Below are 71118 nucleotides of genomic sequence, written 5' to 3' on the forward strand. Positions count from 1 at the left end.
ATTTGTGCAAATGTTTTGCTTTGTTAGACTGCACTCACAGACTGCATGGGACACGTAGTGATGAATGTGTATCCCCCTAAATCTTTCTCTCTCTATCTCAGAGCACAGCAGCTGTTATTGGTGAGGTTACGTACCATAGCCCTGGAGCAGGATTTCAAGAAGAAAGTAAGTCTCCTCTTGTCCCTACTGTGTGTGAATCTCTGGTAACCACGGGTAACCAGACTACTGATTCCTAACTGTAGGTATCCAAGAAGGGCTCTGAGCGTGTGCGATTGGTCAAGGCTGTGTCCCCCAGCTGTCGTGGGATTGGTTCCACCCCACTGGTCCTTTACACACTCAGCAACCGTAAGCTCTTCCCATATGACTTTATTGATCTTTTTTTGTCCTTTGAAGACAATAGTAAGATAAAAATGCATGAACATAAATGTGTGTGTGTGTCTTTGCTCAGGTCACGAGGAGCACCTGATTCCTTACAGTATGGTCCAGCCAATACAGGTCAAGACCAAACGGCCTGTCATCTTCTCCCCCTCCCTGCTCTCTCGCAGCCTCATAGAGAGACTGCTTCAGCCAGCAGAGTCTGGACTGGACTTCAACACCTGCCAACCAGGTACACACACGCATAGTTATTGACATACTGTCACTACACACTCAAAATCTCAGAAGCACTAGTTGCATGCTTGTTGTCCTTCTTGCATGATCGGCTGTGTTTAAAAGTAATGACTTGTAGATACAGTGGGGGGAAAAAAGTATTTAGTCAGCCACCAATTGTGCAAGTTCTCCCACTTAAAAAGATGAGAGAGGCCTGTAATTTTCATCATAGGTACACGTCAACTACGACAGACAAAATGAGAAAATAAATTCCAGAAAATCACATTGTAGGATTTTTAATGAATTTATTTGCAAATTATGGTGGAAAATAAGTATTTGGTCAATAACAAAAGTTTTTCAATACTTTGTTATATACCCTTTGTTGGCAATGACACAGGTCAAACGTTTTCTGTAAGTCTTCACAAGGTTTTCACACACTGTTGCTGGTATTTTGGCCCATTCCTCCATGCAGATCTCCTCTAGAGCAGTGATGTTTTGGGGCTGTCGCTGGGCAACACGGACTTTCAACTCCCTCCAAAGATTTTCTATGGGGTTGAGATCTGGAGACTGGCTAGGCCACTCCAGGACCTTGAAATGCTTCTTACGAAGCCACTCCTTCGTTGCCCGGGCGGTGTGTTTGGGATCATTGTCATGCTGAAAGATCCAGCCACGTTTCATCTTCAATGCCCTTGCTGATGGAAGGAGGTTTTCACTCAAAATCTCACGATACATGGCCCCATTCATTCTTTCCTTTACACGGATCAGTCGTCCTAGTCCCTTTGCAGAAAAACAGCCCCAAAGCATGATGTTTCCACCCCCATGCTTCACAGTAGGTATGGTGTTCTTTGGATGCAACTCAACATTCTTTGTCCTCCAAACACGACGAGTTGAGTATTTACCAAAAAGTTCTATTTTGGTTTCATCTGACCATATGACATTCTCCCAATCCTCTTCTGGATCATCCAAATGCACTCTAGCAAACTTCAGACGGGCCTGGACATGTACTGGCTTAAGCAGGGGGACACGTCTTGCACTGCAGGATTTGAGTCCCTGGCGGCGTAGTGTGTTACTGATGGTAGGCTTTGTTACTTTGGTCCCAGCTCTCTGCAGGTCATTCACTAGGTCCCCCCGTGTGGTTCTGGGATTCTTGTGATCATTTTGACCCCACGGTGTGAGATCTTGCGTGGAGCCCCAGATCGAGGGAGATTATCAGTGGTCTTGTATGTCTTCCATTTCCTAATAATTGCTCCCACAGTTGATTTCTTCAAACCAAGCTGCTTACCTATTGCAGATTCAGTCTTCCCAGCCTGGTGCAGGTCTACAATTTTGTTTCTGGTGTCCTTTGACAGCCCTTTGGTCTTGGCCATAGTGGAGTTTGGAGTGTGACTGTTTGAGGTTGTGGACAGGTGTCTTTTATACTGATAACAAGTTCAAACAGGTGCCATTAATACAGGTAACGAGTGGAGGACAGAGGAGCCTCTTAAAGAAGAAGTTACAGGTCTGTGAGAGCCAGAAATCTTGCTTGTTTGTAGGTGACCAAATACTTATTTTCCACCATAATTTGCAAATAAATTCATTAAAAATCCTACAATGTGATTTTCTGGATTTTTTTCCCTCAATTTGTCTGTCATAGTTGATGTGTACCTATGATGAAAATTACAGGCCTCTCTCATCTTTTTAAGTGGGAGAACTTGCACAATTGGTGGCTGACTAAATACTTTTTTTCCCCACTGTATGTTGTTTCTCTACCCCTTCTCATGGAGTGATGTATTTCAGAGCCAATCCAGGCCACAGAGAGAAATGATAAGAGTTTTTTCCTGCTAGAAGCTTCCACCCCAGAGCAGGCTCTTGGAATCAGGCTGCAGTCTATTCAGGATGTAATAAGCCAGGTATACACTCTTTCATTCATTCTCTCTCTCTCTCGCTCACACACAAACAAACAAACAAACACTTCCCACTGGGCAAAAACTGGTTGAGTCAATGTTTCTTCCATGATATTTCAACGAGAAAATGTTATGTAATGACGTTGAATCAACTTGGAAAACTGATTGGATTTGAAAAGAGTCATCAACGTAAGGGAATTTCTTCTTTTTTTCACCAAACATTTAACCTAAATCCAATGACATGGTGACATTTTTTGTTGATTTGATGTTGAATTTACATTAGTTGACAACTCAACCAAATGTAAATCAAAACTAGACGTTGAACTGATGTCTGTGTCCAGTGGGTTACCTCTCCCATATCGGTCTCTGTGTCTTGTCTCTCAGGACAAGCACTGTCTGTTGGAGCTGGGCCTGAGCAGTGTGGAGGGCCTTCTGAGGCAGGAAGTCTACCCTATCATCATTAATATCCGACCCAAGAACAAAAAACACAAGAAGCTAAAGTAAGTGACTGGCTGTCTGTATTTGTGTGTGTTTTCAATACACTTTTAGCATCATATGTTATTCTATTTCTGTAGTTTTCTGTTCTCTAATCCAATTTAGAAACAGTAGTTACAAAGTCTATCTATTTTGCCCCATTGACAGGAAGTTGCTGACCGGGAGAGGGGAGGATGGTGTGATGGAGGAGGTGTGTCAGGCGGACGAGCTGCAGCTAGAGACCCTGCCCCTGCTCTACCACACTTTGGAACCCAACACCTGGAGCTGCACCGACGATCTGCTGCTCGCCATACGCAATGTCATCCACAGCCAGCAGAAGGCACTGCTGTGGGTTGAGTTGGAAAAACTCCAATAGATCCCAATGTTATTGCCCAGTGTTATTGTTTTACTAAGCAACATTTTATTCAATTAAAAGATAAATTCACACACACCCATTTAGATACCTAGTTCTACCACAGTAAATATGAAGTTTCATGTTCATATGAAAAAATAAAAAATAAAATATGATGAATTGAACCTTAAATTGTTACAAGCTCAGTAGTAATGTGTCTTTATGTTGTAATGTTATATTTCTTGTCTACCTATGCTAAACATCAGCATTAAACAACCTTCATTAGTTAATAGAGCATATTTTTAAATTCTTTAATAATTCATAACAATACATGGAATTTGTATAGCGCTTTTCTAACACCCAAAGACATTAATATTAGTAGTTGGGATTTGCCTACATTTGCCTTTGGTCACTAGTCACAATACATTAGCTTTTGAAAGTTATTCTACAAAAAACATAGGACTGCTTTATGGTTATGAAAATGTTTGCCTTTAGAATGTTGCTTTCAAGACAACTGGGAACTTGGGGAAAAAACGAGCTCAAATCGATTTTTTTACCTTTATTTAACTAGGCAAGTCAGTTAAGAACAAATTCTTATTTACAATGACGGCCTACACCAGCCAAACCCGGACGACGCTGGGCCAATTGTGCGCCGCCCTATGGGACTCCCAATCACGGCCGGTTGTGATAAAGCCTGGAATCGAACCAGGGGGTCTGTAGTGACGCCTCAAGCACTGAGATGCAGTGCCTTAGACCGCTGCGCCACTCAGTGATCTTAAGGTTGGAAAGTCACTCTAGAAAGAGGGCCAAGTTCCCAAGATGGAATTCCGAGTTGGATGACCGTTCAAATTGATTTTTCCCGTCTGAGCTCTTTTTTGGGGGGGGAGTTCCCAGTTGTTTTGAACGGACTGAAGTCGGAAGTAGGAGATTTCCGAGTTCCCAGTTGTTTTGAACGCAGCATAACTCAAGAACTCTGTCATTAATGTTGAAGTTTTTGCTAAGGAGATCTTAGTCGCGCAATTTTGCATCTGACTAGGATGTTTGGTGCAGTATCTTTCAACGAGTCGTCTCTCGTTTCTTCTTCTGTGGGTTTTATGGCCAACTACAACCCAAAAAGGTGTATTGCCGCCACCAACTGGATGGGTTGAAAAACCAAAACAAGGTAAAAATAAAATCCATACGTGATAGGGAAACTAACTTAATCCACATAAATAAAAATAGTACATTGACAAAAACAAAACTCCCATTTCTTCCTTCTTTCAAATCTCCCTTCTCAGGCTCTAGGGCCTGAGAGGGTGGTATGGCTTGTTACAATATTCCATGTAACTTCTCCGCCAAGAAATCTTTCAGTCCCAGGAACCGCTCCGCTGCATCCACAATGATATCTATCTTCCTGGGCCTTCTCTCCACCTTGGCAGTGTCATTAATCACCATAGCTATAAAGGCCACAAAGTCCACCTTCTTAACCTTTAAAATGTCAGGGTCCTACTGGTGAAAGGCAACCCCTGCAGCGTGCAGTGAAGGCCTATCCACCATCATGGACTCTTCAGGAGCACCATTCAAACCCTCAACCCTTTTGACAGCTGCTGCATATGAAATGCTCTTGACAGCTCTGACTTTGGCCACCTCATTCTCTTTCACCTTTGTCAGGCAATCGAAAGATGTAGCTTCATGATTCCCACCACAATTACAACATGTCACATTTTCCTCACTTTTAAAACACATGATATGATATTTTCCACAACTTGGACATCTCAGCTTCTCCCTTCTGCAAACACTTGAAACATGACCAAAAGCTTTACAATGATCACACTGCATTGGTCTTGGGATAAATGCTCTGACTCTATAGTTTATATAACCCAACTGCACTTGGGTACGGAGAGACTCCATATCAAAAAACAAAAGAACAGATAGACTCTTCACTTCTTCACCATTCACCACACAATTCATCCGACGTGCATCAATCACACCAGAAATATTTTTAATCTCTTCAAAATCGACTTCCCACGAGACGCCAGATATAACCCACTTGAGGGGTTCCCTGTTCCGAAGAGACACACACGACACTTAAAACTTGTCAAACCGGGTGAGATGCAACGCACGTTCCTTCTGATCCGCAGAAGCACAAAAAAAATCAACCCGCCTCTCATGATCCTCACTGCCTTCACTTTACCCAGCACTCTCTCCACCAGTTTGGATATCTCAAAAAGTTTCTTCAATAATGGTAATCTGCTCAGCTGCTCCTCATTAACAAACCGTACTCCTACTAGATACGATGGGACATTCTCATCACTGTACCCTACTTTGCTCCGTTTTCCATTCTTTTGAACAATACTCAAATTCTCCTTGATTCTACCACCATTGGATTCAGAATCCACTTCATCGTCCGCTTCCGCCATCTTTTTCCGCTTCAGAGCTCCCTTTCGTCTCTCTCAGTGTTGCCAACTCCTCAGTAAGGAAAGTAGTTATTGGCTGTCCTAAAAGTTCTTCTTCTTCTTCAATGAGGTTTAACGGCGGTTGGCATCCAATTTGTTGCATTACCGCCACCTACTAGACTGGAGTTCAACTCCCTTATCTTTCCTTGAAAAATAAAATAAACTAAAGCAAAGAAATAACCTACCATCTAACACTACACTCACACCTTCAACACTACAACTAATAATTAACCCCACCCTTCTCCACTGTTTAAATACACTCACTCCTACCTCATGCCCTCAACCTGAAATGATGGGACATCACCACTTAACACTCCCTGTAACTCTTCTGCTGTCAAGTCTCGCACACCCAAATATCTCTCTGCAGCTGCCACCACTACCTCAATTTTCATCGATTTGCGTTCCATCCCTGCAGTACAATTAATAACCATTGCTATAAACGCTAAAAATCCAATCTTGCTGAACCATATATCACTTTTTGGTTTATCCCTCTGTACTGGTACATAAAAAAATAAAAATATTTAACCTTTATTTAACCAGGTAAGCCAGTTGAGAACAAGTTCTCATTTACAACTGCGACCTGGCCAAGATAAAGTAAAGCAGTGCGATAAAAACAACAACACAGAGATACATATGGGGTAAACAAAACATAAAGTCAAAAATACAACAGAAAATATATATACAGTGTGTGCGAATGTAGTAAGTTATGGAGGTAAGGCAATAAATAGGCCATAGTGCAAAATAGTTACAATTTCGTATTAACACTGGAATGATAGATGTGCAAAAGATGATGTGCAAATAGAGATACTGGGGTGCAAATTAGCTAAATAAATAACAATATGGGGATAAGGTAGTTGGGTGGGCTAATTTCAGAAAGACTGTGTACAGGTGCAGTGATCGGTAAGCTGCTCTGACAACTGACGCTTAAAGTTAGTGAGGGAGATAAGAGTCTCCAGCTTCAGAGATATTTGCAGTTCGTTTCAGTCATTGGCAGCAGAGAACTGGAAGGAATGGCGGCCAAAGGAGATGTTGGCTTTGGGGATGACCAGTGAGATATACCTGCTGGAGCGCAGACTACGGGTGGGTGTTGCTATGGTGACCAGTGAGCTAAGATAAGACAGGGATTTGTCTAGCAGTGATTTATAGATGACCTGGAGCCAGTGGGTTTGGCGACGAATATGTAGTGAGGGCCAGCCAACAAGAGCGTACAGGTCACAATGGTGGGTAGTATATGGGGCTTTGGTGACAAAACGGATGGCACTGTGATAAACTACATCCAATTTGCTGAGTAGAGTGTTGGAGGCTATTTTGTAAATGACATCGCCGAAGTCAAGAATCGGTAGGATAGTCAGTTTTACGAGGGCATGTTTGGCAGCATGAGTGAAGGAGGCTTTGTTGCGAAATTGGAAGCCGATTTTAGATCTAACTTTTGATTGGAGATGCTTAATGTGAGTCTGGAAGGAGAGTTTACAGTCTAACCAGACACCTAGGTATTTGTAGTTGTCCACATACTCTAGGTCAGACCCGCCGAGAGTAGTGATTCTAGTCGGGTGGGCGGGTGCAAGCAGCGTTCGGTTGAAGAGCATGCATTTAGTTTTACTAGTGTTTAAGAGCAGTTGGAGGCTACGGAAGGAGTGTTGTATGGCATTGAAGCTCGTTTGGAGGTTTGTTAACACAGTGTCCAATGAAGGGCCAGATGTATACAAAATGGTGTCGTCCGCATAGAGGTGGATCCGAGCGTCACCAGCAGCAAGAGCGACATCATTGATATACACAGAGAATAGAGTCGGCCCGAGAATTGAACCCTGTGGCACCCCCATAGAGACGGCCAGAGGTCCAGACAACAGGCCCTCCGATTTGACACATTGAACTCTATCTGAGAAGTAGTTGGTGAACCAGGCGAGGCAGTCATTAGAGAAACCAAGGCTATTTAGTCTGCCAATAAGAATGCGGTGGTTGACAGAGTCGAAAGCCTTGGCCAGGTCGATGAAGACGGCTGCGCAGTACTGTCTTTTATCGATCGCGTTTATAATATCGTTTAGGACCTTGAGCGTGGCTGAGGTGCACCCATGATCAGCTCGGAAACCGGATTGCGTAGCGGAGAAGGTACGGTGGGATTCGAAATGGTCGGTGATCTGTTTGTTAACTTGGCTTTCAAATACTTTCGAAAGGCAGGGCAGGATGGATATAGGTCTATAACATATACATCTCTACTACTCACACCATTTCTCTCAGGATCCCTCCCCCTTGACCCATCTTCCTCTACTTTCTTCACTGCCTCTGCATATGACAACCTCTTCTCTACTCTTACCCTGGATACCTCAACCTGCTTCTCTCGCACTGGACATGTCTGATCCCCAGCCCCATGGCCACCCCCACAATTAGCACACACCACCACTTCCCCCACTGCTTCACACTCCTTTGTCTCATGCCCTTCTGCACACTTCTCACATCTTGGAATCTCCCTCCTACACACTGCTGCCACATGCCCAAAAATGTGACACCTGTAACATCTTAAGGTATTCGGCACATATGCTCACACTGGATAACTTATATATCCTAACCTCACTTTCTCAGGCAAAGACTCAACTTCAAAACTCAAAAGAACAGACAATGACTCTTCTGTTTCCCCACTCTCGCCACCCTGTTTACGTCGCACAAAACGACGAGCATCACACACACCGGGAATCATCTCCTTCAGTTGGTCAACTTTTACATTCACTGCTACTCCAGTAATCACTCCTCTCAATGGCACCATTTTCTTAAGAGTGAAACAATTCACAGTTCTTTCCCCCATTTGTTTAACTCTGAGCGCCTTCTCCCTCTGTCCAACAGAAACACAAACAATTATCACTAGACCACTTCTGGTTACCCTCACCGATTCCACTTTACCCAATGCTCTTTTCTTGGCAACACTGCTCTAGATGAGACCGCACTTCATTGAAGTATCCCTGCTGTTGACCAATCTCAGACGAGGGGGCGTAGACTTCGGAGACCGAGTTCCGCTTGCCTCGATAGAAAAAAATGGTGTGTCCGAACAGCCGAAAAAAAACTTGCCGAAGTCCAAAACAAACAAAAACGTCACAAAATGTCATCATAATATATGCAGGAACTGTTCCGAACTGTTTCGGCTGGGAAGCAAGCAGACGCCATTAGGCTACAAAAGAGAAAAACAACAACATGCTCGAAATGTTATATAACAAGAGAGTATCAATAATTCAGATGAGGCTGGGATTTTGAGGTCAGTCTTATGATACAGAGAATACATTGTGTTCTGGAAAAGGTATGATGACATATAGATCAACGAACTGGTGAGGGCACTAGAACAGTCTGCAGCACCCAGCCTCACCCTACTAGAATCTGAAGTCAAATGTCTACTGTTTCTTGATGATCTGGTGCTTCTGTCCCCAACCAAGGAGGGCCTACAGCAGCACCTAGATCTTCTGCACAGATTCTGTCAGACCTGGGCCCTGACAGTAAATCTCAGTAAGACAAAAATAATGGTGTTCCAAAAAAGGTCCAGTTGCCAGGACCACAAATACAAATTCCATCTAGAAACCGTTGCCCTAGAGCACACAAAAAACTATACATACCTCATCTTAAACATCAGCGCCACAGGTAACTTCTACAAAGCTGTGAACGATCTGAGAGACAAGGCAAGGAGGGCCTTCTATGCCATCAAAAGGAACATAAATTTGACATACCAATTAGGATCTGGCTAAAAATACTTGAATCAGTTATAATAATATAATAATAATATGCCATTTAGCAGACGCTTTTATCCAAAGCAACTTACAGCCACGCGTGCATACATTTTTTGTGTATGGGTGGTCCCGGGGATCGAACCCACTACCTTGGCGTTACAAGCGCCGTGCTCTACCAGCTGAGCTACAGAGGACCAGTTATAGAACCCATTGCCCTTTATGGTTGTGAGGTCTGGGGTCCGCTCACCAACCAAGAATTCACAAAATGGGACAAACACCAAATTGAGACTGCATGCAGAATTCTGCAAAAATATCCTCTGTGTACAACGTAAAACACCAAATAATGCATGCAGAGCAGAAGTAGGCCGATACCCGCTAATTATCAAAATCCAGAAAAGAGCCGTTAAATTCTACAACCACCTAAAAGGAAGCAATTCCCAAACCTTCTATAACAAAGCCATCACCTACAGAGAAATGAACCTGGAGAAGAGCCCCCTAAGCAAGCTGGTCCTAGGGCTCTGTTCACAAACAGACCCCACAGAGCCCCAGGACAGCAACACAATTAGACCCAACCAAATCATGAGAAAACAAAAATATAATTACTTGACACATTGGAAAGATTTTACAAAAAAACTGAGCAAACTAGAATGCTATTTGTCCCTAAACAGAGAGTACACAGTGGCAGAATACCTGACCACTGTGACTGACCCAAAATTAAGGAAATCTTTGATTATGTACAGACTCAGTGAGCATAGCCTTGCTATTGAGTCCCGTGTAGCTCAGTTGGTAGAGCATGGCACTTGCAACACCAGGGTTGTGGGTTTGATTCCCACGGGGGGCCAGTATGAAAGAATGTATGCACTTACTAACTGTAAGTCGCTCTGGATAAGAGCGTCTGCTAAATGACTAAAATGTAAAAATTGAGAAAGGCCGCTGAAGGCAGACTTGGCTCTCAAGAGAAGACAGGCTATGTGCACACTGCCCACAAAATGAGGTGGAAACTGAGCTGCACTTCCTAACTTCCTGCCAAATGTATGACCATATTAGAGACATATATTTCCCTCAGATTACACAGACCAACAAATCATTCGAAAAAACAAATCCAATTTTGATAAACTCCCATATCTATTGGGTGAAATATCACAGAGTGCAATCACATCAGCAAGATTTGTGACCTGTTGCCACAAGAAATGGGCAACCAGTGAAGAACAAACACCATTGTAAATACAACCTATATTTATGTTTATTTATTTTCCCTTTGTACTTTAACTAGTTGCACATCATTACAACACTGTATATAGACATAATATGACATTTGAAATGTCTTTATTATTTTGGAACTTTTGTGAGTGTAATGTGAGTGTAAACATTTTTTAGTGTTTATTTCACTTTTGTTTATTATCTATTTCACTTGCTTTGGCATTGTAAACATATGTTTCCCATGCCAATAAAAGCCCCTTAAATTGAAATTGAAGAGAGGGAATGCATTGATTATACTTATTCTCATTCAGGAGCTGAATGTAAACCAAAGATGAGAACGGACTAGGTTATTGATTCGTTTTTGTTTTGCAGTATCTAAATTCACAGAGTTATGGCAGAGGTAGTTCAGTTTCCACTGTCTAGCTATAGTGCTGTACTGTTGCTTTGGCTTACAACTTTGTGTCATCTCTGATAACACTCTAATTGGATGTAAATGACGTCACGTTTGGGAGAGAATACGCCCCCTTGCTGCAGAGTGCAGATATGCATCCAGCCCCCCCCTCCGTCTGGTCAACAACACAGCTGCACAGAGAAGCAAAATGGCCGATAGTAAACTAACCGATCTCAGAGCGCTTTGCAACCACCAAGAGGTTATGCATGTGTAGTTTATAGCGAAAACTACATTCGTCCGAAAATATATACGTTAAATGAATTTCTCTATTATGAACATTTCGCATTTTGGTGATGTTATTTCTTATTCGGTTTAGCTTTGAAAGCCTCGAACTACCGTTAGATTGCTAAGCTAGCGTTAGCTAACTAGGTCTGCAAGAATTTCATAAAGTACTTTATGTTGTTTGTGATTCCTGAGGTGAGTAACTAAAACATTTCACACTTTGTAACGTTAGGTTGTTTATTACAAAGTTGTAAAATATGTGTGCTATTGGGTTTTTTCTTACCTTGTTACGTTTCTTACGTTATAAGCGACAGCTAGCTAACGTTAGCCATCTAGCTACAGAGAACGTCACCGAAGTTTTATCGTAGCTTCTTTGGCCTTGTCAGTCACTTCAGTCCAGAAATGACAGTTGATTGTACACACAAGTTATGCTATGAAGCAGTATTGTTGTCTAGTGTGTATGCATGAATAATTTAAGAAACTCAATCAATTCAATTAAAAAATTGCACAACTATTTTCGTTAGGCACGGAGTTCTCAGCTAACTAACTGTATATCTGTGTAGGCGATGTAATGTATGGCTATTTTTATTTATTACATTTTGTATTTGTTGTTATTTTTATGCATGGCGCTTAGCTATGGGAGCTGGTTAGCAAGCCAGCTGTACGTCGTGTTCCCCAGTTACTTGGCTTTACCTTTTTGGAGCCGCAGTTAACGACATCAAAGTCGCTCGCACGAAAGCGCTATCTTACAGCAAGTTTATGTCTATTATTTTGACGATTTAGCTAGCTAGGTTAACACACGTTTGGGTCGTTGCGTGACTTTATTCACGGGGAGTCTGTTTCGTCCGTTTTTCAAGTCCACGGCCACGGGTGTGCAGCTTGGGGCTTCTCTGTACTCGAGCTCGAGGCTGGAATAGGCCTTTGCAAACGTCAGAGCGAGACCCCACTCAAGCTTCTACTAGCTAGCTAGCTGATTTGTATTAAGTGGCACTAGCTAGCATAGCTAATTTAGCTAGCTATTATGGACATTATTTTTTATTAAATGCTGCTTTAGATCCACATATAACATGGTTTAACTAGTCAATAAGTAGCTAGTTTTTACTCTAACATTAGATTGCTAGCACATTTTTTTCCTCAGACAAACTTGACTGCTGTCCTTAAAATGTATTTACAGACTAGACTACTACTTCGCAATTTGGACAAACTCTTGTTGAAATTGCCAAAATGCCTTCCATAGCGCCAACTTGCTTTGTTTTTGTTTCCCATACATACACTCAACAAAAAAAACTTCATTTTCAGCTTACTAGCGTTTTCAGTGGAGCGCTTTTGTAAAGCTGAGTCAAACGGGGGACTAAAACTAAATGCCACCCCGTGACACCTGACCTATCTAGCCAACTAGCTCGCTCTATCCTGCACACACTCACCTTCTCGCCATCTCTACTAGCTCGCTAGGCCTTGGCCTACGTGACAATTAAATATTTCTACTAGCAAACGGGTTCTCTTTTATCTACCAGACAGGTACTGCCCAGTCTTACATTTCCTCTCGGTTGGTGTGCATGTGTTGCATGTTGGTTGGAGTCGTAATCGTTTGCTTTCAAATGAATAATTCAGGATGGCTACCACAGACTGTTGCCAAGGTTGTCTGCTTAATACTATAGTTCTGACATTAACTAATTGTGTAAGAGTTCATTTTGATAAACTGTTGATAAAAGTTTTTAGGCAAGTTGCAGAAAATGTATGTAACTTGATGTTGATGCCTATTGCCCAATAGCAATGCCCACATCCATTTAAATGTGTTCCAGATAGGAGAATCAGGAAAGGGAACAGCAGTTCATGGAAGACAAGAAAAAGAAGAAAGAGGATAAAAAGAAAAGGGAAGCTTCCCAGAAGGTACATAATATAATATCCACTTTTCATCTGGAAATTAGGCCTACATAATTCACGGAGTGCTCTGGTATGTTCCTCAAAACAGAATTGTCTGATGTTTGATCCAGTTCCATGGTCCATTGAAAGTCAGAGCCACACTGTTCCGGCTGTGTTTTAGTAGAAGTCGTGACTGCAAGAATTATTTATATTTACTTGGCCTGCACTCCATAGCTGCTTGTGGTATTAGCGCTTGACATTCATTACGATAATCTGTGGGCTGTTTCATGGCACTGACAGTCTTCTATACTTTCAGGTGACTGAACAAAAAGTCAAAGGTATTTTACATTTACGTCATTTAGCAGACGCTCTTATCCAGAGCGACTTACAAATTGGATATGTTTTGTTGTTGTATGTAGTCCTGTATATACATCATTTGTAACACCCCTTCCTTTCATCAACCAAGATAATGATGAGAGGAAATATTCAAGTTAAATTATGTTACATAGCATTATGATTAGGATGTATTCCAATGTTGAGCAGCTTTGACTTTATTGACTTGGTTCATTCTTTTCATTTTCCTTAAGTGCCAGAATCAACTAAGCCCTCCTCTACGCAGTCACTAGCCACTCCTGGCTCTGTGTCTCCCAGCCCTGGCCCCGCTCCACCATCGTCCCCCTGCCCTGCAGCTGGGTTCGTTGTTCTTCCGGGCGGGAACAATGCAAACCGGACGGCTGTGGCCAACGGACAGCCCCCCACCGGAACTCAGCCCACTCAGCGCTACATGCCCAGAGAGGTGCCCCCACGATTCCGCTGCCAGCAGGACCACAAAGTGCTTCTGAAGAGGGGCCAGCCACCACTGTCCTGCATGCTGCTGGGGGGAGGCAGCGGTAGGGGAGACACACCCCCTCTTTCACAGGGAGAGGCCCCCAATGCAGCCACAGGTGGGTCAACATTGAAATGAAAAGATGTGGTTTGGATCTGAAGTCGGCAGCAGAGTGAATATTCGGCCAAGTGTAATTAACATGCTGTTTTAACCCAAACACGGTCCTCAAGTTAACAAAGTATATTTGCTCATTTTCTACAGATCCCAATCTGGGTTCACCTTCTCCTTCACCCCCTCACTCCTCACCCTCATCTTCAGTCGCTGCTTCTTCTACTTCGACTTATGCAAATTCCACATGGGGGGTGGGCTCTGGCAGCCAGCACCCCTCTCAGGGCTGGGAGAAGGTGATAGTGGATGGGAGTGACCTTGAGGAGTGGCCCAGCATCGTGGGTGGGGGCAGAGCGGGTTCCGAGGGAGCAGAGCTGGATGGACCCAACAACAGCAGTGCCTCACAGAGTGACAAATGCACCCAACAGCAGCTGAGGGTAGGAGGAGCAGGAGCTGGGAGTTCAGACAGTCCCTCCCCACCCCACTCCTCCCCCTCGTCACTCACTGAATGTGTCCTGTCTGGTGTCGTGTGGGGCTCTTCCAGTCAGCCTGGAATGGGAGGGGCCGCGGCAGCAACAGCAGAGGGGCCAGTGCTCTACAATTCCAAAGTCTCCTCTCTTCCTGGGACTCAGGAGAGCCCTCTTAGTGTGAACAGTGGGATTCCTGGTGCCAACTTCAACCCTAATGCCAACCCTTCAGCCTGGCCTGCCCTTGTGCAGGATGGAACGACAGGGGTTGGTGCAGCTACCACCGAAGCTGTGCCCTCATCCATCACAACCTCCTTCTCTGCCAGTACCACACACACTCATCCACTCTCCTCTGTGAATCAAGCTATCCATCAGCACCAACTCCATGAAATGCCTGCCAGGGATGGAGAGCATCTCCATGGGGATTGGGGGGGCTTGGGGCCGGAGCTCGGAGCAGGACCAAATCAAGGAGGCGAAAACCTTGTGGACAGTGGGGTTGTTGGAAGGAGCGGGAATCTCTCTGCCTCTTCTTCCTCCTCCACAACCTCTTCCTCTTCATGGAGAGCCTTGCCTCCCCTCTCCTCTAACCTCAACACAGGTGCCTCTAAGACTGACGGGTGGGACAGAGAAGGGGGAGATGCAGCTCAGGGGCAGGAGGAAAACGTGTGGGACTTTGGCAGCCAAGGTGAGAAAGCAGGGTTGGCAGGAGATGAAGCATGGGTCAGGGGAAATGATGTTAGCTCAAATACCCCAGTGGTATCTCAGGGAGCATGGGATGGGGGTACAGAGGAGGGTTGGGGTGGTACACAGGGGTCGACAGGTGTCAGGGGTTCCAGCAACCCAGCAATAGGAAGTAGCGGTGGAGGCGGGAGCAGCAAGAGCAGCAGCAGTGGAGGTAGCGGAGGCGGTGGTGGCGGCATATCCCAGGACTCTGCCTCACCAACGTTTGTTACTATGACAAGAGCTTGGGACAATCAGAAAGGGGTTGATGCTGGCGACGGAGTGGTGGGGGAATGGGCAGGCCAAGGTGGCAAAGGAAGTGGAGGCCCCTCATCCTCCAGTGGAGGAGGGTCCAGGCCTGGGAGTCACAATCGGCACCAGGAGCATTCCCGCCACCGATCCAGCAACCCACCCCCCAACCCTGAAGTGGCCTTACAGAGCATGCTCAACCGGCCGGATCTGGATCCCAGGGTGCTGTCCAACACCGGATGGGGGCAGACCCAGGTACAGCAGAATGTGGCCTGGGACCTGGATACAGGAGCAGCCAGTCGAAGTGAGGGAAGCAGTTCCCCTGCATTTCCATCTCAAGCCGTAAATTCTACTAGTCGAGCTTCTACTTACCCCGCAAGCAACAGCGCAATTACTGATCCATCTGCTGGGGCCCACATGCCTACTATGAACACTGGTCCTGGCCCTGTACCTTCAAGGGGTGGCTGGGATGAATGTGCTCCACCATCCAACATGAGGAATTCTGCTGCCTCCAGGACGCCAGTGGAAGATATTGATGGCAGCCAGGGAAAGACGAGTGGAGGCTGGGGCGACATCAGTACTTCAGAGAGCCAAGGCAAAGGCTGGGGCAGTGAGGAGCAGGAGGGGAGGGACCGCAGAGGGGGCGGAGGAAGTAACTGGAGAGATTTCGGAGAACAGGGTGGTGGAAGAGGGAGTGGCTGGGGAGGTGGTCAGGAGGAGAAAGGGACTGCAGGGGGTTGGAAAGAGATGGGTAGGGAAGGAGGGGGATGGGGACAAAGAGGGGGAGGGGGAGGCGACTGGACGCAGCGTGAACCCAAGACAGTCAGTGGAGGCTGGGGGGAAGGGAGGGGCAGAGTTGGAGGCAACACGGACAAGGGGTCTTGGGGTAACCTAGATGTGGGAGGCCCACAGAGGGGTTCGGGAGGTGGAGGTGACATGTGCGGCAAACCGCACCAGGACTGGAGCATGAAGCCGCATTCAGCACAGATACCAAACAGCCAAGCGGCAACACTGAAAGCCCCAAATCAACAGCAACACCAATCACAGACCCAACCGCCACCAGGAGGCTTGGGCAGGTCAGGAGGTCCTCCCACCCAGAATCAGAACCAAAGCTCAGGCTGGACTGCTGGCCCCATCCCTCAGATCCCTGTTGGGCCTGCTGAGGCCCCTGAGCCCAGCGGTTGGGAGGAACCCTCCCCTCAGTCCATCAGCCGCAAGATGGAGATTGACGATGGCACTTCTGCCTGGGGCAATCCCACCTGCTACAACAGCAAGAATGTGAACCTGTGGGATAAAAACAGTGCCCCCTCTGGTCAGCCACTTCAAGGCCAAGCTCAACAGGGTCCACCAACATCCGTACAACAGCCACCACCAAGGAGACAGCCTGGGATCCCAGCTAACCGGGACTCAAACCCTGGCAATGCACCTGGAATGGGTAAGAGATGCCGGATTTATTCCTTCAAAGGCCAAAAATGTGAATTTCTAGCAGATTTTCTTAATCCGGTATTCTCTGTATTACTAGGCCCAGGTATGTGGGGAGGGGGTGGCAACCTCGCTGGACAATCTGTGGATAATGGCACCACTTCCTGGGGGCAGACTTCTGATGCACCATCTGGCTGGGGAGACCCAGATGACTCAAGCAAAGCCGCTGGTTGGGGAATTCCCTCATCCAAATCTGGTAAGACACTTCAATGAGTTTTCATTGTAAGGCAAACGTGTTGTTGGTTGTTGCTCCTTAGGACATTGCATGACCCCTCTCTGCATGTCCCATAGGCTCAAAGTCAGTGCAAGAGAGCTGGGGCAAAGGAGAGGGCCCAGTTCCAGCCTCTCGACACTCCAGCTGGGATGAGGAGGAGGACGTTGGTGGAGTTTGGAACAGCACAGGCTCCCAGGGCAGCAGCAACTACAATTCTGGTGGCTGGGGGCAAGGCCCCGGGGGAAAGAGAGGCAACCTCAAGGTATGTTGTGATTAGGGTCTGCTTGCTCAATTTTGTTTTTATGTCCTAATCTGTTGATCTATGAAAGATATCTTTCTGATTGAGAGATTGTTTCGCTACATTGCATGTTTGTGTGTTTGTTTGTTCCCTAAAGGGTGGAGGTGGAGACCACTGGATGAACCCCATGACACGACAATTCCAAAATATGGGACTCATGGTAAGCCCTTTTATGTCTCGGAAGAAAGGATGGTGATGATGCATTTTATCTGTTCAAGGGTAGGTAGCATAAACAACCACATGTAACATATGGATTTGCATTAGAATACCCATCAAAAGTCCCAATGCAAAGTTTCACCTCACTTTTTCTATTTTTCAAGTTATTACATAAAACTGATCAGAATGCTGAAGTCATGCCATAAAAAACATTTGCGGGGTGTGACATATAATGAAAACCCTCTGCCTATTGGCTACTTAGTTTATTCCAGCCTGTGTCAAAATACAACCCTGCCCCTTTTAAGACAAAAAAAGGTATTTACCTGATTCGTCTTTCAAAGGTGTCTAGAAATGTACATGTTTTGTGCTCTTGTAGGATGCAATCACTCCTCTATTGCTGACTACAATTGATCTATAACTGGGATAATAACTCACTAACTAGCAAAGAATATGAACAAAATGTGCACATGTGGCTACATGCAGCTCTCGCTTTGATCTCAAAACAAGCCCATCTACTCATGACCGCTCATGCTGTAAACACAGTCCAGTTCAAAGTAAATGGCACAGATCCATATATGGCAATGGTCTATTTGCCTATAGAGCTACTGCAGTTCTGATTTGTTTATGTCGCACCGGTCTGTGTAGAGTACGGGCTGAGTAGTGCGTGTCAATGCAGTAGAATTCTACTCCAATGCGTTCTGCCTACAACAAAATCTCTTACATAGTTAGTTTTGTTTCGGTATGTTGCATTGAAAGCTGCTAATATTGCGTCGATTCGATCACAATTGCCACTGTAAAGGGAAACGTTGATAGTGTTAACAGGGAAAACTCTAGAACAGTGGTCACCAACCTTTTCTGAGTCAAGATGTAAGCCGAGATCTACCGCTCAGATTTTTTTTTTTTTTACCTGACTTAAAACGTAAGCCTATGCAACATTAACCAATTAAAAACAGTGCTGTAGCAATCAGGTTTGTGCAGTAAACTATAGGCCCAATACATTATCACCGCATATTAGCTTTGCTTGAGTTGCCCTGCCATTGCATTGTTGTTCGGGACATTTTTTTACATTATATTTCAAAATTTGAGGTAGGCTATATGAGCACACCGGTAATAGAGCTGTTGTTGTATTACTTGTGAGGCACAGCTGAGTGAGCATACATTTAAATAATTAGCATTTTATTTTTATTTTACTGGGCTGATGGTGCCTGCATCTGATGGTCAGTCTCAGCGGAGGGAGAGAGCAGCATACAGAGGTTCCGCCTCTCAACATCCCTCCGCTCTCCCTTTCCTCCACTGACACTGACCAAAAAGGGACACCGTCTTCCAGCTGATGGCGAAACTCGAGTCGCACCGCATTATTGCACAAATTCATGTTAGTCCTATGAACAGAGTGAAATATTCCTCGATATTAAAAACGACCCAAGCTGTTAATAATAACGCAAGCCTATAGATACTTTCCTACTCATCCATTACTGCTGCAGTGCTTATTGTAGCGCTGAGTGGAAATGGGAAGAACGCTCTTTTTATGGCTTGTAAAAGTGTTGAATACAAAGTGTTGACAGCGCTGAGTAAGAACTTAAACATGAACTCACTCATAAAAACAATCTCTTTGCTATATTCGTTGAGTTTCTCTCTAGTCATGGTTTTAAATGTTTTGAAATCTCACAGTATCAACTTTGCTGTAGCTTCCTTTTATGCCTGCTACGTTACTGCAGACACGGTCATCTGAGCCATCCGATTGGCCAGCGGTAGGCCTATAGTGCACTTGATTTGCTCTCTGGGCCCGCCGGTAAGGCTGTGTTTGTACCTTCAGACACATGAAATGGTTGAAAATGGCAACAGTTTGCCTACCCGGCACGCAGGGCAGCTGAATCGGGTGCACCTACCGCCAACAGCCCGAGACGAAAAAAAGGAACACAACGCTTTATCGTTGGGTCTTTTACAGAAATGTTTGGCGATCGACTAGTAATGCCTTGGCGATCGACCGGTTGGTGACCACTGCTCTGCTTCTCTCTGTGGGCTGATATTTCTGCGCAGCAGTCCCGGGGGAGCTGTGCTGCAGTCTTAGAGGGAACATTGGTTAGCACTGCTTGAGTCAGCCAGTTACTGTCAACACCTAGCTTACAGCTACATTAAAGTAAACCAACGTTTTGGAAATACATAATGCCATCTAACCAGTTATCAAATAATGTTAGCAGTATATGCAGTTCTTAGAAAGCCAGCTAAAAAGTTAGTAATTTTAGCCTGCTAGATAGCCTAGCCAGCTAACTAGCCTAGCTAGCCAATCACCACATCGACATGGCTAAGTAGTAAGCCAGAGAACAACTAGTCTAGCACAGGGAGGAACCCACGGTACACAACAAAAAAGCCAGCAGATATAAAGTAAAGAGAGTGGAGACTTAACAATTGACGGCTGAGTTTGCTATCAAAGTCAAAGAGACAAGGAGAGGACTTCAGAGGGCGAGTCCGCTAGCTAATCGAATAGCGATGTAGTGAGGTAAATCCACATTGAATTTACACGGTTTATCTCATCACTGCTGACACTCGATGTACCGGTAGGAAATGGAGCAGGGATCATCAACTAGATTCAGCCGCGGGACGATTTATTAAAATGTTTTCTTGAGTGGATGGTCGGGTGGCCGGAACATAATTACAAATAATTTGTAGACTGCAAATTGACCACGATAAGCCCAAACCGATATAATGTTTGACTAAAACATAATCATTTCAAACCGTGCTTACATTTTTATACGATCACGTGTCTCTTTATTATGCGTGGGAATACTTGAACAGATGTCCAAATTTTTTAATCATTTGGAACTGATTTACTGGTGTTTTTAGTCTTATGTCCAACAATGAACAATACAAATAAATATATATACACCTACTCATTCAAAGGTTTTTATTTATTTTTACATTGTAGAATAATAGTGAAGAAATCAAAATTATGAAATAACACATGGAATCACGTACTAATCAAAAAAGTGATAAACAAATCAAAATATATTTGAGATTCTTCAAATAGCCACCCTTTGCCTTGATGACAGCTTTGCACACTCTTGGCATTCTCTCAACCAGCTTCACCTGAAATGCTTTTCCAACAGTCTTGAAGTTCCCATATATGCTGAGCTCTTGTTGGCTGCTTTTCCTTCACTCTGCGGTCCAACTAATCTCAAACTATCTCAATTGGGTTGAGGTCGGGGGATTGTGGAGGCCAGGTCATCTGATGCAACACTCCATCACTCTCTCTCTTCGTCAAATAGCCCTTACACAGCCTGGAGGTGTGTTTGGTCATTGTCCTGTTGAAAAACAAATGATAGTCCCACTAAGCCCAAACCAGATGGGATGGCGTATCGCTGCAGAATGACGTGGTAGCCATGTTGGTTAAGTGTGCCTTGAATTCTAAATAAATCACAGTTTCACCAGCAAAGCGCCCCCACAACATAACACCAGGGAAATACACATGCAGAGATCATCCGATCACCCACATTGCGTCTCACAAAGACACAGCGGTTGGAACCAGAAATCTCAAATTTGGACTCCAGACCAAAGGACACATTTCCACCGGTCTAATGTCCAATGCTCATGTTTCTTGGCCCAAGCAGGTCTCTTCTTATTTGTGTCCTTTAGTAGTGGTTTCTTTGCAGCAATTCGACCATAAAGGCCTCATTCACACAGTCCCCTCTAAACAGTTGATGTTGAGATGTGTCTGTTACTTGAACTCTGTGAAGCATTTATTTGGGCTGCATTTTCTGAGGCTGGTAACTCTAATGAACTTATCCTCTGCAGCAGAGGTAACTCTGGGTCTTCAATTCCTGTAGCGGTCCTCATGAGAGCCAGTTTCATCGTAGCGCTTGATGGTTTTTGCGACTGCACTTGAAGAAACTTTCAAAGTTCTTAATTTTCCGTATTGACTGACCTTCATGTCTTAAAGTAATGATGGACTGTTGTTTCTCTTTGCTTATTTGAGCTGTTCTATCCATAATATGGACTTGGTCTTTTACCAAATAGGGCTATCTTCTGTATACCCCCCTACCTTGTCACAACACAACTGATTGGCTTAAACGCATTAAGAAGGAAAGAAATTCCACAAATGAACTTTTAACAAGGCCCACCTGTTAATTGAAACCGCATGAAGCTGGTTGAGAGAATGCCAAGAGTGTGCAAAGCTGTCATCAAGGCAAAAGGGTGGCTATTTGAAGATTCTCAAATATAAAATATATTTGATTTAACTTTTTGTTACTACATGGTTCCATATGTGTTATTTCATAGTTTTGATGTCTTCACTATTATTCTACAATGTAGAAAATAGTAAAAAATCAAGAAAAACCCTTGAATGAGTAGGTGTGTCCTATCTATTTCTCAGCAAAAAAAGAAACGTCCTCACTCTGTCAACTGCGTTTATTTTCAGAAAACTTAACGTGTAAATATTTGTATGAACATAAGATTCAACAACTGAGACAAACTGAACAAGTTCCACAGACATGACTAACAGAAATTGAATAATGTGTCCCTGAACAAAGGGGGGGTCAAAATCAAAAGTAACAGTCAGCATCTGGTGTGGCCACCAGCTGCATTAAGTACTGCAGTGCATCTCCTCCTCATGGACTGCACCAGATTTGCCAGTTCTTGCTGTGAGATGTTACCCCACTCTTCCACCAAGGCACCTGCATGTTCCCGGACATTTCTGGGGGGAATGGCCCTAGCCCTCACCCTCCGATCCAACAGGTTCTAGACGTGCTCAATGGGATTGAGATCCGGGCTCTTCGCTGGCCATGGCAGAACACTGACATTCCTGTCTTGCAGGAAATTACGCACAGAACGAGCAGTATGGCTGGTGGCATTGTCATGTCAGGATGAGCCTGCAGGAAGGGTACCACATGAGGGAGGAGGATGTCTTCCCTGTAATGCACAGCGTTGAGATTGCCTGCAATGACAACAAGCTCAGTCCGATGATGCTGTGACACACCGCCCCAGACCATGACGGACGCTCCACCTCCAAATCGATCCCGCTCCAGAGTACAGGCCTCGGTGTAACGCTCATTCCTTCGATGATAAACGCGAATCTGACCATCACCCCTGGTGAGACAAAATCGTGACTCGTCAGTGAAGAGCACTTTTTGCCAGTCCTGTCTGGTCCAGCGACGGTGGGTTTGTGCCCATAGGTGACGTTGTTGCCGGTGATGTCTGGTGAGGACCTGACAACAGGCCTACAAGCCCTCAGTCCAGCCTCTCTCAGCCTATTGCGGACAGTCTGAGCACTGATGGAGGGATTGTGCATTCCTGGTGTAACTCGGGCAGTTGTTGTTGCCATCCTGTACCTGTCCCGCAGGTGTGATGTTCGGATGTACCGATCCTGTGCAGGTGTTGTTACACGTGGTCTGCCGCTGCATCTTTCTTTTGGTGTTTTTCAGAGTCCGTAGAAAGGCTTCTTTAGTGTCCTAAGTTTTCATAACTGTGACCTTAATTGCCTACCGTCTGTAAGCTGTTAGTGTCTTAACGACCATTCCACAGGTGCATGTTTATTAATTGTTTATGGTTCATTGAACAAGCATGGGAAACCGTGTTTAAACCCTTTACAATGAAGATCTGTGAAGTTATTCTGACGAATTATCTTTGAAAGACAGGGTCCTGAAAAAGGGACTTTCCTTTTTTTGCTGAGTTTATATGTGTATGTATGTGTATAATGTTTTTTGCTCAGAAAACTTGGCCCAAATAAGGCTGCCAGTTGGGGAACCCTGAAATAGAGCTAGCAGGCTTCACAAATAACACTCGGCACAGCACCTGGTTTCAGTCAGTCTTATTCCGGATCCTGCCTTCCACTGGTTATACTAAGCCATCGAAGTCCTCCGGGGTGAAATGAGCACCGCATACAGTGGATTCCCATATTCCACCAAACACACAGGAGGAGATGCGTTGCAGTTCTTTGCATGAATTTATGTGTCGTCTTCGTGGATTTACATAGTATTTCACCATGGTTTGGAATGTAATTACATGCTAGCATAGCTAGTAGCTAACGTTAGCCAGCTGGAACTAGCTAGGTAGCACCGATTCTCCATATGATGTTGAGAAATGGGTAGTTCCGAAGATATACTTAAATAAGTTAATAAATGTGTTTTAAACGCTAAAACATAACCATGTTTGTAGTTAACCAGATCGTGACTACAACTAAGTTACTAAGTCTTTGACCACACTGTTGTTACTTTGGTGAGTAAAAACTCATGCTTCCTACTATTTTAATAGGGCGAGGACTTGAGTCTTGATAAAAAGCTGGAAGGAGATAAGAGAGGGATGAACGACTACAGCGGTGAAATGCGGAGAAGAGGTGGAGGAGGCTACCGTATGCCCAGTTCCAAAGACATGGGGCCTGGAGACATGGGGCCTTACAGTGACAAGGTAAGAGAGTCATACTCCTGTCAAAGGGTTCAAGGTGCCCTAGAAGCTGTGCTAAGCAATGTTTGCATGGTCCGTCGATTGGCCTAGGTGGAGGAGGCTAGACATGTTGACGTTATCATTAGCTAGCCAGCTAACATCAACTAGCTTTTTCTGTCAACTAACTTTATAGATATTTTCCTTTTATCAGCTCTCACTGTTCCTTTTTATAATTTCATATTTAACTGTACTCTTCTGTATATCCATCATTCCAGATGGGTGGTCATGGTGTATTTGGTGGCAGCGGTGGGATGCCTCAGCCTCGGGGAATGCACCAGCCTGGGATGCATCCCATGAACCCTTCCCAAGGGTTACGCGGACAAGTGCCTCATCAATTCTTGTCTGCTCAGGTGTGTTACCTGTGTACCTCATGAATATTAATGTTGTTTATTTTGAAAGTTGTTCCACGTTGGGTATGAGCAAGTGCTATAACAGTCAAGAACAATATATTTTCTAGCTTGTCCTTCTTAGATCACCATTTTGGAATATTGGCCAGGTTGTCTAACAAAACTCTACATTCTATATCCAAGAGAGCATTTTTCTTTATCCAGTGTCCACAATGCTAATACACATGTTGATGCTTCATTTTTGAATTATTGTATTTCACATTGCAGGTGCCGGGCCCTATGCTAAAGCAGGTTCCCTCTCCTGGCAGCAGTGTTGGAGGTGTCGGCGGAGGGGTGTTCCCACCTCAGCTCTCCCCACAGCAACTTGCCGTGCTTAGTAACATTTACCCCCATGTGCAGCAGTTCCACCTGGTAAATAGTCTCTGCCTCGGTGTTGTAGTTCAGGCTGTCTGTGCAATCAGCACCATTTTATCACAATTTTCCAAGTTGCTCAGTAATTCCTTCTGACTTCAAAGAATCTTGTATGGATTGGATATCAAGTAATATTCACTGTAAAACTGCTACTACACTGTCTCTCTCAGTGGAATACAATAGTCAAACTACTTACAATGCCTGCCAACTCCCATACCTTCCTCCACCCCCCAGGCTTGTCAGCTCCTTCTGCAGCAGCAACAGCAGCAGCAGCTCCTGCAGAACCAGAGGAAGTTCCCCCAGCCCCAGCCTATACGCCAGCAGCCTGATCCACAGCAGGTACTGAACGTCCCATAGTAGTGTAGTGCCTTATCACTATACACATAGCAGTTCAGACTAATTTAAATATTAGATGCAATAGTTGTGCTAGACTTTCAGCATGTAGTAGCTTGCTAACCAGCTTGTCGTTAGTCTCTTGATGCAGTGTTTGTGTATGTAGTTTTCAATCTTTTCTCTTCTTAGCTGGCTAGAATCATGGCTATTCTGCAACAACAGAGACAGCAACAACAGGGAGGGGTAGGCGGAGGCAGTGGGAGCTCCAAACTGTCCCCATCTCATCTTGGAGGGGCACCAAAACAGCCGATGGCAGACTCCATGCCCCACCCTGGTATGGCTGGGCCCTTGTCAGATCTTCATGCCAAAACACATGGGATGTACTCTGGTAAGTTGCTTAGGTTTGGGCTTTGTTATTATCTCTCCAACACATCTCAGTCCAATTTGTCAGTTTAGAGCAGTCTGCTCAGTATGAGGTCAAAGGCAAGGCATCACTAAATCATGTCCAACTAATTTGTGTAAACAGTAGCTCATATATCACTGTTGCCGTGACGAAAGTGTTTCATTTAAATCACCTAGTCCCTATTCCGTGGTGTTCGATTTCAGGGGGATTACACTGGCCCAAGTTTTATCAACACAGCCATCACCTTTGCTCATGACTGCATTGAATGAACCATCAGGCTGTGACATCTGACCATGTTTTTTCCCGGTATCTCAGGGCTTGCTCCCAGAGGCAACCTGTCTGGGCTGGAGCTGGGCTCCATGGTGGGGGGGGTGAAGGATGGAGGAGGGCAGCAGTCCCGCTTCAAATGGATGATGGAGGGTCACTCTCCGGCCCCCTCTCCCCCAGATGCAGCCCAACACAAGAATGGTGAGTCATTAAAATCCAATGGCTTGCTATTGAGATACTAATGACATGAATAATCATACCAATATAACGCTATAAAAGGAAATGACATGTCAAACTGACCAAAATGATTTGTATTTCTGTTTTTGTCTTGTGTGCTATTGCAGGTCCTTTACCCATGCCCATGAAAGTTCGAGGGGGCTCCCCATATTCACAGTATGAGTTGCTTGGGGTTGATGGTTTGGGAATGCCGCCTCAGGGCCCCTCTGACAACTGGCACCGTACCCCTGGAAGCAAGATGGGTACCATGACTGGGACATCCAGCTGGCCCCCAGGTAACTTGCTTTCAGTACCCCAAGTGCCCAATGCACAATTGAAATGCACATATGAAACATTGCAGTAGCAAAGAATGTCAATATTGCCAAGCTCAGTAGTCTTCCCTGTGGTTTCTGCGGTGACAGAGTTCCAGCCCGGAGTGCCCTGGAAAGGAATCCAGAGTGCTGACCCGGAGTCTGACCCTTACATGACCCCTAGCAGTGTGCTGGGCTCCCCTGGACCCTCCAGCCTCAGCGACTCTGACCACCAGTTACTGCGAGACAACACAGGTACTCGCTGTGTAATCACTGCTTCTGTATAAGTATTGAATGAGATTAAACCTATTGGCACACCTAGGGCTGTTGCGGTGAACGTATTACCGCCACACCGGCGGTCATGAAGGCAGTCAAATTCCACGTGACCGTTTAGTCACGGTAATTAGGCTTCTCCAAGCTCTGTTGCCTACCAAACTTGCTAATTGTCTGGTACTCAGCACTCTATTGTCCCTGGAATCACTCTGACATCAATGCAAATGAATTCGAAAATCTAATCAAACACTTCATGAGAGCCCATGAGTTCATGTTGCGCATCATTTCAATTGGCTATGCAATTGCGTGAGAAAATAGTGATTGCCTCTACTACAAAGAGGAGGATCAGCTTTCTATAGGCTAGGCCTGCTATATTTATTCCTCAACTTTCCTAATATTAAGCACATTGCTTATATTTACAACAGGAGTATAGCCTACCTGGCTGGCATGAAAATAAACCACGGGGAAAAGCATCCTCCATTCGCTATTTAAGTGCATAGATGACATGTGTTTTTTTCCGCTGCCCCTGTTTTGATACAGGTGCATGATAATGGTCCATTCTAAATCAAAACAAATTTCACAAATATATTATTTAGTATATGTAAAGACTAGATTAAAACAAGAATAGTCTGATGGGTGACAATGTTAGCCTATCACTTGTGAATTATATATTTTAACTTGTGAATGATGTCCAGCATAAGAAACAATGCCTTTTTTTGGCAACCTTTTCAAAATCATAGTTGCACACCTCATGTAGCCTAGCCCATAGGCCTATATGTTTTAATAAGGTTTGTATCACAACTAAAGTTGCCAAATTAACTTCTTAAAATTAAGCACATTAATCTGCTTTACAAGGGGTATAGAGCCTAACTGGCATACATAAGCAGCGTGTGAGTTTCAAGATTGGGGAAGATAATGTTCATCATAAAAGTGCATCTTTATAATACAAGCATTACATAAATAATTGCATTTGCGGTCACTTTTGATAATGGTGTTTTCCCACTAATGGAACATTCGCGCTTATAGCCTACTACCATGTGCGCATTGCTGCGCTTGTAATGTTAAGAAATAGCCTAATAGTTTATCAACATTTTTAAGCTAAACATTCTGATCTGTTGTGTTAGCCACATTGCGTAAAAAAGATTTTTTGATGATAGTGGTTGTATTAATTTGGGATCTATCGCATCCCACAACTGTCCCAGACTGTTTGGAATATATATTTCTCGCATAGAATAGGTCGACCTTTGTGCTATGGGGGATAGTAGATTGACAGGCTAGTGCTTTTGCTGTTCGTTAGGCCTACTCATCTTGTTGGCTGACGAAAGTAAATGTGGACATATCTTCCAAGATCTTAAATATGCACCTCGGAATTGGATAAGGATGCACGCAGTTGCGTCCCCAATGTGTCTGTCTTCACTTGTAGCCTGTGAGAAGGACCCGATCATGTGATGGAGCACGCAGCACTCCGGGAGAAGTGCACAACGGCCTCTGGCCGCAAACGGTATGGATTTTTTTTAGGATGCATTACGGCCACACAAAGGGGATGCCGCCGTTAAATTCAAGGTATTATCAAGTGCTTGTCAAATTGTAAATGAGTGACTGATGTAGTGTGTATAGCCTGCGCAAAAAACTAAGCAGAGCTCATGCCTTTTCAAGTGACTTTTTTCAAATCATCATTAGTCGCGTCATGCAGCCTTACAATGTATTAAAAATCTAAACATAAAGCCCAACGTTTGTAGGACAACTAAAGTTACGTTAATAACTTAAGCATAGAGGAATACCTATTTCTTTGCTAACCGCTCAACACAGAATAGAATGTGCGCACTCCCTCAAATCGTTTTGGAGAAAATATCCTTTCTATTTTATTCAGCTTTGTTCAATTGTATTATTCGTACTATAAAATAATGCCACGGAATTCTAAGCAAATCTTGTCTGCTAAATTAACTAGTGTAGCCCACAGCCATTTGGCATAGCCAGATCAGGACCTAACATAAGGACAACTCAGAGTATGCTATTCTTTTCTGAAATAGACTACATTTTCTTCATATCATGCTTCTTTAGACCTGTCTAAAATAAATAATGGATTTATTGTGAAGGTGTAGGCTATATTACATGGATTTATTAGACTTTTTTAAATGTAGATGTTCCAAAGGTCTGCATCCGTGGCTTGTAGGCTATGTGTGGAAGCCAGGAGATGCTAAATGTGCTTATGTTAATTAACTGTCAATTACTGTGAGACCGACAGTTAATTGCTTGATAATCACTGGCTGACTAAATTTCGTGACCGGCACAGCCCTAGGCACACCATATGTTGAATTGCAGTATTTCTTGACACATTCTATCTCTCTCTCTGTTGCAGGGCCAAACCCCTCCCTCAACACCTTGCTGCCTTCACCAGGTGCCTGGCCCTACAGTGCCTCAGACAACCCCCTTGGCAATGCACACAGCACAGGTAGCAGCACTCTCTAATATATGAACAGCTTTAAAGTCTAATGTTTGAGAGAATGAGCTTCTAACCAAAGCTCTGTAAATTGATAATATATTGAAATTAGCTATATTTCCCTTGGTCATTTCTTTGATATGTTGAAAGTTGTGCTTGTTTCCTCAGCAAAGTACTCGGAGTACAAACCCAGCTGGCCCCCAGAGCCCATCGGACACAACAAGCCGTGGAAGACCAATCGCGTCAGCTCACAGCTGTCACGTCCCCCTCCTGGACTGACCAGTCAGAAACAGGCCTTAACATCCCCATGGGGCAGCGGAGCCCCGCGGTTGGCCAGGGGCTGGGGAGAGGGCGGAGCCAGTCAGGATTCAAGATTTGGGACAGGTAATATTATATCTCTGGAACAACCCTGTAGCGATTTTTATCTGTTTCCTGGCCAACTTGATACGAAACCATTTATAGCTGTTGGTTTTCAGAACTCATTGTAGTAAGATATTTATTAGATACCCATGTGTACACTCACTGGCTTTACAACAGAAAAAGATTCAAAGACTACCCTTTGTTTCTGACTGCCCTCTTTCTCTCCTCCGTAGGCTCAGCGTGGAGTGATGGTGTGGCCTCCAGAGGCAGCTGCTGGCTGCTGCTCAGCAACCTCACCCCTCAGGTACAGACAGGGAGAGAATTGATAAAAATGTTAGCACTAGCACCAATGAGCAGGGAGTAGGGAGGGAATGAGCAGAAGGATGAGGGTGGGAAAGAGGGCCCAGGGATTATCTTATGGGTGAGTCAGAATGTTATGTTTTCTGACCAATCATCGAAGTGGAATTTATCACAGCTGTTAAACAAAATGGCCATTGAGAGAGGTGGGCATGAATTTGAATGCATTAAATAATAATTTCTTGTTCATCAGCATTCTCCTTTGGTGTATCTTATGCAAATTAGTCGGTATCATGCGTGACCCAAGCGTAATTGGATTGTGAAGTTGGCTGATCCATTTAATCAATTAAGGATTGCATGAATGGCTTTGGCATGATAGGGCTGCTCAGGGAAAAACAGGATGGAAAATGTGTAATTCTACTGCCTGCCCTTTTACAGTCTAACACTTGCTCACCACAGACACACTGGTATCTCACTTTAAGTTTTCCGTTCCCGTACAGATAGATGGCTCCACACTACGGACTATCTGTATGCAGCACGGCCCCCTGCTGACCTTTCACCTCGGCCTGACCCAGGGCAGTGCCCTGATTCGCTACAGCACACGTCAGGAAGCAGCAAAGGCCCAGGGTGCACTGCACATGTAGGCTACTACCCCTCGACACACTAACACACACCGGGCTGCTGCCTAGTGTCATGCTTAACACCTTTAATAAAATATGTACAAATGTGCTGAAATGTTATCTCCATGCAGCATGTTTTAAAAAGTAGTAATTGCTCGATTTTATCATTGCAATGATTAATATATTTGTTGCAGTCTTGAGTATTTTTTCATTTACGCACACAAAGGGTGTAAAAATATAATCTTCTCAGATTATAATGCTGGATGAGAGCCTGATGACCATTCAGTTAATGTTAAATTTCTACTACTTCACCTGTTTACTAAAGGACACTAGACTAAGCCAATGCCCCTATTTTTGTTTTCTCCAGGTGTGTTCTGGGTAACACCACAATCCTGGCGGAGTTTGTGAGTGAGGAGGAAGTGGCTCGCTATTTTGCACATTCCCAGGTTGGAGGGACGGAGGGGGCCAGCCCAGGGGCAGGGCCGGCCCAGGGCTCATCAGGAACGCGCACAGCGGTGGGAAACAGCGGAGGGGGCTCCCCGGGGAGTGAACGAGCAGTAGGAGGAGGAGCAGGAAACAATTCGGGTGGAAACAGTGGGGGAGGAGGAGTTCTGGGTAGTGTGGGGCCTTCCGGCTCTGGCTGGCAAAGTTTGGATGGTACGGGCAGCTCTCCGGAGGCCACCTCAGCCCAAGGACCTGGGCTTGGTATTTTCGCTCAGTGGAGCGCCAACGGGGCTGGGAAGGGGGTAGGGGGTGGGGTGGGACAGGTGGAGGCAGGGAGGTCTGGGCTCTGGGGTGGTGTGACTCCAGGTTACTCCAGCAGCAGCCTGTGGGGTGCACCCCAAATGGAGGACAGGCACCAAATGGGCAGCCCAGCTGCCCTGTTGCCTGGTGACCTGCTGGGAGGAGGGGCTGACTCCATCTGACACACCTTCACATAAGTATATATTTAGACACACTGACACGACATACACTGGGAAACATACAAATACATATAGAAATTACAATATATAACCACATGTAAACACACACAGAAATGTGAGACATGCTTACACACATTCTCATGGCCAGACTTAAGCTATTATATAAACAAATGCAGGGACTGTTAGATGTGTATAAGGCCTTTTTCCACAGATGAAGATTTCAACTGCTAGACTTGAACCTGAAGAATTAGTCTGTCGGTCTGAGAGACTGGCTGGATTGCATTGTGCTTAGTAGGTGATTTGATGACAGACTTACATACACATGCACACACCAAATATTAACTAGCCTTCAGACAGATGGGCACTGTAACAGCATTACTCGCATCATATAGGAAAACTCTACGTGATGCAGGACAACCTGCAGTTTCCATTCATGTCCCTTATGGAGACTGAATCAAAACACATGCAAACACACTGCTCTGATTGATGACAGAACTGTATCTTACTGTGTACGTTAGTTTTTCTGTTTGTATGGTTGTTTTATTTTGAACAATGGAATACTGAAATGTAATTGTTCCTTTCAAATGCTGACCTCCTACTGTTGTTTTTCTCTCAATCATGTGTGTTACTGTTACTATGATAATTGTTGAAACTCTGGCAGTATGAGGCAACATTGCATTTCTCAGAGAGTGGGATACTGTGTGTGGAATACTCAGTGTGTGAGTGCGAATGAGACCAAGTGATAAACCCCTGTGTGTGTGTGTGTGCAAATGTGAGGATAATGTATGTGTGCATGTTACTGCCTGTCATGAATAGTGTGCGAGGCTGCTTACAGAAGGTCTAAAAATATGTTTTGAGTGCATTCGGTATACTGCTGTGTGTTCAAGAACATTGGCACTAATGCTTAGTTTTCTCATTTAAAGTTTTTTTTGCAGACTGTCTTTTTTATTGTCCGAACTGCAATAATAAAAAAATATAACATTTTAATGACACAAAGAGCTGAAGGCATACGTATTGAAAAAAGGACATGCCAAATCTTATCAAACTGTGGAGTGGTGGGGGGTTGTTTACAAGACACAGAAAAGAGTTACCGTGTGTTTTTATGTTTTGTTGTGTATTGTTTTAAATTAAGACAGGCTTTAACACACCTGTTCAGTGTTTCGTTTTGAGATTTTACAAAGGAAAATTTATTTAAACAAAAAGAACAAGATTAATAATAAAGATGAAAGTATTGGCTTCTACTTGTCTTGTGGTAATTAATGAGATTTGTTCATCTATACAGAATGACCTCTTATCCACAGGTGTCTCAACACCTTTCACACACAGGTTCCTGTGTCCACTCCACATCACACACACTCAAATAAGCCTGTGTCCACCTGCTCTGCCATCTTAACCAATCCTATTTACTGTACAAGCCACACAACCTGTAAGAAACCTGTGCTTCTCCAGTGATCTACCATTTGTGGTACAATTAGTGTGACAGTATTGAGTATTATTTCAATGCTGTATGTGAAAAGCCAGGCATGCAAAACCAGAGATGGGCAACTTTGATGGGGGCCACAAAAAATCTAACTCATCATGAGGGGCTGCAGTGGCTTGTGGGTCTGAGTACCCACATCCATACCCACACCTGCAGTCAGAGCCGGCCCTAGCCTTTTGGGCACCTTAAGTGAAATTTTGTTGGGCCCCCCCCCCACCTTCCGAGCAAAACATTTTAGCGGCCCCCCCTCTTGACATCGGATAGAAAAATGATAAGTTGTGCAATTCTACACATTTTGACATGGGGCAGAGAGAAAATTTAGCCATTTTATAATTTTTCCATAGGGTGGAGAGAAATGTTTGCAGTTTTGAATGATATCTGAGTGAGAGTGACTAACAAAATCAATGGGGAACCCCTGGTCGGTAATTTGACCATGATTACTACAAGTTTAGTTAGCTGGCAAGACTAATTTACCAATCTAAAAAATTTTAGCTGACATGGGCTAATTCAGTGACTGACATAACAAGAAAAAAACTGCTGATGCACAACCAAATTTGGAAATTGCACCTTGTGTATTCTACTATTCTGACTTTCAACATTAAGTTGAGACCCCAACTGATTTCCACAAAAGCGGGGGCTGCCAGTTGCCCATCACTGTGCAAAACCATCAGGGTCCAGAGGTACTTTATGGGGACCTCCGCTATCCTTTCACTTCTGCTGCTTGTGTCCAAACTCCAGGGTGCAGGACTATGGAGCACCCTTTGGTAATGTGCATGAGGACTAATGTCTGGATGGAATCTTCACTATCTTTAAACCAGAACCATTGCTATTTGTTATGATAGCTCTTGTCTTCACTCTACTATCCTTCATAACAATGTTCATAAGAATATAATCATCCTGCAAAGGCCTATTCACTGTGAATAACTGAACAAAAGCCAACTATCTATGGCTGTGTTTACACAAGCAGCCAAATTCTGATCTTCTTTACACGAATTAGTCTTTTAACAAATCGCATATCTTTTCATATCAGCTCTTTTTCAGCGCTGATCTGATTGGTCAAAATACCAATTAGTGAAGAAAAAAATCAGAATTGGGCTGCCTGTGTAAATGCAGCCTATTTTCTGAGGCTGCCTATTCCTCAAATCTGTAACGTTTAAGAATGTCTACATTTCTAGATGTTCTATTTCTTTAAGGCAATCCGGGTGCTTCTGACATCATCGATGTTGTCAATGGTGCGTTGCAAGTAACGAGAGGGGGAGACAGAACTCTGATAGAGACCGCCATTCGCTTCTCAGGGACTGTAAACAGGGAGTATAGCCGACGCAAGAGGAAAATTGGGGTATGAGAGCCACCAGAATCCGTTCCCATCCTTCCCTGCCCGGGGCCCAGTCTGACTGACAACCTTCGGATCAGCACCGCCACCGAACCACCTCTCGGATAAACCTAATATCGTGTGAGTAGTGTACTGGGGAACCGAAGAAACCAGGGGGGAAAGGGGACTTGATTCGGCGGAACCGGAGTCTTGTATTCAGGCGTCGCAGAGGGGGAGGGGGCGAATAGAGATGGCTATCACTGGAGAACATTGGGTTGGTACCCCAGTGTAAGGGTGCGGCTAGAATAAAGTAAAAATGTACATACTAGCAGACACTGTCAACTATTTGTGAAACTTCAAGGTATTTATTTAAAATGGTGTGAATGACTGGTACATGTTAGAAGCGGAAAGCGTATTCTCAGGCTACTTACTAGCTAGGCACAACCAATGCTAACATACCACTACTGTATACGGACAGTTGGTATAGTCACAGTAGCAGCCCAGGCAACCTTTTGTTTGAAGTTTACGGTAGATATTATTATTGTAACCAGTTCGACTTTTGAGTGATATCGTAAATGTCACATAACTATTCAACCTAGCTGAGATGCTTCCCCTTTGATTGATTGTTACTAACGCAGCGACAGCTTTCTTAAGGGTGACGTAAGAAGATAGAGTAGAGAAGATGTTTAGATGGGTTTCTGGTACTCAAACGATGCATCCATAAAATGATTTTGTCCATGCAAATGTTACATTTCACGTTGCCATACCTAGCTAATACATTAATGTTGACACTGGGTGAAATAAACTGGCATTATGTAGGCCTAGTTGTATTGTTTTGGGAAAAAGACAGTCTCTTTTCATGTGGTTTTTTGTTAAAACAGAGTTGTAACGCTGTAGATTACAGGCCCACACTGATTAAATTATTTAAGTCAGTGAGTACTCCGTAGTGGTTCATGGGAATAGTAGTAATGGTTGAATATTGCAATACATGGTGCCAGAGTGTATGGTTAAACTGTAGTTACCAGGTCCTGATCCTTTCCTACCAAAATATAAAGCCTGGCTCTGAACTGTGAGTGAACAACTTTGATCTATTGATAACCTCTCACGTGACCCAGTAGGATTAATCAACTGCTAAATAATTTATGTTAGGCCTGAGCCGGGTCTCTGCAGATGAAACCCTCGTGTTGTAAAGAAACCTAATCCATCTACTACCATCACATCTGTATTTCTGTCTATCACCTAGTCAGCTGACACTTCTTCTGACAACATCACAGGCAATGGAAAGAACCTCATACCAATTTTTTTGAATCATTTCCGGAAAGATATTTGGTCCCCCTTGCTAGTCTAAATACACACAACTAGTCCTGCACAATTGATTACTTTTTCCATTCCTGAATTGGTATGCCCATTGCCCACAAATCTGAGGTTGACTGAGAATGCTTCTTCTTGTTCCTCGTTCTGCTCTGTCATGAGCCACTTGCATTTCCAAAGTATTATGTTGAGAGGAAGTAGACCTGTAATCATGGTGATGTAAAGAGGTATAATGTGGTCAGTGTTGTAGGATGGCCTAGGCCTAATTGTAGGAAAACATGACAAGATCATACACATACAATGAAATGCTCTAAAGTAGTAGTTTAGTAATGAGAACTAACAGTCATGCTTCCCATCTGTCTGTACTACATTGTCAACTGAGAGGTGGAAAAAGCTTTACTATAAAGAGCGTTGTGGCGCTCTTCTGTAAATTATGCCTCATATATCCTTCCCCAGGTCTTGCTCTGAAGTTCATTGCGGTCGTTTCTGGGCTTTGACACACATACAGCCCCGCGCAGCATCACCTTTGCAGTGGCTGCAGAATATGGTGTGGTTGAGAGGGCTAAATAAATGATGATCCTGCTCCAGTGTCACGTGCAGTTTGGCTCAGAAGACTCACTTCCTTCCCTCCCTCGTGTCTGCCAATTTCTACTATCCAGGCCCCAGCTGACTCTGGAGAGCTCACCCGGGCCCTTCCAGCCGGATATGTTGTTGCTCTCTCGTCTCTCTTTCGGTCTCATCTTCCATATTTCCCTCTGTATTTCTCCATTTCCCACTTTCTCTGTACCACCTCCCCCCAACAGCTCTACAAATGAAATCGTGTAGCCTATCGCTGGAATCCAGACAGCTATCTGCTAATCAACCTGCTCAAGCTACACACTCACTCAGTTAATTTAGTTGTTTGCAGTTATTGGTCATCCTGTATTGGAAAGTGCAAAGTGACCATTGTAAGACTGCCTACCACTGGTTCAGGAAGAAATGTTCCATTAGTCAGCAAGTTTACCTTCGAATCAAGATCTGGTGAATTATGTTGGATTTGTATAATTTCTGTTTCTCTTCATTTGCAAAGTAGCCTATGCCATGTGTCAAGTTTAAGACTGTATGTTCATGGTTGCCTCGTAACATCTTGGCCTCTTCTCATCAAATGTTTGTTCTTCTGTGTCCATAGAGAACTTTCAACACCATGGAGCTGAGAGTGGGGAACAAGTACCGGCTGGGGCGGAAAATAGGGAGTGGGTCCTTTGGAGACATTTACCTTGGTAAGTGGAAGTGCTCCATCTCCCTCTGTTGGCATTTCTCTTCTTCCTTGTCCTTTTCTCCATTTGCCACTCTGTCTACTGGCCTAGCCCTAGTATCAGCTTTTTTCCTCCTCTTAGCCTCAGACTTTATCTTTCCATTCCCTGGGTGTTCAACCGGAGTATCTTTCAATGTTCATGGTTCACAAGTTGCTCCTGAGTCTAGCCCTGGTGTGTGTGTGTGTGCTTCCTCAGGTGCCAACATTGCCACGGGCGAGGAGGTGGCCATTAAGCTGGAATGTGTGAAGACCAAACACCCACAGCTGCATATCGAGAGCAAGTTCTACAAGATGATGCAGGGAGGAGGTAAGGCGAATGGGGGGGGAAGCGGGTGACTGAGAAGGAACATTAGTGAATTCCTAGTAAATGCCATGTTGACACGTCTGAGTGTATTGTGATCAAAATAAGTAGTGACTGTATCATCAAATGGTCAAATGTACCCAGTTATTGCATTTATTTTATTTCAGAATATCATGTTCACCAAAATAATCATGTGTTGAGCACTGAAACACTCCTTTGCTGACATTTTTGTTTTATGACATTAGCCATAAAGGATGTATGTGCAAGTGATGTAACTATGGTTAGATGTACACTAAAAGCTACTTATTTGTGCCTGCCTGACAGTGGGGATTCCCTCGATAAAGTGGTGCGGGGCAGAGGGAGACTACAACGTCATGGTGATGGAGCTCCTGGGCCCCAGTCTGGAAGACCTCTTCAACTTCTGTTCCCGCAAGTTCAGCCTCAAAACAGTGCTACTGCTGGCAGACCAGATGGTACAGAACAGCCTCTCTCATGCAGCTGCACTCTAAGAACTCTTATGGTGTCATCTTTTGCCCTCAATGTTCATTGTACTGTTTGTCCTCTATACCCTTTACCTCTAGCTCTGTCTGCTGACCTAACTTTGCTTGTGTTGCTGTGTCATCCTTTTCTCTTCTAACGTTGCTGTGTAGTCGTATCACTCTTCTATAGTCTTTGGCTGTCATTAACCTGTGTCCTTTCTCCACTTCCTGTCCTCCTCAATGATCTTCATTTTGCTCGTATTTGTTCTGTTACTTATTGGTGTTTCTGTTTTTACCGTTGCCTGTTGGAGGGGTTAAATTACTGTTAGCTTACAGTAAGGCGTCAAGGCTTTTACAGACCATCCCAGCAGAGCTTTCTGTTGAGTCTCGCATCTCCTTTTCTTCTAAATCCCCCTCTGTCCTCTCCAGATCAGTCGCATCGAGTACATCCACTCCAAGAACTTCATCCATCGTGACGTCAAGCCCGACAACTTCCTTATGGGGCTGGGGAAGAAGGGCAACCTGGTGTACATCATCGACTTTGGCTTGGCCAAGAAGTACAGAGACGCACGCACACACCAGCACATCCCCTACAGGGAGAACAAGAACCTGACGGGCACTGCACGCTACGCATCCATCAACACCCACCTGGGCATCGGTAAGGGACTTTAAATCAACTCCTCCTGTTTGGCTGAATATCTAAATGTCTTTATGAATGTGATTTCATTTTACCCTCCAATGCTCATGCCTAGTGTTGAGATGTAGTGACCCTTGTCCTTAGCTTACATATTTTGATACCCCTCGATCCTGTCAACGTCCTAAATAGCAAATCATTCAAACCTGTCTCCCGTCCTTCAGAGCAGTCTCGGCGTGATGACCTGGAGTCTCTGGGATATGTCCTCATGTACTTCAACCTGGGCTCTCTGCCCTGGCAAGGCCTCAAAGCCGCCACAAAGAGGCAGAAGTACGAACGCATCAGCGAGAAAAAAATGTCCACCCCCATCGAGGTGCTCTGCAAAGGCTACCCCTGTAAGTGACTGCTAGTATCTGTCTGGGCTGTGACAGTTCTATCACTGTGTGTGGACAACTATTTTCCTTCCCCATTGTAACAAACGTTTGCATATACCACAGTCTCTCAATCCTGGGTTTTTGCTCACCCTTCCCTTTTATTGGTATTGCTTGTCTGCAGCCGAGTTCTCCACCTACCTGAATTTCTGCCGGTCGCTGCGCTTTGACGACAAGCCAGACTACTCATACCTTCGGCAGCTCTTCAGGAATCTGTTCCACAGACAAGGCTTCTCCTATGACTACGTATTCGACTGGAACATGCTCAAATTTGTGAGTTTGCCACACCAAAGCTCTTATTCTTTACAAGGAACTAAGTGCTACATTCTGTCTGTATACACCAGGACTCTCCAACCCTGTTCCTGGAGAGCTACCGTCAAGTAGGTTTTCGCTCCAACCCTAATCTTGCACACCTGAATCAGCTAGTTACAACGGGTTGGAGTGAAAATCTATAGTAGGGTAGCTCTCCAGAAACAGGGTTGGAGAGCAGTGGTATACGGTCTCCATAGTGTCCACATAATCAGAATGATTCAGAAAGATTTGGATGTATTTTTCTATGCATATAGAGGTCTGTGTTTGCTGTAACCTGCGTGGTCTCCTCTCAGGGTGCCAGTAGGACAGCAGAGGATGGTGAGAGGAGGGGAGCCGACGAGAGGGACGAACGTATCGTAGGAGGCCCTCTGGGATCTGCTGCACGGGGTCTCCCGCCAGGGCCAAACCCACCAGCCGCCAACAGAGTTAGGAACGGACCAGAGCAGGCCATCTCCAACCCCGCCTCACGGGTGCTGCAGTCTGGTGAGCACACTCCTGTGCTCTTTTAACATGAGCTATAGTTGAATGGAATAGAAACATTTAGGAAATTATCCAAAAGGGACAATTGAGATAGTCACACATTTCAGTTAATTACTATAGCTCCTGCCTTCTGCCAATCAGTGTAATTTATAAATGCCGGATCTCTATGGCAAGACACATCATTAATCCAAGTTTTGTCAAAATTGGTCCAGTGCTGTCTGAGAGATTGCGTGCGACTAATGTACGAACGAACGGAGACACATCCTCAGACCACTCCCCAATTTCATCGTGGGGGACAAAGAAATAGCTTTTGTAGATAAATACTTTTGTAAACACCTTGACAGAAATTACGGTTTGCAAAGTGAACAGTTCTGACTATTTCTAAATGGCCTCCTCCCTCGTATTCTTCCTCTTTAAGGGAACACGTCGCCGCGGGCAATCTCTCGCGCTGAGCGTGAGAGGAAGGTGAGCATGCGGCTCCACCGAGGAGCCCCCGCAAACGTGTCATCCTCTGACTTCACAGCCCGTCATGACCAATCCCGAATTTCCACATCGCAGGTATGCTAACGCTACCCCCATCATACGTCATCACAAACCCTAAAACCCAGGTGCCATGCACCTGAGCCCAACTCCTAACTACTACAACCAACTTTTTGAGGGAGAATATCAACTTGAAAAATGTCCACTCTTCCAGAACAAGATTACATTTCTTGTCAGAAGTTTCAGAGGACTTCCTATTGGTGTTGAGCTTCTATATTATGTAGCATGCAGTGGGTTGATTTTTATTTTATTGTGCCATGGTGGTGGCACCCACTTGATCGCCCTCTCATTTGCACTCCAATTGTCTGAGTCATTTCTTCTCTCACCTCCTTTTCTCTCTGCAGGTCAGCATGCCATTTGAGCACCTGGGGAAGTGAAACCTTCAGCTCCACATGCACTGGATACTGACAGGTGAGGATGTCTCTTTCCCTAAGTTGACACACAGGACATAAGTAAATGTACCTAGTTTGTCAGACAGCTTATTTATTTATCACCTATCTACACATCTGACTAAATACGTAATCTTCCATTGCAGGGCTTCAAGAGAGATTTTTGCCAATTGGACAAATAATTGGATCTTGGAGGAAAGGACAGAGAATCATAAAACTATGAAAGAAAGGATGAGTTGTTCAAGGACTGCAGGAATCTCTCCCCTCCACCCTAACTTTGATGGGATAACCCTGGCCTACAATAGTACAAGGATAAGAGAATGAATAGCATACCCTCCTATCCACTGACCTATTTACCCCATGGTAGCTTGGATCATGCACCCCCCGCCACACACACCTTTGTCCCTCACACACTATGCTCTGTGCGGCTGGCAGAGGTAGAAGACTGATTTGGGCGTCGAAAAAGCTAAGCAGGTGCTCCTTTGCCAAATATAGCCGCGGGCACAAACGCGTTCCAAACCAAGAGAAGGTCAACTCAAAATTTGGGCTTGTGTGGATTTAGCCATTTCTGTTTACACTGCGAAGACCACACCACACAAATGTACCCATGTATGTTTTAACCAGTTCATTTATAGAATAGTAAGGGGCTGTACTCATAGGTATGATTTACTGTGCATATTTTGTGAATAGCTCATTCATTTGGTGTGGGTCCTGTTGAGGCTTGGGCGATTTTAGTTTCTTATTTGATGTTTTATTTCGGAAAGGTACAGCTGAAGAGAAGGAATGGAGAGTGGGATGGAGAGATGGGTAAGTGGTAGATGATGAAGCCATGAGAAGAAAGGAAGAGCAAGTGATTATTAGCTGTAATGGTGTAAAAATAGTGTTGGGTTCTTTTCCCCTACTTCACCTCTTACTGAATTGCTAATCCTCCACTTTAGGCTACTTCAGCCTGCTTTGGAACTGATGTTACCCAAAAGCCAACACCTCATGCAGAGATTGAGGTGAACATGCATTTTCTACCCTTCTCCCACTCTCATTTATTCACCACATCATCCACACTTTTTTTTTTTTTATCCTCCCTTTTCGCCCACTTTGATATCCTTTTGATTTGTGTTTTTTGGTCATAATATTGGGTAGGTTGGTAAGGTCAAAGTAACCACGCTTATTTTAAGAGACAGTGCAACACTCTTAAGACATGGGAGAATCACAAGCTTGAAGTGGAATGGATTTTTTTTAAACTTCACTGTAGATCTTTTTTTATTTCTGTCTAATGCCAAAATGTGGTTGGTTGTTTTTGAGGTGTAATGTAGAAAAATACATACTAAATGCATAAATTGCGGCTGGGGATCAGAATTTTAGAAAATATTAAGTGCTAAATTGGGAGGGGTTTTAGCAATTTTTACATCGCCAACTGGGTCATATAACTAGGCTTTGTGTGTGTCAACAGAAGTGTAGGTCTGGTGCATGGACTCTCAGAATTACATAGGTCCCCTGTTAAGATCACAGGGCTGCTCGGGACAAACTGCAGGCTATACATTTATCATGCCTCATTATTTGAGATTGTCTGTTGTCTCTCACTGTTATTTATTTTTCTTAAACTCCATTTTGTTTCTCTTGTGTATGAGGAAACTCTTAAAGTGCAATACTTAGATTTTCCTCTTTTTGTCCAGTTTATCTTATTCCCAGCAGTTTGTTCATAGCCTGTTGAGACTTTGTCACTACACTGTCTCCCCATCACTCCACTCCAAGCCTTTCCAGGAGAAGCTGACCATGTTCTCCACCAAGGACCTGATATAGGGCTGACTACTTTTCCTTTTAAAACAAAAGTACACTTGAAAAGGGGGATGCTGATAGTGGGTTGTCATCGGTGCCTTCTGTTGCAAAATAGAGGTCACTGGATGTCATTTACCAGCACCCTTGATGTCATTGATGATAACTGGGACTTGGATGCAGTCGCAGTGATGTCACAGATTCTGGTAATGACCTGTGTTTGTGTCGTGTCCCTTTGGCAGGCCAGTGTGACCCAGTGGCAATGTAACTCAACAGGGAGGGCTAGTGCTGGTCAGGTTATGGGGAGTATATACTTTATGTATTGTGTACTGATATATTGTACAGTTCTTTAACACACTTTAACTTTATTTACAACAGTATTTGTGTATATTTTATGACGTAATAAAATACAACATACAATTTTTTTCCTAACATTCTTTAGTTATTTTTTTGTTGTTGAAATGGCTCTAATATTCTACTTCAGTTCTATGCACTTTTTTGTGTACTGTTTATTTTTTGTAGCTGTACACTGCATTTGGGAAATGACAAACATTTGTTGTTGTATCTTAAAGAGGAACTTTTTTTTATTTTAATTTTATTTTTTAACCTTTTATTTAACCAGGTAAGCCAGTTGAGAACAAGTTCTCATTTACAACTGCGACCTGGCCAAGATAAAGCAAAGCAGTGCGATAAAAACAACACAGAGTTACATATGGGGTAAAACAAAACAAAGTCAAAAGGAAATAGAAAATAGATATACAGTGTGTGCAAATGTAACAAGTTATGGAGGTAAGGCAAATAGGCCATAGTGCAAAATAATTACAATTAGTATTAACACTGGAATGATAGATGTGCAAGAGATGATGTGCAAAAAGAGATACTGGGGTGCAAATGAGCAAAATAAATAACAATATGGGATGAGGTAGTTGGGTGGGCTAATTCCAGATGGGCTGTGTACAGGTGCAGTGATCGGTAAGGTGCTCTGACAACTGATGCTTAAAGTTAGTGAGGGAGATAAGTCTCCAGCTTCAGAGAATTTTGCAGGTCGTTCCAGTCATTGGCAGCAGAGAACTGGAAGGAATGGCGGCCAAAGGAGGTGTTGGCTTTGGGGATGACCAGTGAGATATTTGAAGGGACTTTGGAGGAGTGACTGGGTCTGAACAATACTTTTTTTCAAAATTCAAATTATATTGTCAATACATTAATGAGAAACATCTCAGTACATATTTTTCAATCTGTAAACATACAATAAAGTAAAAGTCACTACACTTGAATACATTAAGATGTCAGGAATAATATACATTTTACATTCCATTTGCAGATACAGATTTAAAAGGATCAGGGGTTACATTTGTTTAAAATTATGTAAGGAAATATTGTTCTTGTCAATTACTAATTGTAGAGATTTTAATAAATATTCAATTGAAATTCTTCTGGAACGCATATATGACTGAAATTGAATGGAAGAAAGCTTGGTTGCCCCTTTATTTGTATGTCAAATAAAGTGAAAGAAATTCACTTTAAAATATTGCACAAAAGATACCCTTCTAAATCACATTTATTTGTCACATGCTACCCTAATATTGTGTGACAAAAGGGAAACTATTATGCAAATGTTTTATGAGTGTGACTGAAGTTTTTTTGGAGCAAGCTAAGTAATTGCATTTTTTATTTCATTAATAAAACTTATGTATTTACAATGAAATATGTAATATATTATTCGAATGAAAACAAAGCTACTGAATGAATTAACTTCATTATACTACCTGGTAAATTCTTCATGCACAAACACATTTCTGAAATCTGGGTTTGTCCAACAATGCAAGACTAGCTGGATACGAGTTACATCATCATGGGAAAGTGGCTCAAGACAATGAACTACTGCGCCTGCGTGAAAGCAGGAACAGTGGAGGAGTTCCGCTATCCTGCTACTGTAAAATCCTAGCGTAGTGAATCGCTGGGAGAGGTACAGGGAAATAACGGAGCCGAATTCACGAGCGTTCCCGGATAGTGTTATTTTGAAATTATAGTGACTGAATACAGTTTATCTACATGAGATGGACTATTAGTACAGACAAAAGTTTTTATTTGCCTCGGCTTTGAAGAGTTTGCGAGCAGCTACCTAACTAGCTATGCTAACGTTAGCTAGCGAGCTAGATAAAACTGTAAACATGGTTTAAATTGGTCGCTCACTTGACGTTATATTGCAGTAATTAAAATGTAGTATGAATTATTATTTTATCAATGTGTGCCTGCCGTAGCTAATAACGTATATGATACATTTATGCTTGGATTCAAACAGCCGCAGTGTGTGCACACATCAAACAACTGCAGCAAAGGCAGGTAAGCCACCGCTCGCGCTGTGTTTTTGTGTTCGGAATGGGATGGATAGAAACAGTGTTTCCAAACGAACGACGAATGTAGGTTTCGCTTGCTGACATAGCTGTAAATTCAGCTCCTGTTTTCACTTTGTTGTACAATGACCATTGTCATAATGAAATCATCCATAAAGAGGTTTTTGGTAGCCTTTTTTTCTCATATGAAAATGGGCAGCTGCTATTGTTTTAATGTTTTTTCATGTAGTCTTTGCATGGAAATTATTTTGTTATTCATTTATTCTCACTACAACACACTAGATTATCCTTAGTATGTTAAGCCCTTGGTATACCTGGAGAGGAAAACTGCAGAAATGTGGCGCTTGTCTCATTTTGGTATCAATGTCAAAAAGCCTATGTTGGATGACTGATAGGATTTAGGTCAAAGTACAATAGATGTTATGAAATGCACCCTCAGGTTCAGTCAGCATGAATTGATGGAGTGTCTCTATGAATTCTCTGGTCATTGAACCAAACGAAATGCACCAGACATGGCTCGCAATTTGAACTGAACAGCAGTATACCTCATCAAAATAACATGTTTGCTGTTTTTTAGAAGCCATCAATATTGACCAATACTTTCATTCTTTACTACTGTCTCAAACCTTTCCCCTTTTCTTGAATAATAAAGCATTTGTTTCATGGGAAAATCACATTATAAACCTAATAGGCATTCATTCTCTAGGCCTATAGAGAATAGACCTACATATTGCTGATATTCAACCTCAATAGTCATCAGTCAATAGTCTATGTTTATCATGAACCAATAGTTTCTTGAGAAACCCTACTTGAGGGAAACGAGTGTGACACTCAAATGTAACTGTCTCCTCAAAGGTAAAGCATACAGCAGGCTTTGTCAAGCAGCGTGAGTCACCCATGGCCACGGCCTGCCTATATTTAGCCATGCGTATGAATTGAATCCTCTTTTTAAAACAGTTTTATTCTGAATGATTAGGTTATTGCCATCATTGGACTCCAGACTGATGCATCTAGTGATCACATTACCTAGTGAGCATCACTAATGCCTGGATTGAGTACAAGGGTGTGGAGAATCTTCCGTCCTTCTTTCTAATGTTCACTTAGTCTACAGTTTTCAATTAGAAAAATGCTGTCTGGCTACTCTGCAAGAAGTCAGTATTACAGACCTAATGAGCAATATGTGTCAGTCACCTTACTGACTTTTAGAATTAATAATGTGCTGCTGACGGCTAAAAACCCAAACCAACCTCATACATGTTTGAATGTTCACCATTTTTCTTTCTTTCAATTAATTCCTCTCATATTAGCTATCATTTACATTTTAGTCATTTAGCAGACGCTCTTATCCAGAGCGACTTACAGGAGCAATTAGGGTTAAGTGCCTTACTCAAGGGCACATCGACAGATTTTTCACCTATTTGGCTCGGGGATTAGAACCAGCGACCTTTCGTTTACTAGCACAACGCTCTTAACCACTAAGCTACCTGCCGCCCCATATGTCCCACTGGCAATGATAAACCCAGTCTGTCCTTCAGTCTGCTCCATAGAGATTTATTTGTGTGTATTTGTGGCTCTCCTACACTCTACCTTGCTCTCCTCAAACCAGGAGGAGAGGAGAAGGAGAATTTGGGTCAGTGGGCCCTCAGCCCATGTCACGCTAATTCGCTCTGTCTGACTGATTCACTCTGTCCTTGTGTTCTCTCTCAACTTCCATCCCCCTCTCCGTCACTCAGCTCCTTCTGATTCCCCTCATTCTCTCTCCTCTCTATATCTGATTTTCTCTGTCCACTAGGATGTTAGTTTCAGCTTTAATTGTTCAATTGAATAAAGTAGTAGGTTTTTATTGGTATGCCCGAGACAACCATCCATGTGTGATGTGTTCGATAACCTTGAAAGAAACTAGGGTTTTGGTCCCTTGGAAGGCACACTGTTCCTTAATGGAGCTCCACCTTTTCTACATATTTAGCTACTTTTGTTAATGTGATTGTGAATATCCGGAAAACCCGAAGCCCACCATATCCCCCTGTTGTCTCCCTCCTCTCCAGATGATGGAGGAGCTGTGGCGACGTGGCATGCCCCTGTCAGATCGAATGGAAAATGACTCCCCAGCAGATATGGCCCCAGGGTCCCCGACCACAGCGGCCCCGTCAGGCTCCAATGCCTCCTGGGTGCCAGAGGCCCCCCTGGTGACCCCTGAGGAACCCTACTTCCTCATGACCTCCACTGCCCAGACCGTGTCAGGGTTCTTTGTCTGGACAGCCCTGTTAATAACCTGCCACCAGGTAAGGGGCTAGTGAACTCTTTCTCACACACACACACTCCTATCTATATTTTTCTGTATGCTACATCTAACATATGCTTCAACTGTGTGTACTCTAATCATATATTAGTGTGGTCTCCCTGCTGCATAAGATGGATGCCTAGTGCCTATAGTAGTTTTCTCAGTATGCACAAATCAAATTGCAGATAGAAGCTGCAGAAGCATATCAAGGCATCCCTTCAGATTCCTCACGCCTGCCAAGTCCAGGTTGGTTATGCACTCTGGAACACAGCCAGCGTGGAACACCTCAGGCTGTTCAGCCATGATGAAGTAGTTGTGGCAGGTCTTCAAAGATCTTCAAATATGTAGTCATGTTGTCTACAGACCAATATAACCTGCTGTAGGTTCAGAGCTACTGAAAGGCCCAGGTTAATGATTCCTCTCAATTGAGAGCAGGGCTGTTGCCTAGCAACAAAGCTGGGTACAGTGCTCTCTGTGTGCAAGCACCCTACTGTTTGTTATTTTACCAAAGGTGTGTGTGCCCAGGCCAGGAAAGGTGATAGGTGTAGCATTGTGTAAGTGGGAACCTGGGACAGGGGGACAGATGAAGTTGACAAAAGGTACTGATGACAGAGCCTGCTCGTCAAAATGGAAAAACGCAACACAGATCCACTCATCACACAAACACACGCACACACGATGTTGACTGCTCTCCCCAGGATGTGGGCAGGACCACAAAGTCACAGTCACAGAGCCCTGGTGAAAACACATTGATTTCATGAGACACTTGATTCAGCTAGCCCATTTTTAGCTAGCTCACGTTGACAGAGCTGTGGTCCCTCTCAGGGAGAAGGAGGCTGTTGAATATTCAAACACAATTACCCTCCTTTCACTCCATTGTCTTTTTAACTGTCACGTTTATAGTTTTTAAATTGTTCTCCTACAATGAAGTACATGACCCCATCCCCTCCTCTCTTCTCCAGACCATCTCCGGTGACCTTCTCCCCTACCTCACCTCGCTGATCAACTCATCCTTGACCGCTGGCCATGTCCCTTCCGTCTTCAAGAGAGCGAGAGTTGCACCCCTTCTCAAAAAACCAACACTCGATCCCACTGATGTCAACAACTACAGACCAGTATCCCTTCTTTCTTTTCTTTCCAAAACTATTGAGCGTGCCGTCTTTAGCCAACTCTCTTGCTATCTCTCTCAGAATGACCTTCTTGATCCAAACCAGTCAGGTTTCAGGACTGGTCATTCAACTGAGACTGCTCTTCTCTGTGTCACGGAGGCTCTCCGCACTGCTAAAGCTAACTCTCTCTCCTCTGCTCTTGTCCTTCTAGACCTGTCTGCTGCCTTTGATACAGTGAACCATCAGATCCTCCTCTCCACCCTCTCCGAGCTGGGCATCTCCGGCGCGGCTCACTCCTGGATTGCGTCCTACCTGACCGGTCGCTCCTACCAAGTGGCGTGGCGAGAAGCTGTCTCCGCACCACGTGCTCTCACCACTGGTGTCCCCCAGGGCTCAGTTCTAGGCCCTCTCCTTTTCTCCCTATACACCAAGTCACTTGGCTCTGTCATATCCTCACATGGCCTCTCCTATCATTGCTACACAACTAATCTTCTCCTTTCCCCCTTCTGATAACCAGGTGGCGAATCGCATCTCTGCATGTCTGGCCGACATATCAGTATGGATGACGGATCACCACCTCAAGCTGAACCCTGGCAAGACGGAGCTGCTCTTCCTCCCGGGGAAGGACTGCCCGTTCCATGATCTCGCCATCACGGTTGACAACTCCGTTGTGTCCTCCTCCCAGAGTGCGAAGAGCCTTGGCGTGATCCTGGACAACACCCTGTCGTTCTCCGCTAACATCAAGGCGGTGACCCGATCCTGCAGGTTCATGCTCTACAACATTCGGAGAGTACGACCCTGCCTTACACAGGAAGCGGCACAGGTCCTAATCCAGGCACTTGTCATCTCCCGTCTGGATTACTGCAACTCGCTGTTGGCTGGGCTCCCTGCCTGTGCCATTAAACCCCTACAACTCATCCAGAATGCCGCAGCCCGTCTGGTGTTCAACCTTCCCAAGTTCTCTCACGTCACCCCCCTCCTCCGCACACTCCACTGGCTTCCAGTTGAAGCTCGCATCCGTTACAAGACCATGGTGCTTGCCTATGGAGCAGTGAGGGGAACGGCACCTCCGTACCTTCAGGCTCTGATCAGTCCCTACACCCAGGCGAGGGCATTGCGTTCATCCACCTCTGGCCTGCTGGCTCCCCTTCCTCTGCGGAAGCATAGTTCCCGCTCAGCCCAGTCAAAGCTGTTCGCTGCTCTGGCACCCCAATGGTGGAACAAGCTCCCTCACGACGCCAGGACAGCGGAGTCACTCACCACCTTCCGGAGACATTTGAAACCCCACCTCTTTAAGGAACACCTGGGATAGGATAAAGTAATCCTTCTACCCCCCCCCCCCCCCCCCCCCCCAAAAAAAACAAAAAAAAAAAAACTATAATTGTAAAGTGGTTATCCCACTGGCTATAGGGTGAATGCACCAATTTGTAGTCGCTCTGGATAAGAGCGTCTGCTAAATGACGTAAATGTGCCCTTGAGCAAGGCACTTAACCCTAATTGCTCCTGTAAGTCGCTCTGGATAAGAGCGTCTGCTAAATGACTAAAATGTAAAATGTAAAAATGTACATTATAATCTAGCCAGGTCCTTTAGGAGCTTTGAGATTAAATGTGTCTTTCTCCCCATCTGCATTTCTCCCTTTGACAGATCTACATGCACCTGCGCTACTACAGCTCTCCCAATGAGCAGAGGCACATAGTTCGCATCCTCTTCATCGTTCCCATCTACGCCTTCGACTCGTGGCTCAGCCTCCTCTTCTTCACTAACGAAGAGTACTACGTCTACTTTGACACCGTCCGCGACTGCTACGAAGGTGAGAGCCTAACCCTATCCTTCCCACCCTGTCAATGGTGTATGAGGATATAGACAGATATGACATGTATTACTATTACCTGTTAAAATAGTGTTTTTTAAATGTATTGGCATGACTAGAGTGCCTTGAGAAACATAAAATACATACAAGTACATTTGTTTTAGAGAGAAGAGATACTGTGGTTATATACACTATAACAGTATACACACTATATACAGTGTTGGTCCCAGAATATCCCAGAAATGTTCCATATGTACAAAAACGGTATTTCTCTTAAATTTTGTGCACAAATTTGTTTACATCCCTGTTAGTGAGCATTTCTCCTTTGCCAAGATAATCCATCCACCTGACAGGTGTGGCATATCAAGAAGCTGATTAAACAGCATGATCAATACACTGGTGCGCCTTTTGCTGGGGACAAAAGGCCACTCTAAAATGTCACACAACACAATGCCACAGATGTCTCAAGTTTTGAGGGAGCTTGCAATTGGCATGGTGACTGGAGGAATGTCCACCACAGCTGTTGCCAGAGAGTTTAATGTTAATTTTTCTACCATAAGCCGTCGCCAATGTCGTTTTAGAGAATTTAGCAGTACGTCCAACTGGCCTCACAACTGCAGACCACGTGTATGGCGTCGTGTGGGCGAGCGGTTTGCTGATGTGAACAGAGTGCCCCATTGTGGCGGTGGGGTTATGGTAAGGGCAGGCATAAGCTATGGACAACAAACCCAATTGCATTTTAAGAATGGCAATTTTAATGCACAGAGACACCGTGACGAGATCCTGAGGCCCATTTTTTAAAGGTATCTGTAACCAACAGATGCATATCTGTATTCCCAGTCATGTGAAATCCATAGATTAGGGCCTAATTTATTTATTTAAATTGACTGATTTCCTTATATGAACTGTAACTCAGTAAAATCATTGAAATTGTTGCATGTTGTGTTTTATTTTTGTTCAGTATACATTTAAATAGAGCTGTGATAGACATGGTTTGTGTTCTGTTGCTCATTCTGCTGGTCTATGGTTTGATGTTGCAATGGAAAAAAGTATTTGCACTAAGCACATGTGCATTCCGTTGTTTGCAGTACACTGTTAAGGCCAAAACCTTTCTGCTGTGCTACTACATGTTCTGTATTTTTTAAAGCAATATCACACACGTGTGTCTGTGTGTCTTCAACTTGCAGCGGGCAGACAAGTTTGCTATCAGTCAGAATGCGCGTCAGCGTTTCATATTTTTCCCTACCCTCGCCCCGCTTGTTAGATATTATGCACGTTGATAGTTTGATACCAAACGCCCTTGCCATTTGATTTATCATGGTAGGAGGCAGCAGCAGTCTGAATGATCAGACTGAAACAGAGAAGTGAAAGTGATCAGGTGAAATTATGAAGCGAGTGGACAGAGAAATACAGCTTCACTCTATCCAATCAGAGCAACAGGATCAACATACAGCCCACCCTTTTCTTTACAGACAGGCAAACTGGCCAGTTGAGTTATTTAGACCACGTAGCACCTCACTTGACTGACATGAGAAAGATGCGTGCTGGCACTCAAATTTATTAATTTATTAGATCATGGATAATTAAAAAAAATACTCTGATCAAATCGTATCCATAAAATGTCCCATATCCGTTATGATACTAGTTTTGTCTGACTACTCGGCACACCTCTAGCAGGCAGACACTGGAAGAAGTTTCTGATTGACAGAGGAGGGCTTTTCGTTTTTTTGTGGGACTGAAAATAAAATGCCAGGAATGTAAAATAACATTATTAACCGGTTCCCATGCTTTTAAAATAACGTTTCTGTTCCGGAGAAGTATAGATCACTTTCGTTCCCGGTTCTGATTCTATTCCTTGAAAAATGTCCTTCTTTTCCGGTTTTCAGTTCTGTTCCCTGAACCGATTCCAACCCCTGGTCCGTAGAAACGAGTGTGTGGGAATCTGTTCTGTCCCCAGTGACAGATGGCCTTTGCGGTCTCTCTGCCTTTACGATAGTGGCCATATTTGTTCTCTTGTTGTTTCCAAGGCCTGCTGGGATTGCTGGGGTGGGGAAGCCTGTTCCCTAGCAACAGTATGCAAACGACTGAAGCCTTGAGAAGAGCTTTAGAAACCACTCACTTATGAACAGATAAATCGTCTGGCTGTTCTGTACCAGCCGGCTGTATCTCAACAGAAGTAACAACAACAGAAAATTGGCATCAGCATTTTGTTACAGTGGTTACATAATACAGACACCCCTGTAAAAGTAGGTGGTGTGCGCCTTGGTTACCGGTCTCTGTCATCAAATTATGCCTGACAAACTCTATTGTAGGTACAATGTACAACCCTATGTATGTTTGGGGGGAAAGGGGGACCTCCGTTTAGAAGTGCTCAGTGCGAAGGTGTGCTCAATGCATGAACGAGTGCTTTGCGCTGCACACTTTGTCTACCCTGTGTCAAAGAGTGTTGTGTGAGTCTACGGTGCGTGAGAGAATGCTGTGTGTGTGTGTGTGTGCTGGGAGCGCAGGGATTGACGGCAGGGGAGCTGACAGCTCGGCCAGGCTGCACACAGTGGGCTCTCCCTGCCCAGCACATGGCACACCGCACGGGCAGCAGCTGTGGCCCCAGGGCTCCACACTGCTAAATATAGAGAGGGCCCCAGTGCTGTCATACAGTTACACACTCTCTCTCTCTCACACATACACACACACACACACACACACACACACACACACACACAGAAAAGTACATACACACTAATGCACACTGATGTTGTGTATTTATACATGCATGCTTGCACACATTCGAACAGCAGAACAGGAGAAAGAGAAGCAAAGCTTCAGGGTTGAATCGTCCTGTAGTTGCTTCACCACCCTCAAATTAGCATGGACTGAACACCTGGGACAGCAGCTGAAACCACATTCCTCCCAGTCAATGACACCAATAACAGTGTTCAGAGCCAAAGGAGAGACAGAGAGAAGTCCTGCAGCCTCTTCTGCCCCGACGAACTGGAAGTGATTCAGTCTGACTGGAGAGGATAGTCTCTGTCAACTCTCCGTCTGTCCCGGGGAGTCGGGACCCACCACTGTGCTCTGTTCATTTGAAACGATTTATTTAATTTCCAAAGCAATTGAAATCTCTATTAACCATTCAAATCTCTTAGCTCTGTGAAATAATTTATGCTTATGAATGGATTCAAATAAACAGGCTATTATTAGATTATACCAGTACTGTACATTTGTTGTTAAATAGGATGGTAACTGTGTTTTGGACTAAACATTCAGCTGGATCAATATCAATATATGGGAATCTCTCGAATACACGTTGTCACACACAGACACAGTGGGGGAGAGTAGCTTTGTGTGTGCACACGGGGGGACAGAGCGATGTTGATCCAAGCTAGAATGGAGGGCGGTTTAGCCGGAGGCCATTGGGGACAATGACTCAGTCTCCCATCTCGTTTTGCTTTCTGCACTGGCCCATGCTCTGACACCGCACATAAAATCAAATCAAATTTTATTGGCCACATGCGCCGAATACAACAGGTGCAGACATTACAGTGAAATGATTACTTACAGCCCTTAACCAACAGTGCATTTATTTTTAATAAAGTAAAATAAAACAACAACAAAAAAGTTTGAGTAAAATAAAATAACAGTAGGGAGGCTATATATACAGGGGGGTACCGGTGCAGAGTCAATGTGCGGGGGCACCGGCTAGTTGAGGTAGTTGAAGTAATATGTACATGTGGGTAGAGTTAAAGTGACTATGCATAAATAATTAACAGAGTAGCAGCAGCGTAAAAAGATGGGGTGGGGGTGGGGGTGGGGTGGGGGGCAGTGCAAATAGTCTGGGTAGCCATGATTAGCTGTTCAGGAGTCTTATGGCTTGGGGGTAGAAGCTGTTGAGAAGTCTTTTGGACCTAGACTTGGCACTCCGGTACCGCTTGCCGTGCGGTAGCAGAGAAAACAGTCTATGACTAGGGTGGCTGGAGTCTGACAATTTTGAGGGCCTTCCTCTGACACCGCCTGGTATAGAGGTCCTGGGTGGCAGGAAGCTTGGCCCCATTGATGTACTGGGCCGTACGCACTACCCTCTGTAGTGCCTTGCGGTCGGAGGCCAAGCAGTTGCCATACCAGGCGGTGACGCAACCAGTCAGGATGCTCTCGATGGTGCAGCTGTAGAATTTTTTGAGGATCTGAGGACCCATGCCAAATCTTTTCAGTCTCCTGAGGGGGAATAGGCTTTGTCGTGCCCTCTTCACGACTGTCTTGGTGTGTTTGGACCATGATAGTTTGTTGGTGATGTGGACACCAAGGAACTTGAAGCTCTCAACCTGTTCCACTACAGCCCTGTCGATGAGAATGGGGGCGTGCTCAGTCCTCTTTTTTTTCCTGTAGTCCACAATCATCTCCTTGCATAGTGGCAACTACCCCCATATTCTCTCAACTCTCGGACACTGCTTACATGTGTTTGTGTGTGTTTCCTCTGCAGCATTTGTGATCTACAACTTCCTCAGCCTGTGTTATGAGTACCTTGGAGGGGAGAGTGCCATCATGGCTGAGATCAGAGGAAAGCCCATTGAGTGAGTCTCTCTATTATCACTCTTTGTCCTCTTATAATAAATAAATAAAAGACAATTAATGTATAATCCAAGAATTTCATTCAAACATCCCACAACTGCAGAATAGTAATGTGTATCAATACTTTATTGTATGGTTTGAACCTCTTTTCATACCATTTGGATCTTGAGGAGACAGACTACCAAATGCTTGTGTCTTGGCTGTCTACAGGTCCAGCTGTGTGTATGGCACCTGTTGTCTCTGGGGCAGGACTTACTCCATTGGGTTCCTCCGATTCTGCAAACAGGTATTGTGAAAGCTTTCTTCTCACACGTTATTTGTGAGCAACCCTTACATATGAGCACAGAGTTGTTACAGCATTACAATCTCTCGCTCTCAGGCCACTCTACAGTTCTGTGTGGTGAAGCCTCTGATGGCCATGATCACTGTCATCCTGCAGGCCTTTGGGAAGTACAGAGATGGAGACTTCAAGTACGTAGGGCTATGGGACACTGTCACTCATTCTACTCTATATTATATCAGAGTATATGCTTAACCTCTGTTGACCTCAAAGTTAATTGGTTCAAAAGCCACAGAGGATTAATGTTTGTCTATAATATCTACTACTGTTCTGTATGGACAGTTGAAATGTTATTTGTTTGTTCTCACAGATGTTTTTTTACATTTACACTAGTCTGGCTGTAAATCTGTTTTCACCGAAATGTCGGTGTTGTAGTTATCAAGCATCTCAGACTAGGAATTATATTACTTAATCTCTAAGACAAGACTGTGCTAAGACATCCCTATGTGTTGACACTGTTCTGATCACTGGCTGTGCCTCTCTCTCTCTCTCGCTTTCTTCCCCTCTTCCCCCCCAGTGTGGCCAGTGGGTACCTGTATGTGACCATCATCTATAACTTCTCTGTCAGCCTGTCTCTCTACGCCCTCTTCCTCTTCTACTTCGCCACCCGCGACCTGCTGGTCCCCTACAACCCCATGCTCAAGTTCTTCATGGTCAAGTCTGTCATCTTCCTCTCATTCTGGCAGGGTAAGGAGACCTCTCTCGATCGACACACACACAATGTATCATAGATAATGCTGCATCCAAGTGTGCTGACCCTCTCTCCCAGATAATACACACAATGTGATTTGACAGTACTCTGATCCTCCTTCCTGTCTTTCTCTCTCCGGGGGATAAGGTATGCTGCTGGCCATCCTGGAGAAGTGTGGAGCCATCCCTAAAATCAACTCTCCCGAAGTGTCAGTGGGGGAGGGCACGGTCGCCGCCAGCTACCAGAACTTTATCATCTGCATTGAGATGTTCTTTGCCGCTGTGGCCCTGCGCCACGCCTTTACCTACAAGGTCTACATGGACAAGAGGCTGGATTCCTACGGTAAGAATGCAGAGATAGAGGGACTATCCATGCAGATTAGAGATAAAACTGGAATGTTTTAAGTAAAAATAAATCAAGTCATCACTAGCAAATTTGTGTGTATTCCTTACTAAACGACACATGCAGTTGCTTATGTTTCTGGAACTGTGTTCAGTGAGGATTCAGGACACTCTGGTTGTCCATGGTTTCTCTTCAAGTTCATTTCAGTGACTTTGTTCCACTGACCTGCTCTCTCTCTCTACATTGTTCTGGTTTTTTACTCTATTTTTATTTAGTTGAATCCCTTTTATCTTCCATCTCTTCCTTATTCTCCTGTTTTGTTCTCTCCCCTTCTCCTTTTTGATTGTTCAATATTCATCCTTGTATATTTTCTGATGTCCCTCTGTATCTTTATCCCTCTCTCTTTGTGCTGCACTATAAGGGTCATTTCCTATTTATGGACAGTACGGTAGGTCTACTACTTTCAGGTTGACTCCATTTCTGTGATGTGCTCATATTTTGTTCTATTATTTTTAACTGTTTCTGAGATATAGAGTTTAATTTTGTACAAACAATTTATTTTGAGCATCCTCAGTGCTGTCATATGTGTATTGCCATTATTGTACAGTATGTGCTGCTTTTATCAATGTATTATTTTGTGGTGTGTATGAGTTCTCCCCCTGCAATGCATTAGGAGCTCCACTGCCTGTTGCTGTCTTTTTGGTTCAGTAGCTTTGTGATCCTCCATTTTGTTTACTCATGGCATTCAGGTTGCTCACTGTATGGTTCCACTCTTCCTTCCATTATCCCTCATCCTCCCTCTTCCATCTATTTCCATCCTCTCCCGGCAGGTCGCTGCGCCCCAATGAAGAGCATCTCCAGCAGTCTGAAGGAGACCATGAACCCCGGTGACATGGTGCAGGACGCCATCCACAACTTCTCCCCGGCCTACCAGCAGTACACACAGCAGTCCACCCTAGAGCAGCGCGGGGGTGCGCCTGTGTCCCGCAGCCACAGCAACCTCAGCACCCGCGACAACGAGAAGACTCTGCTGCTCAGCTCCGACGATGAGTTCTGAGCCGCCCTACACACCGACCGGTGGTACTACTGAAGGGGTGGAGAGGGGAGGGGCTTTATGGACTCTACTATAGTGCCGTACCAAATCGACAGGCTTGAGTCCTTTGGCTGATCCACTTCATTGCATACATGAACATAGTACTCATATACTCAGTCTATATTGACAATACAAGCAACCTACTACATAGAGGTCCATTGCCACATACCACTGCCAATATGGATCAATACAGATACACACACACGTGCATGTACCATTCCCAAGTCTCTTCAGGCTGTGTGTTAACACTACAAAGGCCTACCACACAGAGAAACACTCACCAACGTGCGTGCCATTGACATGAGTGCCATTGAAATATTGTCAATCATACAGCGTCCTCCATTTTGATTTAATTGGACATGATTTCTCATCCCTTCTCACCCTCCTGCCAGCTCTGCCTCTTGCTGAAATGTTGCCAAATAGAGGGAGATCCCGCTTGGTCAGCAGGACCCTCTCTAACTAAAGGTTTAGATTTCAGAGTGACTTGGATAAGACACTCTAAGGGACCCCTAAATCACTGAGTTGTATATTTTGATGTTTATTGACCTGATGGTATATTTCTCATTTTAAACTAATCTATTATGAAGGGAGGTTATTATTATATTATGTGTGTTTGCGTATGAGTGTGTTGGCATGAACAGGAAGGTACAGTGAGGATAATATATTTTTTTGGGGGGGGGGTCATTCGGGGTGTCTCCCGGAATGTTATTGTTGTTGTCATATTGAGGGAACAGCTGTTGACAGAGGTTTGGTGTGTAAAGAGGACCGGGCTTCTCAGCAAAACTGGACCCGGCCGCAGCAGACAGGATTAGAATCCCGTAATTGGGGCATAATGTGCGGCACAGATCAGGCATGTTTTTACCGTCACGTTGGTCTAGCGGTCATATCGCGCCGAACTGCGCATGTGCATGCCGTCAAATCAAAGGCACGAAAATGAAAACGTGTCAGTTTGTTACTTTCACGAGGTTGGAGTAATAACATGTTCAACTACTTAAGACATTGTCTCGAATCTAGGTTGTGTCTTTAGATTGAGAAAATAAACTACTAAGGAAAAATTTCACTGTTCTCATTGACGTCTCAAACCTCAGCCTGGTCTGTTTCGCAGGCGTTCCTGGAAGTCTTGCAATGTTGCACCTCTGGGTTTAGAAACTCTGTGGTGACGTTGTCAAGGGTATCGGTAAATGTAATGTATCGTGAACAAGCAATTCTTCCCCCTGGTGGCAGGAGGCAGAGCGATTTCCAACCCAGCCACTGGGAGGAGCCTGTTGAGCAGAAATACATTTCCTTTGAATACATAGGCAAGGCTTGGCTATCTTCAGCATTAATATACCTCAGTTATGCCTGAATATACCTGCTTTCTTCATCATGGCTGTTTTCTTGCCTTGTTAGGGTTGCTATGTTTTTGCTCAGTGTCACTAGCCTCCTCGTTGCTTTTCCCTTTGAGAGGTATTTTTGCCGAAGACAACACACATAAACAGACAATTTTGAAACGTTTTACTCATGAAACCCCATCTCACTGCACTGTCAATTCCAAAGCTGTAGTTTTATTAAAGAAGTAAATAGGAACACTACCCATATTTTAATACCTGAGTGAAGTGTATTTTCTACAGCAGGGGGTTCTTAAACTTTTTCATCTCGAAACCCAAATTAGAAATGTACCGTCCTCCCGTGACTCAAATCTTCCTCCAACGACCCAAATTTAGAAGAAATAGTGTGTTATTATAGCTGTATTCTCACAACTAGCGACCCACCTATCACATGCCCAGGGCCCACTTCGGGTTAAAGAACCCTGGTCTACAGTAACGGGAGAGTCCAATAAATATATTTCATAGGTTTGAATGTTGAGTATAGGCTACTCAACTGATTGTTTTAATGATGCGCCCTATGCTGTGTCTTTTGATTCAAATGAATATATTATTCCTGAAAAGACAGGATATTGTATATAAAGTTGAACTAGATAATGGAATATGTTTATTGATGCGTATAACAATGATACAACTCAGAATGCTTAGTTTTGTACCGTCTTTGTTCCATATTCCTTATATTATTGTGTTTCATATTTTTGTGTTCATTTGTATATTGGTATTATGCTTTATAGATTCTGATGCTATTTTTTTGCCTTTGTGGTGTTCAAACAACCGCAAAATAAAAAACAGACAAAATAACATGTCTCCTCCCCTTCATCTACACTGATTGAAGCTGATTTAACAAATTATATCAATAAGGGATCATAGATGTCTCCTGGATTCACCTGGCCAGTGTATGTCATGGAAAGAGCAAGTATTTCTATTGTTTTGTACACTCCGTGTAGAGGTCCTGGATGGCAGGGAGCTCAGCCCCAGTGCATCCGAACCCCCCTCTGTAGCACCATGTGATCGAGGGCAGTGTTCAATCAATCAATCAATCTATTTTATTTTATATAGCCCTTCTTACATCAGCTAATATCTCGAAGTGCTGTACAGAAACCCAGCCTAAAACCCCAAACAGCTAGTAATGCAGGTGTAGAAGCACGGTGGCTAGGAAAAACTCCCTAGAAAGGCGAAAACCTAGGAAGAAACCTAGAGAGGAACCAGGCTATGAGGGGTGGCCAGTCCTCTTCTGGCTGTGCCGGGTGGAGATTATAACAGAACCATGCCAAGATGTTCAAAAATGTTCATAAGTGACAAGCATGGTCAAATAATAATCAGGAATAAATCTCAGTTGGCTTTTCATAGCCGATCATTAAGAGTTGAAAACAGCAGGTCTGGGACAGGTAGGGGTTTCGTAGCCGCAGGCAGAACAGTTGAAACTGGAATAGCAGCAAGGCCAGGCGGACTGGGGACAGCAAGGTGTCATCATGCCCGGTAGTCCTGACGTATGGTCCTAGGGCTCAGGTTCTCAGAGAGAAAGAGAGAACGAGAGAATTAGAGAGAGCATACTTAAATTCACACAGGACACTGGATAAGACAGGAGAAGTACTCCAGGTATAACCAACTAACCCCAGCCCCCCGACACATAAACTACTGCAGCATAAATACTGGAGGCTGAGACAGGAGCGGTCCGGAGACACTGTGGCCCCATCCGAAGAAACCCCCGGACAGGGCCAAACAGGAAGGATATAACCCCACCCACTCCGCCAAAGCACAGCCCCCGCACCACTAGAGGGATATCCCCAACCACCAACTTACAATCCTGAGACAAGGCCGAGTATAGCCCACAGAGGTCTCCACCACAGCACAAACGAAGGGGGGGGGGCGCCAACCCAGACAGGAAGATCACGTCAGTAACTCAACCCACTCAAGTGACGCACCCCTCCTAGGGACGGCATGAAAGAGCACCAGCAAGCCAGTGACTCAGCCCCTGCAACAGGGTTAGAGGCAGAGAACCCCAGTGGAGAGGGGAACCGGCCTGGCAGAGACAGCAAGGGCTGTTCGTTGCTCCAGCCTTTCCGTTCACCAGTGTTGTTGCCATACCAAGCAGTGATGCAGCCAGTCAAAATGCTCTCAATGGAGCAGCTGTAGAACTTTTGGAGGATTTGAGGGTCCATGCTAAACTTTTTCAACCTCCTGAGGGGGATGAGGCGCTGTCGATCCTTCTTCACGACTGTGCGTGTGTGTGGACCATTTTAAGTGCTAAGTGATTTGGACCCCGAGGAACTTGAAGCTCTCGACCTGCTCCACTGCAAAATGTTCTGATTTTGAGGATGGGGGCGTGCTCACCCCCCCATTTCCTGTAGTCCACGATCAGCTCCTTGGCCTTACTGATGTAGAGGGAGAGGTTGTTGTCCTGGCACCACACTGCAAGGTCACTGACCTCCTACCTGTAGGCTGTCTCATCTTCACCGGTGCTCAGGCCTACCCCCGTCATGTCTTCAGCAAACTTGATGATGGTGTTGGAGTCGTGCGTGGGTGAACAGGGAGTACAGGTAGGGACTAAGCACACACCCCTGTAGGGTCCCCGTGTTGAGGTTCAGCGTGGCGTAGGTGATGTTGCTTACCCTCACTATCTTCGGTCGGCCCGTCAGGAAGTCCAGGATCCAGTTACAGAGGGAGGTGTTCAGTCCCAGGGTCTTGAGCTTGGAGGGGACAATGATGTTGAACGCTGAGCTATAGTCAATGAGCAGCATTCTCACATAGGTATTCCTCTTATCTAGGTGGGTGAGGGCAGTGTGGAGTGCAATTGAGATTGCGTTGTCTATGGATCTGTTGGGGCGGTATGCAAATTGGAGTGTGTCTGGGATGATGGAGTTGATGTACAGTTGAAGTCGGAAGATTACATACACTTAGGTTGGAGTCATTAAAACTCGTTTTTCAACCACTCCACAAATTTCTTGTTAACAAACTATAGTTTTGGCAAGTCAGTTAGGACATCTACTTTGTGCATGACACAAGTAATTTTTCCAACAATTGTTTAAAGACAGATTATTTCACTTATAATTCACTGTATCACAATTCCAGTGGGTCAGAAGTTTACATACACTAAGTTGACTGTGCCTTTAAACAGCTTGGAAAATTCCAGGAAAGGATGTCATGGCTTTAGAAGCTTCTGATAGGCTAATTGACACCATTTGAGTCAATTGGAGGTGTACCTGTGGATGTATTTCAAGGCCTACCTTCAAACTCAGTGCCTCTTTGCTTGACATAATGGGAAAATCAAAAGAAATCAGCCAAGACCTCAGAAAATTAATTGTAGACCTCCACAAGTCTGGTTCATCCTTGGGAGGAATTACCAAACGCCTGAAGGTACCACGTTCATCTGTACAAACAATAGTATGCAAGTATAAACACCATGGGACCATGCAGCCGTCATACCACTCAGGAAGGAGATGCGTTCTGTCTCCTAGAGATGAACGTACTTTGGTGCGAGAAGTGCAAATCAATCCCAGAACAAAAGCAAAGGACCTTATGAAGATGCTGGAGGAAACCGGTACAAAAGTATCTACAGTAAAACAAGTCCTATATCAACATAACCTGAAAGGCCGCTTAGCAAGGAAGAAGCCACTGCTCCAAAACCGCCATAAAAAAGCCAGACTACGGTTTGCAACTGCACATGGGGACAAATATTTATTTGGCTAAGGTGTATGTAAACTTCCGACTTCAACTGTATGTCATAACCAGCCATTCAAAGCACTTAATGATTACATATGTGAGTGCTACAGGGTGGTAGTCATTGTGGCATGAAGCCTTAGAGAAAATACTGTAAATGAACACTTGAGGGAAGTCTAAAAGGCCTCGTCTCCTTTGGTATTTTATTTGAAAAAGTAACAGTGGTTTGAATTATGAATATCTTCCTTTTTCAGAGAAAAAGCTGTAGGTAGTTAGAAATAAATATTCTCCCTATGGTTCTGGTAACTTTGATTTGTGTAACGGTTAGCATTTATAGCTGGCTATCATGAAATGAGAGATTGATGGATCAAACAGAGGTCAAGGTACAAAACCAACTGAGACAAGGGAAGAAGAACTGAAGTTCAAGTTCAGTTTTAGCACAGAGGTTGAATAGCAGTTTGGGGACATTAAGATATGGCCTCCCAAAGCCCTTTACCTGGTGAGTGTATTTTTTCATACAGGACTTATTCAGTCAACCATACCAATGTTTTAATGTGGTCGTTAATATATTGTATTTCAGTCCTGTTTCGACTAATCGATGCAGAATAAATCTATTGAGTAGACCAGAGCAGGGATTCCCAAACTTTGTGGGGCCCGGGGACCCCTTTGTGAATGCAAATTCATCACGGACCCCCTCAAAATCAGAACATTTTACAGGCTTAAAGCTAATTTCATGCAATTCTACACATTTTCCCATGGGATAGAGAAACAATTGAGCAGTTTTAAAGCTTAAATGACAATGAAAAACTAATTTTTTTGGGAATACAAGAAGTATTGAGTTGAACACTGTATCGTTGGAGTACTGTGGATCCCAGTGAGCCTCACAGGCCATGTTGTGCATCTCAGGGTAGCCTATATTGTAGATGAATAATATTGTATTGTATCATCTAAGCTTTTTCCACAGAACCCTTGGCCAAATTCGTTTAATCTGTTGATGCTAGCAATACTTATTTCATTTTTTTTTTTTTATGAAATGTTAATTAAAAAATATATATACAGTACCAGTCAAAAGTTTGGACACACCTACTTATTCAAGGGTTTTTCTTTATTTTTACTATTTTCTACATTGTAAAATAATAGTGAAGACATAAACTATGAAATAACACATATGGAATCATATAGTAACCCCAAAAAAGTGTTAAACAAATGAAAATATATTTTCTATTTGAGATTCTTCAAATAGCCACCCTTTCCCTTGATGACAGCTTTGCACACTCTTGGCATTCTCTCAACCAGCTTCACCTGGAATGCTTTTCCAATAGTCTTGAAGGAGTTCCCACATATGCTGAGCACTTGTTGGCTGCTTTTCCTTCACTCTGCCGCCCGACTCATCCCAAACCATCTCAATTGGGTTGAGGTCGGGTGATTGTGGAGACCAGGTCATCTGATGCAGCACTCCATCGCTCTCCTTCTTGGTAAAATAGCCCTTGCACAGCCTGGAGGTGTGTTGGGTCATTGTCCTGTTGAAAAACAAATGATAGTCCCACTAAGCCCAAACAAGATGGGATGGCGTATCGCTGCAGAATGCTGTGGTAGCCATGCTGGTTAAGTGTGCCTTGAATTCTAAATAAATCACTGACAGTGTCACCAGCAAAGCACCCCCACACCATTACACCTCCTCCTACATGCTTTACGGTGGGAACTTCACATGCGGATATCATCCGTTCACCCACATCGCGTCTCACAAAGAGACAGCGGTTGGAACCAAAAATCTCAAATTTGGACTCCAGACCAAAGGACACATTTCCACCGGTGTAATGTCCATTGCTTGTGTTTCTTGGCCCAACAGGTCTCTTCTTCTTATTGGTGTCCTTTAGTGGTGGTTTCTTTGCAGCAAATCGTCCATGAAGGCCTGATTCACACAGTCTCCTCTGAACAGTTAATGTTGAGATGTGTCTGTGACTTGAACTCTGTGAAGCATTTATTTGGGCTGCAATTTCTGAGGCTGGTAACTCTAATGAACTTATCCTCTGCAGCAGAGGTAACTCTGGGTCTTCCATTCCTGTGGCGGTCCTCATGAGAGCCAGTTTCATCATAGCGCTTCATGGTTTTTGCGACTGCACTTGAAGAAACTGTCAAAGTTCTTGAAATTTTCCGTATTGACTGTCCTTCATGTCTTAAAGTAATGATGGACTGTCGTTTCTCTTTGCTTATTTGAGCTGTTCTTGCCATAATATGGACTTGGTCTTTTACCAAATAGGGCTATCTTCTGTATACCCCCCTACCTTGTCACAACACAACTGATGGGCTCAAACGCATTAAGAGGGAAAGAAATTCCACAAATTAACTTTTAAGAAGGCACACCTGTTAAAAGAAATTCATTCCAGGTGATTACCTCATGAAGCTGGTTGAGATAATGCCAAGAGTGTGCAAAGCTGCCATCAAGGCAAAGGGTGGCTATTTGAAGAATCTCAAATATAAAATATATTTTGATTTCTTTAACACTTTTTTGGTTACTACATGATTCCATATGTATTATTTCATAGTTTTGATGTCTTCACTATTATTCTACAATGTAAAAAATAGTAAAAATAAAGAAAAACCCTTGAATGAGTAGTTGTGTCCAAACTTTTGACTGGTAGTGTGTATATATATATATATATATATATATATATACTACACACACAGTGCCTTCGGAAAGTATTCAGACCCCTTGACTTTTTCCACATTTTGTTACGTTACAGCCTTATTCTAAAATTGATTAAATTGTTGAGGGGAAAAAAAACTATCTAAACACAATACCCCATAATGACAAAGCAAAAACAGGTTTTTAGAAATGTTAGCTAATTTATAAAAAATAAAAAAACAGAAATATGACATTTACATAAATATTCAGACCCTTTACTCAGTACTTTGTTGAAGCACCTTTGGCAGCGATTACAGCCTTGAGTCTTCTTGGGTATGACGCTACAAGCTTGGCACACCTGTATTTAGGGAGTTTGTCCCATTCTTCTCTGCAGATCCTCTCAAGCTCTGTCAGGTTGGATGGGCAGCGTTGCTGCACAGCTATTTTCAGGTCTCTCCAGAGATGTTAGATCGGGTTCAAGTCCGGGCTCTGGCTGGGCCACTCAAGGACATTCAGAGACTTGTCCCGAAGCCACTCCTGCTTTGTCTTGGCTGTGTGCTTAGGAAGGTGAACCTTCGCCCCAGTCTGAGGTCCTGAGCGCTCTGGAGCAGGTTTTCATCAAGGCTCTCTCTGTACCTGCCGCTGAAAAACATCCCCATAGCATGATGCTGCCACCACCATGCTTCACCGTAGGGATGGTGGCAGGTTTCCTCCAGACGTGACGCTTGGCATTCAGGCCAAAGAGTTCAATCTTGGTTTCATCAGACCAGAGAATCTTGTTTCTCATGGTCTGAGAGTCTTTAGGTGCCTTTTGGCAAACTCCAAGCGGGCTGTCATCTGCCTTTTACTGAGGAGTGGCTTCCGTCTGGCCACTACCATAAGGCCTGATTGGTGGAGTGCTGCAGAGATGGTTGTCCTTCTGGAAGGTTCTCCCATCTCCAAAGAGGACCTCTAGAGCTCTGTCAGAGTGACCATCGGGTTCTTGGTCACCTCCCTGAACAAGGCCCTTCTCCCCAGATTGCTCAGTTTGGCCGGGCGGCCAGCTCTAGGAAGAGTCTTGGTGGTTCCAATCTTCTTCCATTTAAGAATGATGGAGGCCACTATGTTCTTGGGGACCTTCAATGCTGCAGAAATTGTTTTGGTATTCTTCCCCAGTCTCGGAGCTCTATGGACAATTCCTCGACCTCATGGCTTGGTTTTTGCTCTGACATGCACTGTCAACTGTGGAACCTTATTTAGACAGGTGTGTGCCTTTCCAAATCATGTCCAATCAATTGAATTTACCACAGATTGACTCCAATCAACTTGTAAAAACATCTCAAGGATGATCAATGGAAACAGGATGCACCTGTGCTCAATTTCGAGTCTCAGCAAACGGTCTGAATACTTATGTAAATGTTTATTTTTAATAAATTTGCAACGATTTCTACAAACCTGTTTTCGCTTTGTCATTATGGGGTATTGTGTATAGATTGCTGAGGATTTATATTTATTTAATACATTTTAGAATAAGGCTGTAACGAAACAAAATGTGGAAAAAGTCAAGGGGTCTGAATACTTTCTGAAGGCACTGTATACAGTATATATAGATTTTTTTGATCTGTCCGCGAACCCCTTGCAGTACCTCATCCGCATACCCCCTGGACTAGAGTAGGGCTGCTATGAAACTATTCTTCATAGCTATGAGTTTGTGTAGACTATTATATCCTTGTTGGAAAAACATTAATCAAACCTTTTAAATTTGTCATATATACCCCGCAAGAGGGGACATCGTCAGTAAGTCTCCAAAGTTTTACTGAGAATCAAAAGGGAAAGACAAAGAATGTAATGACAGGAAATAATGCCACTGATATATAAGTTAAGCATGCCCACTGTGTTGATTCAAATCTTGGAGAAATACTTATAGAAAATTGGATAGTGGGATATTTACTGACTTTTGGGCCAAAGGACTGAGCAGCACTATTTATAGATTAAGTTGTACATTATGCATTCATATGCAGTGGAGATCAGGCATGAGTCAGCCGTAGCAATCACAGGTTGGTGGCACCTTAATTGGGGAGGACGGGCTCGTGGTAATGGCTGGATTGTAATGGGTGGAATGGTATCAAATACATCAAACAGTGTGGTTTCCATGCGTTTGATGCCATTCCATTCGCTCCATTCCAGCCATTATTATGAGGCATCCTCCTCTCAGCAGCCTCCACTGATAGCAATGGTGTCTTGATTGTGGTTCATATTGTTGTCCTTTTTATACACAATGATTTATTTAACTGATGTCTTTTGTTAACAGAGGGACCTTTGAAAAGACCCAAGCAATCCAAGAGCATGGAATTGGATCCTTCATGCAGTATTTAGGCTATACAGATGCATTTAAAAGTATTTATACAGTACATTCTGAAGCCTTTAACACAATTTAGATGACCTAATTTACTGCAGCACAAGTCTTTGGTATTATCATGATAACTAGATCTGCATTCTAGAGAGCAGCTAACTTAAGAAGTTTCCCCTTCAAACCCAGCAGATTCGCTCAGTGGAAATGTACTTCAATAGTGGTTACCAACAATTTATTAAAAAGGGCCTACAATATCTGACTGTCTGAGCAATATTAAGATGGATGGGAGCAAGAAAACATACTTAATTTATTTGGTACCCTTAGTTATGTTTCAGTAGCTTGTAAAATAATCAAAATGAATCGTGTAAATTAGAAATATGATCTGATTATCTTCTCTTCCCAATGTCTGCATAGTGAACTTGGTGCTGTGTGGGAGAAGAGAAGCTTGGAAGACTTCTACACAGCCAACTGGGTCAGACAGAGTTCAGCCCAGAGTGAACCTCCTGCTCAGTGTGTATGAAGAGCCAGGGAAAGGTAGATGGAGCTGGTGGAGCTCCATACAGAGCTGCCTGCTCTGTATGGAGCACCTCAAGATTATGTGTTGTGTGAGACTCTCCGCTGTGTCTCTGTGACCCTGAGGTCCATGCTTTCCCCCTGGTCGTACCTGAGGCTCAACTCACTGATGAAGACGAAAGAGAGTAAGAGACTATCCAGAATATACTGAGTTCAAAGGTCAATTACTTTATGGTTGTGTTGAAGCATAAAACCAAACAGAGAGCCACGAGAAAATAAGTAGAAGAGAGCAGTCAGGAGATAATCAAAAAATGCAGGGGGCGATATCATGAGTTAAGCCATAGCTCAGAGGTGCCAGTTCTGCTTCAGGCTGTAGAGAAAATGATAGGGAACACAGATAGATGCTATAGGACTAGTAGTACCTGCATGTACAGATGTAGGATCTTAAATTTGAGCCAGTTTGCTACAGCAGGAAAATAATCCTGCAGCAACAGGAAACGTGAATTATTTTTGTAAGGATTGATACATTTTTCATAAGAGGAAAATCAAGACATTTCAAAGTGGAAATGTACAAACTTTAGAAGCCTTTTTAAACCTCAAATACACTACACGTTTTAAATGTCCTGCATTGTAGGAAAGTTATCCTGCAACATGGGTGATCAAATTAAGATCCTACATCTGTACATATATCCCAGTACTGTAACACAAAGATGGAGAACATGAGGATGACCATCAGATCTCTGGAGGAGAAGCTCAAAACAACAGTTAAATAGATGTCAAAAATACATTAATTTGAATCTATTATTGTTTTCGTAAGTATTTTAATGTCTATATGGAATGGCAAGCACAAAGCTTCAAGCGCTGATACATTTTGATCATCCTGATACAATAGACCCCTTCATGTGTTCGCAAACATTGCCGCACAAGGGTGATGCGTGCAAGTTGGTGCCAGAACACGGGGAAGTTCTTATAGAACGCCAAAAAAAACCGCCTCATGCTGTTTATGAGTGCATTTCACACTACTTTTGGATTATAATTGGATTTTAAGCCTCGTATGAATGTCCTGTTTAATATATTGTGTGTGTCATCATCGCAAATCAACTGCATTATACTTCAAAAACACTTCAACCAGTAAAATGGCTCTTTGGCTAGCTTTTGCTACAGCCTATGTCAATGAGCGTTACTATTCTAGGTTACAACTGCTGCATCCAAAATAGTTATTTTGCAAAGATCACAACCAAATTGTAAGCGTACGAGAACCCCAAAAATGTATTTTGTTTAGAAGTAATACAAACGTAAATCTAGGCTATGTTGAATGGGCGCAGATGGCGATGGATTTCTTACTGCAGCCAAAAGTCGCGCGCATCTGAGGTCTTTGGAGGAAGGCTATCAATAGATGGCAATACATTGATTGATAATATAGATCAGCATCATTATCAACTTACAGTTTGTGTCAAAAATACATTGCTGTGTATATACTGTGTAAGAGGCAAACATTTCATTAACCACATTTTATCATTATGATGTGGTTAAAATGCTCTGTAATACTTGTCAAAAGCTTGTATGACCCCCCTAATAACGTCTCATCTTATTATCATTTAGTTGACAATTTGCTACATAGAGAAACATAACATGACCAATATTTCTGCCACATTTTTTTTCATAATCTTCAGCTAGTAAGAACTGCATGTGTAGTAAACATTGTATCTTGTTCTGTCACTAGGGAGATTGGTGGAGAGTGTGGATCGTCTCAGGAGAGTGCTGCTGGGGAAGACATTAGGAAGAGTGCAACTGCAAACACCATCCTGGGAAGAGACGAGTTCAAGGAGAAGAGACGAGTTCAAGGAAGCTGTCTATGCTGGATCAGTCACCTTTGAGTGTCAGAAGGAGATGGCTGACATCAATGGGAGACATCGTAACAGTGATTGACACTCCAGGGCTGTTTGGCACAATGGTGGATAATGTGGAGATCATGAAAGAGGTTGGTAAATGCATCTCTATGGCTAATCCTTCGCCCCAACGTCTTTCTCCTGGTTCTAACTGTGGGCCTCTTCACTCAAGAGGAGATAGAAACAGTGAAGATGATCCGGAAGATCTTTGAATACAACACTTCCATGCACACCATTGTACTGTTCACTAGATGAGATGACCTCAAAAGGAAAGACCATTGGAGAGTTTGTTGAAACAGCGGGGAACGACATACCCCACACAATTCAGAAATACAGGGACTGCATACAAAAGTATGTGGACACCCCTTCAAATTAGTAGATTTGGCTACTTCAGCCACACCCATTGCTACACCAAAGAAATTGCTAAGTTGAAAGATACCATGCAGAAGGAGGTAAAGGATAATAAAATCGAGCACACAGCCATGCAATCTCCATAGACAAACATTGGCAGTACTGAAGAGCTCAGTGACTTTCAACGTGGCACTGTCATAGGATGCCACCTTTCCAACAAGTCAGTTCATCAAATTTCTGCCCTGCTAGAGCTGCCCCGGTCAATTGCAAGTGCTGTTATTGTGAAGTGGAAACTTCTAGGAGCAATAACGGCTCAGCCTCAAAGTGGTAAGCCACACAAGCTCACAGAATGGGACCGCTGAGTGCTGAAGCGCATAGTGCGTAAAAATTGTCTGTCCTCGGTTGCAACACTCACTACCGAGTTCCAAACAGCTCCTGGAAGCAACGTCAGCACAAGAACTGTTCGCCGGGAGCTTCATGAAATGGGTTTCCATGGCCGAGCAGCCGCACACAAGCCTAAGATTACCATGCGCAATGCCAAACGTCGGCTGGAGTGGTGTAAAGCTCGCCGCCATTGGACTGTGGAGCAGTGGAAACGCGTTCTCTGGAGTGAGAATCACGCTTCACCACTGGCAGTCCGACGGACGAATCTGGGTTTGGCGGATGCCAGGAGAACACTACCTGCCCGAATGCATAGTGCCAACTGTAAAATTTGGTGGAGGATAAATTGGTCTGGGGCTGTTTTTCATGGTTCGGGCTAGGCCCCTTAGTTCCAGTGAAGGGAAATCTTAACGCTACAGCCTACAATGACATTCTAGATGATTCTGTTCTTCCAACTTTGTGGCAACAGGTTGGGGAAGGCCCTTTCCTGTTTCAGCATGACAATGCCCCCGTGCACAAAGCAAGGTCCATACAAAAATGCTTTGTCGAGATTGGTGTGGAAGAACTTGACTGGCCTGCACAGAGCCCTGACCTCAACCCCATCAAACACCTTTGGGATGAATTGGAATGCCGACTGCGAGCCAGGCCTAATCGCCCAACACCAGTGCCCGACCTCACTAATGCTCTTGTGGCTGAATGGAAGCAAATCCCTGCAGCAATGTTCCAACATCTAGTGGAAAGCCTTCCCAGAAGAATGGAGGGGGACCAACTCCATATTAATGCCCATGATTTTGGAATGAGATGTTCGACGAGCAGGTGTCCACATACTTTTGGTCATGTAGTGTACCATTTACTTAACAACAATGATAGAAGAAACCACGCTCAGGTCACAGAGCTCCTGGGTAAGATACACTTCATGGTGAATGGAGGGAGTTGCTACACAAATAAGATGTTCCATAAAGTACAGGCAGCCATAAGGGAGGAGCAAGTGAGAATACTGAAGGAGAGGAAGGAAGAGATAGAAAGAGAGAAGGAGGAGTTGAGACTAAAAGAAGAGGCAGAAATTGCTAAGTTGAAAGAAACCATGCAGAAGGAGGTAAAGTGAGAGAAATCAGAGAGAGAGAAAAGGGGGGCGGAATTCAAAAAGAGAGAACAGGAGAATCTGAAGCTAAGAGACGATGAGAAGGAGCAGAAAATAATGTTGGAAGAGGAGCTCAAGGAACAGATGTTTGATGAGGAGGACTAAGCAAAAGAGGAGAAAGAGCAAAGTTTTGCCTGTCTAAAATAAATGCATGAAAAATAGATAAAATACCTGAATATGGAGAGTGAGAGAGCAGCAAGAAAGAAAGCAAAAACATAA

The 71118-nt window shown here is 44.0% G+C and overlaps 4 protein-coding genes across 5 annotated transcripts in view; all 4 read left to right on the forward strand.

The window, feature by feature from the left end:
- The window catches only part of LOC311105166 (caspase recruitment domain-containing protein 10-like), a 20833-nt gene extending 17248 nt beyond the window's left edge, over positions 1-3585 (forward strand). The window contains exons 19-24 of the mRNA XM_084147220.1: positions 102-165; positions 243-345; positions 449-607; positions 2365-2477; positions 2856-2971; positions 3114-3585. Of these exons, the coding sequence (XP_084003346.1) occupies positions 102-165; positions 243-345; positions 449-607; positions 2365-2477; positions 2856-2971; positions 3114-3321 (763 nt within the window). The 3' untranslated portion in view covers positions 3322-3585. The remainder of the gene's footprint in view (positions 1-101; positions 166-242; positions 346-448; positions 608-2364; positions 2478-2855; positions 2972-3113) is intronic.
- Positions 3586-11224: 7639 nt separating this feature from the next.
- On the forward strand, positions 11225-32566 carry LOC311105146 (trinucleotide repeat-containing gene 6B protein-like). Its single transcript, XM_084147185.1, has 21 exons — positions 11225-11504; positions 13112-13199; positions 13489-13510; positions 13760-14116; positions 14260-16977; positions 17065-17220; positions 17316-17500; positions 17634-17696; positions 23936-24088; positions 24340-24474; positions 24739-24882; positions 25117-25221; positions 25405-25603; positions 25934-26086; positions 26230-26397; positions 26524-26667; positions 29045-29137; positions 29294-29509; positions 29719-29789; positions 30283-30422; positions 30770-32566. Exons 2-21 carry the CDS (start codon positions 13143-13145, stop codon positions 31326-31328), a joined length of 5838 nt encoding a protein of 1945 aa, XP_084003311.1. The 5' UTR covers positions 11225-11504; positions 13112-13142; the 3' UTR covers positions 31329-32566.
- Positions 32567-34063: 1497 nt separating this feature from the next.
- Positions 34064-42482, forward strand: LOC311105228 (casein kinase I-like). 2 transcript variants are annotated; one of them, XM_084147302.1, is made up of 11 exons: positions 34064-34258; positions 36597-36687; positions 36919-37029; positions 37348-37496; positions 37932-38160; positions 38361-38531; positions 38692-38840; positions 39173-39362; positions 39778-39917; positions 40244-40310; positions 40435-42482. In XM_084147302.1, exons 2-10 carry the CDS (start codon positions 36612-36614, stop codon positions 40274-40276), a joined length of 1248 nt encoding a protein of 415 aa, XP_084003428.1. In that variant the 5' UTR covers positions 34064-34258; positions 36597-36611; the 3' UTR covers positions 40277-40310; positions 40435-42482. The 2 variants fall into 2 exon arrangements, with proteins under 2 accessions (XP_084003428.1, XP_084003427.1); XM_084147301.1 differs by lacking the exon at positions 34064-34258 and adding an exon at positions 34320-34391.
- Positions 42483-43938: 1456 nt separating this feature from the next.
- Positions 43939-58807, forward strand: LOC311105239 (transmembrane protein 184B-like). Its single transcript, XM_084147322.1, has 9 exons — positions 43939-44401; positions 46458-46694; positions 49448-49613; positions 54088-54178; positions 54387-54462; positions 54556-54647; positions 55034-55203; positions 55355-55549; positions 56380-58807. The coding sequence occupies exons 2-9, from the start codon at positions 46458-46460 to the stop codon at positions 56604-56606; spliced, it is 1254 nt and encodes a 417-aa protein (XP_084003448.1). The 5' UTR covers positions 43939-44401; the 3' UTR covers positions 56607-58807.
- Positions 58808-71118: the final 12311 nt, after the last annotated feature.

Source organism: Coregonus lavaretus (assembly GCF_964263955.1).
Source record: "Coregonus lavaretus genome assembly, chromosome: 2".
NCBI classification, from domain to species: domain Eukaryota; kingdom Metazoa; phylum Chordata; class Actinopteri; order Salmoniformes; family Salmonidae; genus Coregonus; species Coregonus lavaretus.

Coding starts and splice junctions, on each gene's coding strand:
- LOC311105146 (XM_084147185.1), top strand. CDS start 13,143: ATGGAAGACAAGAAAAAGAAGAAAGAGGATAAAAAGAAAAGGGAAGCT. Junction 13,200..13,488: donor AAAGGGAAGCTTCCCAGAAG/GTACATAATATA, acceptor CTATACTTTCAG/GTGACTGAACAAAAAGTCAA. Junction 26,668..29,044: donor GTTACTGCGAGACAACACAG/GTACTCGCTGTG, acceptor TCTCTGTTGCAG/GGCCAAACCCCTCCCTCAAC.
- LOC311105228 (XM_084147301.1), top strand. CDS start 34,368: ATGGCTATCACTGGAGAACATTGG. Junction 39,363..39,777: donor CTCACGGGTGCTGCAGTCTG/GTGAGCACACTC, acceptor TTCCTCTTTAAG/GGAACACGTCGCCGCGGGCA. Junction 39,918..40,243: donor CCCGAATTTCCACATCGCAG/GTATGCTAACGC, acceptor TTCTCTCTGCAG/GTCAGCATGCCATTTGAGCA.
- LOC311105239 (XM_084147322.1), top strand. CDS start 46,458: ATGATGGAGGAGCTGTGGCGACGTGGCATGCCCCTGTCAGATCGAATG. Junction 54,463..54,555: donor TCCTCCGATTCTGCAAACAG/GTATTGTGAAAG, acceptor TCTCGCTCTCAG/GCCACTCTACAGTTCTGTGT. Junction 55,204..55,354: donor CTTCCTCTCATTCTGGCAGG/GTAAGGAGACCT, acceptor CCGGGGGATAAG/GTATGCTGCTGGCCATCCTG.